This window comes from Hypanus sabinus, chromosome 18 (assembly GCF_030144855.1).
Source record: "Hypanus sabinus isolate sHypSab1 chromosome 18, sHypSab1.hap1, whole genome shotgun sequence".
NCBI classification, from domain to species: Eukaryota; Metazoa; Chordata; class Chondrichthyes; order Myliobatiformes; family Dasyatidae; genus Hypanus; species Hypanus sabinus.
The window spans coordinates 6,306,042-6,377,916 of record NC_082723.1 but is presented as its reverse complement, the minus strand read 5'-3'; the positions used below and the strand labels follow the sequence as shown (position 1 = coordinate 6,377,916).

At 45.0% G+C, this 71,875-nt stretch overlaps 2 protein-coding genes across 8 annotated transcripts; one reads left to right on the top strand and one right to left on the bottom strand.

Moving 5' to 3' along the window:
- Positions 1–14,094: 14,094 nt before the first annotated feature.
- Positions 14,095–35,322, bottom strand: LOC132407296 (zinc finger protein 850-like). Of its 4 annotated transcripts, none has more exons than XM_059993597.1 (4): positions 35,276–35,297; positions 33,676–33,759; positions 30,308–30,475; positions 14,095–18,722 (listed from the first exon to the last, which is right to left on the bottom strand). In XM_059993597.1, the coding sequence occupies exon 4, from the start codon at positions 18,351–18,353 to the stop codon at positions 16,239–16,241; it is 2,115 nt and encodes a 704-aa protein (XP_059849580.1). In that variant the 5' UTR covers positions 18,354–18,722; positions 30,308–30,475; positions 33,676–33,759; positions 35,276–35,297; the 3' UTR covers positions 14,095–16,238. The 4 variants fall into 4 exon arrangements, with proteins under 4 accessions (XP_059849580.1, XP_059849582.1, XP_059849581.1 ...); XM_059993599.1 differs by lacking the exon at positions 35,276–35,297 and adding an exon at positions 31,329–31,355 and having other exon boundaries at positions 33,676–33,757; XM_059993598.1 differs by lacking the exon at positions 33,676–33,759 and having other exon boundaries at positions 35,276–35,322.
- A 1,663-nt stretch (positions 35,323–36,985) lies between these two features.
- Positions 36,986–66,439, top strand: LOC132407302 (zinc finger protein 239-like). Of its 4 annotated transcripts, none has more exons than XR_009516441.1 (5): positions 36,986–40,735; positions 48,420–48,588; positions 57,731–57,893; positions 61,234–64,237; positions 66,297–66,413. XR_009516441.1 is itself a non-coding variant. In XM_059993613.1 (5 exons), the coding sequence occupies exon 5, from the start codon at positions 61,599–61,601 to the stop codon at positions 62,688–62,690; it is 1,092 nt and encodes a 363-aa protein (XP_059849596.1). In that variant the 5' UTR covers positions 36,986–37,480; positions 40,542–40,735; positions 48,420–48,588; positions 57,731–57,893; positions 61,234–61,598; the 3' UTR covers positions 62,691–66,439. The 4 variants fall into 4 exon arrangements, 3 of the variants coding, with proteins under 3 accessions (XP_059849596.1, XP_059849594.1, XP_059849595.1); XM_059993613.1 differs by having other exon boundaries at positions 36,986–37,480; positions 40,542–40,735; positions 61,234–66,439; XM_059993612.1 differs by lacking the exon at positions 36,986–40,735 and adding an exon at positions 45,896–46,242 and having other exon boundaries at positions 61,234–66,439.
- The last annotated feature ends 5,436 nt before the right edge of the window (positions 66,440–71,875 follow it).

The window sequence follows — 71,875 nt, the reverse complement described above, 5'->3', positions numbered from 1 at the left end:
CTCCCGGGGCGTGTGTGACAGATCTTGTCCTGTCTGCAGGTAAAGGACGCAGTTGAAAAAAGATATGGGCATGCAGCTAAAGGTCTACGAGGCGAAGTCGTACTGTACGCAGGTGGTTTCCGGGACAAACTATTTCATCAAGGTAACGGCAGCTGCAAACCCCTTACAACATCGCACAGGTGACGGAGATGACAGGGGGCGAAATGGATGAAGGGGATCACGGAGGCGTGGAGTTAATGTAGGGAATCACTGAAACCAAAGTTGTCTGAAATGGAGGGAGGAGACGTGGAGGGGCGAAATACAGGAGGGGATCACGGAGACGATGAGCAGTCGAAAGGAAGGGAGAGGATCATGAAAACATGGAGGGGCTCGTGGAGGGAGGGGAGAGAGATGATGATGGGACAAATTGGAGGGAGGAGATCATGGAGTGGTGGTAGGTGCGAAATGTAGGGAGGGATCATGGAATCGTAGAAGGACCGAAATGGAGAGAACCACGAAAACGTGGAAAGGGCCCAGGAGAAGGAGGGATTATGGTGAATTGGAGGGGGACACGGGGGGTGAGGAACTGCCGGAGAACACGAAGGGTGTCAGAGACAGACAGGTGACAGAGTTGGGGACGAATGTAGGGAGGGTTGGGTGACGGAACGGAGGAGTGGCGCAGATGAGAGGGCGATCACGAAGACGTAGCGGGGTATAGGAGAGGAACTGGATCACGGAGACAGGAAGTGATAGGTGGTGTTTAGCATCCGCGAAAAAATCCACCATCCCTATCTTTCTCCTTTCGCAGATTCGGATTTCATCCGGAGATGAATGCATCCATGTCAGGATCAATTTCCCACTCCACAGTTCCGGACAATATGCCGGATTGAGTGGGGTACAGAAACAAAAGAAACTCTCCGACCCGATCGAAGGCTTCTAGAGCAGGAGGGTTAGTGTGTGTGTGTGTGTGTGTGTGTGTGTGTGTGTGTGTGTGTGTGTGTGTGTGTGTGTGTGTGTGTGTGTGTGTGTGTGTGTGTGTGTGTGTGTGTGTGTGTGCCTGTGTGTGTGTGTCTGTGTGTGTGGGGGGAGGGTGAGTCTGAGAGTGGGATGAGGTGGGAATGACAAAAGAAATCCCACAGCTCCCCTCATCCTCCTCCTCCAGTATTGCTGTCACAAAAGGCAGCAGGAACTCAGCAGTCCAGGTAGCATCTGTGGAGAAAGGTACACAGGCGACATTTCGGGCCCTCGTCAGATATTCGATACTTCCATGCTGTGGAGCCATGTATAACGCCTCGGTACTCCATCCGCACCTCTCGTGTTTTTATAGACCTCCATAGGTCACTTACTCTGTCTCCGGCGCTCCAGAGAAAACAACCACGTTTTTCTGAACTGTGAAGTTACAGTGGATCCAGAGTAAGGTGGTTATTTGGATTATGATTAGGTTTTCCCGTGCCAGACATCGGCTGATGGTAGAAAGGTTTTATTCCGCCGACTGTGCTTCGTGTCTTTGAACCTTGTCACGATTGCCACCGCTAATATTATGAACAGAATTCCGAAGCTAGGTGCCTACTCCGGTCTGCTCTGAGGATTTGGATCCGCGGACTCGATTTGGTTCAGAATGCTGTTGTTGTTTGCCTATTTGTGTGCGTGTGTGTTTTATTCGTTGCGCATTGAGTGTTGCAATTTATTTTTTCTTTTTCCTTTAATTGGTTTCTTTCGGGTTTCCTGCTTTGCGGCTACCCGGGAGCAAGCAAATCTTAATGTTGTATAATTTACACATTCTTGATAATGTACTTTGAATCTTCTGGTTGGTGGTCCGGAATTAATGGAGTTCCACAGTTTGTGATAATATCAAAATCACCTGAATGATATTCGCGATGGATGAGTTAGTAAAACTGCAGACGACACAATATTTGGTGGCGTTGTGGACATTGTAGCAGGTTGCCAAATTATCCAGCGGGATATATATCAGTTACTGATCAGGGCGGAGTAATGGCTGATGGCGTTTCATCCGGGAACATTGTGAAATCAAAAGGAATTGAAGGACAGAAGGAGCACTGATGGACAGAGAGATCCTGGGGTCCGAGACCAGTACTCACTGAATTTGACCACACACCTCCTTTGATCTTTGTCCCTCTAGTCCAGCCTAACATGCACGCCCTCTGGTGTTGGAGATTTCGACCTCAGGGAACAAAAGTTACCGACTGTTTCCTCTATCTGTGCTTCTGGCAATCTTATAAACCTCCATCAGGTCTCCGCCTCCTCACAGAAAACAATTTAAGTTTGTCCAATCTCTCCTTGAAGCGCATGCCTTCTGATCGCGGCAGCATTGCGGTGAGCCCCTTCTGCCCACACAACCGTACTGTATCGGGGGAAACAGAACTGCACGCAATGTCCCAAGAATGGCCCGATTTGACTTGTACACAACTGCAACGTGGCTACATTCATCCCAGTGTATGCTGCTACTGTTCCCCACAACTCCGGCAATTCACCGGCAGACGCTAAATCCAAATAAAATCACCTTCCGTTGATTGATGGAGTGGGTGGAGCTCGGGAGGAATGATGGCCTGGCGGTGACTCCTTTGCTTGCATCTTCGGAAACAGCCTTAATATCTTTATTTTTTCCCCTTTCAGGGTTCGTTTCGTTTGAACACGAAAGCTTCGGTTCTTTGAGGGAATGGGATCCACTTTCGTTCGACACGCCAAAGGTTTGGCCTGAGAGTCTTGATTGTGTTCGGAAGCCTGTGATCTCGGAGCTCTGGAGACGGTCGCATCGAGGGTCGGAGTCACGGTCGCGTGTCGTCGGGGAGGCCTTAACATATTTTGCTGTGGGCCCGAACACCTGAGGTCTTTGCGATCTTCGGGCACAGAGCTTGGAAAAAGCGACGAAACGGACTGTTAAGACCGAAAACCAGCGAGTTTTTGTTATGTCTGCTGCCCGCCGTGAAAATGGCGACACCTCCCTCTCCCTTATAGGGAGAGAGAGAACCTTTGGTTTGTCGAATTCGGAGGAAATGGGTATGCTGGGGGTATCTGCAAGGTCGCTGTCTTTGCGACCGCTTAACACACGCTTGGACTCGATGATTGTACTGATGTGCGTTTAATTGTGATGGTGGAGGGAGGGGAATCGCCACTGGCTGCCGCTTACCGAGTGAGTAGGGAGCTGCGGGGACTTTCGGGTTCCCAGGTTGAACTATCGTTCATTCTTTGCGGCAGTTCTCTGTTTTTGTGGATGCTATGCTAAGAAAAAAGATTTCAGTATGTATATTGGATACATTTCCCTGTCATTAAACTTGACCTTTCAATATAAAGTTTGAATATTTCATTCCCTTGATTGATAGGTCGTTCCATCCGCGGTCATCCAACATCATCATCATACTCCCAGGGAAGACGATGATTTGATGCTGTTTCTGAGCGGGGGAAGGGAAAGATCTGAACCATCAGCTGAGAATACAAGTCAGTGGACACAAGACTGGGCACGAGAATGCATGGGTGAAAAAAGGACGATGCATGCGATAGAACACTGGTATTAATAGGTTCAGGAATCTAACTAAAACATTGTTGAAAATATATTTTTGGGGTAATTGTTTTAAATTGTCGCCACAAAGGGTGAAGGGACGAGAGATGACGAGGTGCATTCGGGGAATGAACTGGGATGGTGGAGCGCAAAATCAATGTAGATGGAGAGTCGGGGCAGGAGGAGTTCCAGTGCCCGTACGACCAGCCGGGAGCGAGGATGGAACGCTTTGGGTGCCGACATCTTGAGAGCGGCTTTGGGGTTGGTGGCGAAATCTGGGCCTGGAACATGTTGCTGGGCTGCAAGCTCTAGGCTCTGAGCAGCTGGCAGTAGCCGGATCCTGGTGCGAGTCATGATCCGCTGTCTGAACAACTTAAAGGCCGGTTCAGATCGGAGGTGAGAGCGGATTTTGCTCGCTCCCAATAATATTCACCTTTCTCACCAGGGTGCAGGATCCGAGGCGAGAGCCAATCTCACTCGCGTTCAGGATGATTACAGCTGTCTCGCTAGCATAGAGACAATGAGAACTTCCCCGGCTGCTTGGCCTCATGCCCGCGAACATGACGCACTGAGTCTACTCCGTGGTCCGAGCACTCAGATGTTCGTTCTATTGGACGCCATAGTTCGCTGCAATTGTTTGCATGATCTGTGTTTTTACTTCTCCTGCGCATCGGCAGTTGGTCTTTTTTATCGTTGTGTTTTATTTTCCTTCATTGAGTTCTTTCGCGTTTCTTGATTTGAGGCTACCTGCGAAGAAGCAAATCTCAAGGTTGCAAAATTTATACATTATTTGATAATAACTTTACTTTCAATCTCTGAAACTAATGTGACAATCAACCAACGTCAGACTGCGGTTACAACTGCCAGGTACCAGTTGCTCTACATTGAAGGATATGATGTTAAAGTGGAAGAAACCTTTGTGAAAGTCACGCTTTGACTGTACCATCCAGGCACTGGGGGCGAGGTAGCGTATGAACATGGCGTTATGGTTAAATAAACCATTGCAAGTATAAGACTGCAGTTACACATGATGTGGCTACATCTCCTGTCCACTAGAGGGCCCCCTCTAATGTTATAGTGATATCGTGGCGGAACTCCATGCAAACGTCACTCTGCATCACAGTTCACAGCAGGCGCATGCGGTGTAGGATGATTATCGGGAGCCACACTGTAAGGAGCATTTGTGAACAACTGGATTTGGGGGAATGAACTTGTAAATGTGAGCTCGGGTGGAGCCCACCGGTCTTTGCGCTCTTTAATGCCAGATATCTGGATACAGGTGAGAGTAACAGCGAGAGCGGAGTGGCAGAGAGTAGGCCTACATGATGTGACAGGTACGGGAGAGGAATGGCTTTAGAAAGGCGAAGGACAGATGTGACAGTGGTGAGGAGAAAGTGAGGGAGAGAGATTTACAGATACACGGGGAAGAATATAGAAGGAAGAGTGGCAGAGTGTTAGGAAACAGGGCAAACGTGGTGAAAGAGGGATCAGAGAGGAGGACGAAAAGGAAATGGGTGACTATTTGAAGACCCATTTCGGGAAACGAGGGGGAACGGGGTGCGGCAGAAAGGAGGAGAGTAAGAAAGCGAGAGAGGGTGGAGTTGACTAGAATGCAGATGGGAGTGACCGAGAGAGCTGGAGCAGAGGAGAGTGTGGGTACGGATGGTGAGGGTTACAGAGGAGAGAGAGGCGAGAGAGAGAGATTTTAACGAACAGAGTAGGGAAGGGAGTGAGAGATGCGAGCAAGAAAGAAGGAGGAAAGGAGCAGAGAGATGGGCAAAGAAAGGGACAGAGAGGAGGAAGTGGAAAGGAGTGCAACAAAATGCTGGAGGAGCTTAACAGGTCAGAAAGCATCTATGTAAAATAATCAAGAGTGGAGAACGTTCCGCAGGACGGAAATCTGCAGGGTTAGAGTATTCGATCAATGGGAAGGAACTTTTTGAAGGTGCTGCAGGGTAGTTTGTTAGAGCACAGTGCGTGATAAGTAAAACATACAGCGATAAACGTAGTTCTAATACTAAAACAAAGAATTGATGAAAGAACAATTGATACGAACGATCAACAAATTAAGCCTCACCGAAACATTGATACAGTCAAAAGTCTCACGCCTTTCTGTTGGTCAAGGACTCGAGTTTACAGCGACTGCCTGGGAGACTCTGAAATTCCTTAGGACCGTTCGCAATTCCGGTCCGAATCAGAGGTCTGGCGAGAGAAAGTAAGGAGAGAGCAGATAGAGAGAAACAAAGGGAGGAGGGAGGGAGGGAGGGAGAGAGAGAGGGAGAGAGAGAGGGAGAGAGGGGGGAGAGAGAGAGAGAGAGAGAAAGAGAGAGAGAGAGAGAGAGAGAGAGAGAGAGAGAGAGAGAGAGAGAGAGAGAGAGAGAGAGAGAGAGAGAGAGAGAGAGAGAGAGAGAGAGAGAGAGAGAGAGAGAGAGAGAGACAATGAGAGAGAATGAGAATGAATGAAGTTGGACCCTGAAACGTTTGAGGTGGATCATTTTGGTAGGTCACATACGATCGCAGAATTTAGTATTAATGGTAAGACTCCTGGCAGTGCAGATTGACTCTGTGATTAAGAAGACATATGGGATATTGGCCTTCATCAATCGTGGGATTGAATTTGAGAGCCAAGTGCTAATGTTGTAGCTATATATGACCCTGGACAGACCCCACTTGGACTACCGTGCTCAATTCTGATCGCCTGACTACAGGAAGGACGTGGAAACTATAGAAAGGGTGCAGAAGACATTTACAAGGGTGTTGCCTGGTATGGGGACATGCCTCGTGAAAATCTGTTGAGAGAATTCGGCCTTTTCTCTTTAGAGTGACCGGGAGGTAATTGAATGGAGGTGTACAAGATTATGAGAGGCTTTGATCGTGCGGATAGTTGGAGGCTTTTCCCCAGGGCTGAATTGGCTGGCATGAGAGGGCATCGCTTTAACGTGCTTGGAAGTAGGTACAGAGGGGTCGTCAGGTGTAAGTTTTTTACGTATCGAGTGGTGAGTGCGTGGAATGGGCTGCCGGCGGCGGTGGTGGAGGCAGAATCGAATATGTCTTTTAAGAGATTCTTGGATGGTTACAGGGACCTTAGAAAAATAGAGAGCTATGTGTAAAGCACAGGTAGTTCCAAGGTGGGGGCATGTTCGGCAGAGCTTTGTGAGCCGAAGGGCTTGCATAGTGCTGTATGTTTTCCATGTTTCTATCGTTCTAATCTGTCACTCAATGTCAGTAACAGCAAAGAGCTGAATATTAGCTTCAGGAGGAGGAACGAGAGGTCCTTGAGCCAGTCCTCATTGGGGATCCATCGGAGATTGAGACGGTCATCAACTAAAAATTTCTCAATGTTATCATTTTAGGTGATCTGTCCTGAGCCCGGCATCTACGAGCAATTACAGTGAAAGCACGGAAGCATCTCTACCTCCTTTGAACTTTGCGAACATTCAGTATGACATCAAAAACATTGACTTCTACAGAGGCGTGGTGCAGACTATGCTCAACGGTTGCATCATGGCCCTTGAAAGGCAAATCCCACAAATAGTAACGGATACGGCTCAACCCACCACGGAGCACATAACTACAGATTGCTGTCGCAGGAAAGCAGCATCCGTCATCAAGGACCCCCATCTATCAGCACACGCTCTCTTCTCCCTACTGCCATCAGGAAGAAGGTACAGGAGCCTCGTGAATCATATCACCAGGTTCAGAAACAGTTATTACCACTCATTCATCAGGCTCTTAAACCAGAGTGGATACCTTTACTCAAATTCACTCACTTCATCACTGAATTGAGTTGGCGCGTGGGCAAGTGGCGTTCGTCTAGTGATCTGAAGGTCGCTAGTTCGAGCCTAGGCTGAGGTTGCCCGTATATCTTTGAGCAAGGCACCTAGCCACACATTGGTCTGCGACAACACCGATGCCAAGCTGTATGGGTCCTAATGCCCCTCCCTTGAAATACATCGTGGAGAGGGGGAGACGTGCAGCTTGGGCAACTGCCGGTCTTCCATTACAAAAAAACCTTGCCCATGCTTGCGCCCTGGAACCTTTCCAAGGCACAAGTCCATGGTCGATTGAGACTAACGGAGGCCTACTACTACGATCACTGAATTGTTCTCACAGCTTATGGGCTCAGTTTCAAGAACTCTTTATCTCATATATTCGATGCATATTTCTTGTTGTTTATTAATTATTCTTTTATTTGCATTTATACAGACTGTTGTCTATTGTACATTGTTGTTTGATGTCCCGTTGGGTGCGGTCTTTCATTGATTCTATTAAGGTTTACTTAAGAAGAGGAATACAGGTAGCTGTGAGAGTCTGTAGGCTTAAAGTAGACATCAGTAGATAAGCCGTCTCCAGAAATGAAGACAGAAAGATCAAGAAAGGGGAGGGAGGTTTCGGAAATGGACCAGGTAAATCTGAGGGCATGGTGAAAGTTGGAGGCAAAGTTAATGAAGTCAACGAGCTCAGCATGCGAGCAGGAGGCAGCGGCAATGCAGTCGTCGATGTAGCGAAGAAAAAGAGGGGGACGGATACCCGTATAGACTTGGAACATGGACTGTTCCACAAACCCAACAAAAAGGCAGGCATAACTGGAGCCCATACGGGTGCCCATGGCTACACCCTTGGTTTGGAGGAAGTGGGAGGAGCCAAAGTAGAAATTATTGAGAGTAAGGTCTCATTCCGCTTCATGGAGGAGAGGGGTGTTAGAGGAGAATTGGTTAGGCCTGGAATCCAAAAAAAGCGAAGTGATTCGAGACCATCCCGGTGGGGGCTGGAGGTATATAGGGACTGGACGTCCATGGCGAAAATAAGACGGTGGGGGCCACGGAACTTAAAATCATTGAAAATATCCAGACCATGAGAACAGTCACGAACATAGGTGGGAAGGGATTGAACAAGGGGGGATAAGACAGTGTAAAGGTGTGCAGAAATGAGTTTGGTGTGGCAGGAGCAAGCTGCGACAATAGGTCTACATGGACAAGCGGGTGTGCGGGGTGTGGGAACTATGAGGTGGGTAGCAGTGGATGGGAGATCCCAGAGCTGATAAGGTTGGTGATAGTCTGAGTGACAGTGGCCTGGTGCTTCTTAATGGGGTCATGATCGAGGGGTAAATAAGAAGAGGTATCAGCGAGTTGTCTCTGTGCCTCGGCTAGGTAGAAGTCAGTACGCCAAACTATAACAGCGCCACCCTTATCAGCGGGTTTTATGGTGAGGTTGGGATTGGTGTGGAGGCAGCGGAGAGCAGAGCGTTTTGGAAGGAGTGAGGTTGGAATTGGAACAAGGTGTGGTGAAGTCCAGACGGTTGATGTCCCGTCGGCTATTAGCAATAAGAGATCCAAAGCAGTCAGAAGACCAGAGCAGGGTGCCCAAAAAGAGACGGAGAATTGAAGACGGGAGAAGAGTCATCGGTGGGGGTTGGAGAGTCCTTGTCGAAGAAGTAGGCTCGAAGACGTAGTTCGGTGGAAGAGGAGTTCGGCATCATGGCGTACGCGGAACTAGCTGAGTTGTGGGGGAAGGGGGACAATGGTGAGACCCTTGCTGAGGACAGAGCTCTCTGCCTCAGATAGTTGAAGGTCGGAGGGAATGGTAAAGACCCAGCACGGATGAGAGATGGGGATCAGAGAGGGGAGGGGGGAGGCTACAGGTGTCAGAGGCGAGTGGAGGGTTGTGGTGAGAGGAAGATGGAGCCTCTGAGGGTTCAGGAGTTGACGGTGGGATCTGAGGAAGAGGGGACTTCAGAGTGGTGTTGGGGGAAGAGGAGAAGGAGTCATAATCACAGCATCTGAAGACCCGTCCTGGAAAGATAATATCGCCTACTCTATCAAATTATGTTTCTTGCAATAATGCAGTTTCTCTGCAAATCTGTTTCTCTAAAGCCATGGACTGTTGGATGGTCAACCTCATATAGCCCCATTAGAGGGACCTTTTTGTATCCCTCAGTTCCAGCCACAAAGCCCCATTAGATTGGATATTAGGGGTGCTAATAGGACATTCTGTGGCCACCAAAGAGACAACCGGTGGTTACGTGGAATCAGTATCGGATTTTGAGGCAAATTGTTCGAAGTTCGAATCGGACCTGTTCATTACATGCTTTCCACATGTGCTGTGTTGAACATCAAGCTGGTAACTCGACTTTGTAAAAGGAACGATCAGGTTCCAGGGAAACAGCAATAACTGCCGCCCGATGTGCCACAAGGCGTGGAAAGACACCAGGATGGTGTATTGCCTTCCGGCTGCTCCGGTCCATAGTCTATCGGACCATCTGCAGGATATTTTCAATCTGGGGGTGGGGAGACTGCCAGAGCTCGTGGTGCATATTGAATGCAATGACATGGTCAGAAATGGAACAGAGATCCGGCACTGTGAGTATATAGAATTAGAAAGAGGCATATGGGAAGGACCTCCAAAGTTGTAATTTCCGGATTACTCTCTGTGCCACGGCTACTGCGGGTAGGAATGTTGTAATTGCACGGATGAATGAATGGTTGATGACATCGTGCAGGGGACAGGGTTTCAAGTTCCTTGATCATTGGAATCTTTTCTCGGGAAGGGATGACCTGTGCAAAATGGTCGGGTTGCACCTGAACTGAACGGGAACTGGCCGGGAGGTTTGCTGATGCTACCCAGGATCAGCTACGATGTTGTAGCCAAGTTTTTGAAAAGACAGAATAGGCAGTGAAAGTGGGGGGAGGGTAGTTGCGCGAATTTAAAAGCAGCGAGCCCAGCAGGGAACGTGGGGGCAGGTGGCAAACGGGAGTCGAAACGGAGAGGAATTCCTGCGAACAGAGGAAATAAATGTGCTACGAACTTTGAACATTGTAAATGGACAACCTCAGAGGCAGCGGGGCGTAGCGACATGCCATGAGAGCCAGGATATGAAGGAAGTGCCGAGATATCCAAACGTTACACATCGGTCGTAAAGCTCCCTTGGCGATCAGTTGACAGGGCCTCATTCCCAAATCCTGCTCCTCTTGCAGTACCGAGTATGTAACCTTTCTCCCTGCTTGCGCGCCATTGCTGAGTCTGCGAAGCACGATTTAAACCTTTTAAACCTCCAGTAATCAGCGCCCGCCAGGTTTGATTGTTCTCTCTTTACAGCTTATCTCTGTCCCACAGAGCGTGAGACAGTAATTCATTGATTCCTTCTGTTTCCCCCCCCACCCCCCCCCCCAATGAATTTAGTGGCGATTGTGATCCTGTCCTGGGGAACGTGCGGCCTCTCCACCCGCACCACTCGCTACCTGGTGGCCATGGCAACGACGGATCTACTGACCATTGTCTTTGTGGTGTTATTGTGGCCGCTCAGTTATTATTATTTCCCTGGGACTTTCCTGGACATCACCCCCGTATGCAGCGTGATTGCTGCCCTGACAGAGACAGCCACAGACTCCTCTGTCTGGTCCACTGTCAGCTTTACCTTTGATCGGTTTGTCGTCATCTGTTGCCAGAGGTGAAGAGTAAAGTATTGCACCGGGAAAACTGCGCCTGTGGTTCTGGTAACAACCAGTGTTCTGGTCTGTTTGAATCATGTGCCCTAATTCTTTATCGCCATGTGTGAAATTGATTGACGATTTACCCGGAGACTGTGTTCCAAAGACGGGATACTATACGGATCCCAGGTGGGTGGGATATGACTGTCTTACTACTGTTCTAACGTCATTACTCCAGTTCGTGTTAATACTACTGCTCAACAACCTGACGGTAGGACACATTTTGGTGACTAGTCGCGTCCAAAAGGGTTGAAAGGTCAGAGCAAGGTGGAGAACCATCTGGACACTGCAGAATGGATGATCACCGATGAACATGGCAGCGGGGAGAATAAAACTGGTTTAGAGCCTGAGAAAAGCACAACACACATTCACACCTTCAGCCCGCGACGTCCACATCCTATCTCACCTTACATTTTCTGTTTATTTGCCCAGCATATTCCGGCCCTGTCACCGTCACAACCCTGTCGGTAATGACAAAGCTGGAGAACATCCAAGGGTGTTCAAAACCTAATCAGCAAAATTGCATCTCATTTGTTACTTCAGTCTTTTGCGTCAGGATGAAATGAAAAAGATAGTCACCAGTCTAAGGAGCTTACAGTAAATCTCGCACTTGTCCTTGGTATCAGATAAAGCTGTTGTGGAGAAATGATTAACACTACAGAACTCCTGGATTTGGTTCATAATTGTGCAAATTTCCATGGAACACCCGAATTCCTACTCCAGGGAGAAATGTCACCTTCCTTCCTGATTTTGATGAATGATGCTTGCCACTGGATGGCGACTAAGTGAGCAATCAAATGGCATATTCTGCTTTAGAGCCTGAGAAAGGCACAACACTTCATCTTGAATTTGTTACTCTTTCAAAGTGTACGTTTGTTATTTTTGTGTCAACCGCCTGGTCCTCTGTTGACACAAGGAAACACTCAGCTTCTGAGAAGAGATCTCCAGTTTTGAGCTGTCCTCAGACGCTTCACGTTGACACCTCGACTGCTCAAATGGTGGATCTCACCCGTTATGCTCATCCATTTGTTAACTCAATCCTCTTTAGCAGAGTTTCCCAACCTACTTTAGCCCCAGTGCCGCGAGTCGAGAACAGTCCAGTACCCCCGTCGCTAATTCATGCATCCGCAAAAACGTCTGCTAGGGTGGTAAGGTCGGACGAGATCGCCAAGTGTCAGACGCGTTATGATGACGAATGCTCAAGGCCTGCAGTGTGATGCTTCTTCATGTGTCCCAGTGCCACAACCTTTTTTGGAAGTGACTGCCCTACTAATGGTCGGTCAGATCTGATGCCTTAAGTTAGAGGCAGCTTATCGCCCCACCAAGATTCTTTAATGTCCCCCTGGCGAGTGTTAATTGCTCCTAAAGCTATCTTAGGACATGTAACCACCCCAGAGGGTATAACTGTTCTATTGTGATCATTTCTTCATCTTTCTGGTCAGAGCTTGCATTTCAGTTCAGAATAGTACATGCTCGCAGCGTGTTGAATCCTGTTTTCATTGATGAAAATACATCCTTAGAAGAGTTACAGTGAGTGGGACAGAGGGAATGGGACTCCCTCAACACTGTGAGCATGTGCAGCTCCCTCAACATCTTGCTCACTCCTCTCCATAGTGCACTCACTTTATCTTCCCCTCCCTGTCTCCCTACCCTTCACCCTCCTCTCAATTCTCAGCACACATTCCTCTCTGCTTCTCTCCTCCGTCTTCTCTCACTCTCCCTTTCCTCCTCTCCCCTCTTATCCTGTTACATCCTCTCCCACTTCCTCACTTGCCTTTCCTACTCCGGTCACCCCAACTTCTGCTCACTCTCACCTCACTTCTCCCCTTTCTGTCTACAAACCACACCCCCACCCCGACACTGAATCTCAGCCCGTGCTCACTCCAGGATAGCAACCCGTCCCTTTCAATGTGCAACAGTGACATCGACAAGCTAAGTAGCCTTGGTGACATCAGAACATACTGGCGTTTGGAGTTGGATGAAGCAGAGGAGGGAGAGAAAGTGACAGAGAGATAGAGGAAGAGGGAGTAAGAGAAAAGTGGAAGTGGGAGAGGGAGAGATAGAGAAAGAGGGGGCGGGAGGGATGGAGGGAGGAGAGAACAGGCTGAGTGATGGTTCTGAAAAAGAGGGAGAGATGATAGAGAGACTGTAGGAGTGTTAGTGAGACAAACTGAGGAGAGCTGGCAGGGAAGTGTTGGAGGCGAGAAACAGAGAGGATAGAGACAGTGGCAACAACCAGTGAGGGGAGAGAATGGCGGGAAGAGTGAGATGGATGTGGGTAAAAAAATAAACGGGGAGCGAGCGAGGGGACAGAAAGAGGTACGGGAGAGAATAACGGAGGAGAGAGATTGGCGGGAATATGGGAGGGAAGAGAGATGGGGAGTTAAGCTAGGATAGAAACTAGGGATTGAAACGGCGGAGATATACAAGGGAAAGGGACGTTGATCGGTGAGAGAGAAACTGACAGGGATCAAAAGGGGACACTCATTTTAAATGGAGACATATGGCAATTTCTAAAATTCTAAATCTTCCATGTGAATTCCTTTAGGATCAGTGAAGTGTCTATCTAGCTGAGTGCAGGCAGCTGACTGGGTGCATTTGAGGTGGAGATAGAGGGGGATGGACACAGAAGCATAGATCAGTCATGGCCATGTTGAATAGACATAATATCATAAGACTTCCTCCTCATCTTTCTTATGAATTAATTTCCCTATAGTCTGAGGGTGTACCCCTGGTCCTGGGCTACGCATTATGGGAAACATCCTCTCTATCTTGGCTTTACAGTAATCAGGAAACCCGCCCATAATTCTAAACTCCAGCGGGAACAGCACAGAGTCATCATATACCGTGAGCTGTAGTCTTGTTCAGCAGCTTCAGCTGCAGCACCTTGTTCAGAACCATCTGAAAATCCAAACGAACAGCACCCACCACCTTTCTTATTTCACCAAAGAATTTCAACAGATCTGTCTGGGAAGATTTCTCCTGAGGAAAACCATGCCGTTTTGGCCGTACAGGGAGGATTTTAAAAGGACTGTCATGGAACAGAATCACTGGCAGGGTCCAGCTGGCCGGAGTTGACTCTCTACTGTACACTAGGTGTGTTATAAATCCACTTAAGTACCAGAGACAGAGTTTAAAATAAACTGATTTATTTGTTGCGGATCCAGAATATTAAACTCCAGGCACATTAAAGGTGAATGTGCAGCAGAAGAAACTCCTCCCATGCCCAGTGACCAGGGTGCAGAACTGGGTGTGATGAGCAGCAGCAGCAGCAGCAGCAGCAGAGTTCAGCACCGACAGTCACTCTCGAAATTGCATTCAGCAACAGTGATGGACAAATATCCGGGGTGCAGTTCATTGAAACTTTCTCCCCAGTGTGAACCCGGTAGTGTGTCACATGTGTAACATACGATATTAGAGATACTATTTATAACTATCTGGACAGACAGGATCTGATTAGGAGTAGCCAGCATGGATTTGTGCGTGGAAGGTCATGTTTGACAAACCTTATTGAATTTTTTAAAGAAGTTACGAGGAATGTTGACGAGTGTAAGGCAGTGGATGTAGTCTATATGGACTTCAGCAAGGCCTTTGACAAAGTTCCACATGGAAGGTTAGTTAAGAAGGTTCAGTCGTTAGGTATTAATGCTAGAGTAATAAAATGGATTCAACAGTGGCTAGATGGGAGATGCCAGAGTAGTGGTGGATAATTGTTTATCGGGATGGAGGCCGGTGACTAGCGGTGCCTCAGGGATCTGTTTTGGGTCCAATGTTGTTTGTAATATACATAAATGATCTGGATGATGGGGTGGTAAATTGGATTAGTAAGTATGCCGATGATACCAACGTAGGAGGTGTTGTGGATAATGAGGTGGGTTTTCAAAGCTTACAGGGAGATTTATGCCAGTTAGAAGAATGGGCTGAACGTTGGCAGATGGAGTTTAATGCTGAGAAGTGTGAGGTTCTACATTTTGGCAGGAATAATACAAATAGAACATACAGGGTAAATGGTAGGGCATTGAGGAATGCAGTGGAACAGAGAGATCTAGGAATAACAGTACAAAGTTCCCTGAAGGTGGAGTCTCATGTAGATAGGGTGTTGAAGAAGGCTTTTGGAACGCTGACCTTTATAATCAGAGCATTGAGTACAGAAGTTGGGATGTAATGTTAAAATTGTACAAGGCATTGGTAAGACCAAATTGGGAATATTGTGTACAGTTCTGGTCACCGAATTATAGGAAATATATCAATAAATTAGGGAGAGTGCAAAGACGATTTACTAGGATGTTACCTGGGTTTCAGCAGTCAAGTTACAGAGAAAGGTTGAACAAGTTAGGTCTCTATTCATTGGAGCATAGAAGGTTGAGGGGGGATTTGTTCGAGGTATTTAAAATTTTGAGAGGGATAGATAGAGTTGATGTGAATAGGCTGTTTCCATTGAGAGTAGGGGAGATTCAAACGAGAGGACATGAATTGAGAGTTAGGCGGCAAAAGTTTAAGGGAAACACGAGGGGGTATTTCTTTACTCCGAGAGTGATAGCTCTATGGAATGAGCTTCCTGTAGAAGTAGTAGAGGCCAGTTCAGTTGTGTCACTTAAGTTAAAATTGGATAGGTATACGGACAGGAAAGGAGTGGAGGGTTATGGGCTGAGTGCGGGTAGGTGGGACTAGGTGAGATTAAGAGTTCAGCATGGACTAGGAGGGCCGAGATGGCCTGCTTCCATGCTGTGGTTGTTATATGGTTATATGCTGCATGGTTTCACTGCTCACGTAATGGCCTCTCTGCAAGGTTTCACTGCTGAGGTAATGGTTTCTCTGTAGCAGCAATGTTTAGGCTAAGACTAGAGATAACAGGGTTTTGGAGTGCGGGGCTATCCAATGAGAGAAACGTTCTTTCTTGTGAGTCTAGAAGAGAGAATTTGTGGTATTTTGCTAGGGAGAGATGAGAAGGTACGAATGGAGAGAGTGGGCCACTTTACTTTGTTTAATTTACTAATCCTATAGTCAAAGTAAGAATTAGAAAGCTCAGTCGTTTAATCGCATATTGTGTACTGTTTGTAATTTCGGGGAACTGATTTGTAACAGGGGACACATCAGCCAGCATCCACCCAAACAGGATTTCTCACGTTTGGCCGGGCTGGGGGCTATCACCCCTACATTAAGCTGCCAGACGAAGCGAGAGTTACATAAGCCTAGATGACGAAGTGAATCGCTCCCCACAAACACAGCAGGCGAACGGCCTCTCCAGTTTGAAGTCAATGATGCACATTTGGTTGATTTGGCTGAGCGAATCTCTTCCCAAAGTCTGAGCAGGTGATCGACCTCTCTCCAGAGTGAACTCGCAGGTGTCTCTGTAGTTGAGATGACCAAATGAATCCCTTCCCGCAGTCTGAGCAGATGAACGGCTGCTCCCTGGTGTGAACTCGCTGATGTACCTTCAGTTGAGATGAGCTAGTGAATCCCTTTCCACAGTCTGAGCAGGTGAATGGCCTCTCCCCAGTGTGAACTCTCTGATGTACATTCAGTTGAGATGAGCTAGTGAATCCCTTTCCACAGTCTGAGCAGCTGAACGGCCTCTCCCCAGTGTGAACTCGCTGATGTACCTTCAGTATAGATGACCGAGTGAATCCCTTCCCACAGTCTGAGCAGGTGAATGGCCTCTCGCCAGTGTGAACTCGCTGATGTACCCTCAGTTGGTATGAGCAAGGGAATCTCTTCCCACAGTCTGAGCAGGTGAACGGCCTCTCGCCGGTGTGAACTCGCTGATGTACCCTCAGTTGGGATGAGGAAGTGAATCCCTTCCCACAGTCTGAGCAGATGAACGGCCTCTCGCCAGTGTGTACTCGCTGATGTACCTTCAGTTCAGATGACTGAGTGAAACCCTTCCCACAGTCTGAGCAGGTGAATGGCCTCTCCCCAGTGTGAACTCGCTGGTGTACCTTCAGTTCAGATGACTGAGTGAATCCCTTCCCACAGTCTGAGCAGGTGAAAGGCCTCTCTCCAGTGTGAACTCGCTGATGCACCCTCAGTTGGGATGAGCAAGGGAATCCCTTCCCACAGTCCGAGCAGATGAACGGCCTCTCTCCAGTGTGAACTCGCTGATGTACCTTCAGTTGGGATGAGCAAGGGAATCCCTTCCCACAGTCCGAGCAGGTGAACGGCTGCTCCCTTGTGTGAACTCGTTGGTGAGCCATCAGTTGAGATGACCGAATGAATCCCTTCCCACAGTCTGAACAGGTGAATGGCCTCTCTCCATTGTGAACTTGCTGATGTGTCTTCAGGTTAGATGAGCAAATGAATCCCTTCCCACAGTCTGAGCAGGTGAACGGCCGCTCCCCGGTGTGAACTCGCTGGTGTTTCATTAGGGAGGATGACTGAGTGAATCTCTTCCCACAGTATGAGCAGGAGAACGGCCTCTCTCCAGTGTGAACTCTCTGATGTACCTTCAGTTGAGATGACCGAGTGAATCTCTTCCCACAGACTGAGCAGGAAAATGGCCTGTCCCCAGTGTGAACTAGCTGGTGTACCATTAGGTCAGATGACCGAGCGAATCCCTTTCCACAGTCTGAGCAGGTGAATGGCCTCTCTCCAGTGTGAACTCGCTGATGTACCTTCAGGTTAGATGAGGAAGTGAATCCCCTCCCACAGTCTGAGCAGATGAAAGGCCTCTCCCCAGTGTGAACTCGCTGATGCACCATCAGTTGCAATGAGCCAGGGAATCCCTTCCCACAGTCTGAGCAGGTGAAAGGCCTCTCGCCGGTATGAACTCGCTGATGTACCCTCAGTTGAGACGACCGAGTGAATCCCTTCCCACAGTCTGAGCAGGTGAAAGGCTTCTCCCCAGTGTGAACTCGCTGATGTACCACCAGTTGGGATGAGCAAGTGAATCCCTTCCCACAGTCCGAGCAGGTGAACGGCCTCTCCCCAGTGTGAACTCGCTGGTGTGCCATTAGGTCAGATGAGCAAGTGAATCCCCTCCCACAGTCTGAGCAGGTGAACGGCCTCTCTCCAGTGTGAACTCGCTGATGTATTTTCAGTTTAGATGAGCTAGTGAATCTCTTCCCACAGTCTGAGCAGGTGAACGGCCGCTCACCAGTGTGAACTCGCTGATGTACCTTCAGTTGGGACGAGCAAGTGAATCCCTTCCCACAGTCTGAGCAGGTGAATGGCCTCTCCCCACTGTGAACTCGCTGGTGTACCTTCAGATGGGATGACTGAGTGAATCCCGTCCCACAGTCTGAGCAGGTGAACGGCCTCTCCCCAGTGTGAACTCTCTGATGTACCTTCAGTTGGGATGACCGAGTGAATCCCTTCCCACAGTCTGAGCAGGTGAACGGCCTCTCCCCCGTGTGAACTCGCAGATGAGCCATTATGTCAGATGGCTGAGTGGATTTTTCCCCACAAATTCAGCAGATGACCAGCCTCTGCCCGGTGTGAACTGACTGGTGTGTCCACAGGTGGGAAGACCGACTGCACCCCTTCTCACACACAGAACAGGTGAATGGCCTTTTCCTGTATGAACTTGCTGATGTACCTTTAGTTGAGATGACCAGGTGAAGGGTTCCCCCATGTAAAATGACGGGCGTGCCAGTCAATCAGATGATCGAGTGAATCCCTCCCCACAGTCTGAACAGGAAGGAAGATGAAATGAATCCCTCGCTCCACTTCGTAAATATCTGGTCAGAGACAGCAAAGCTGATGTGATCTGTTTGCGATTCCCGTAGACAAATCTTTTTAACCTGTAAAAAGATTTATAAAATCCATCAATGGATGTAGGACAACATTTCAGATATCACTTGACTTGTCAAGGTGTGATATTGCTTCACACTGTTACAGTGAAGATCAACCCAAGTTGGAGAGAGAACTCATCTTCTAACTGGGCACAACGCTAGTATCTGGAATGACCATCAAACTCTCTGATGCTCCTCCTGTCTCTATGAGAATGGGGCATTTCTGCCATCTCCAATCTGTGACATTGCTCTGTTTGACTCTCTCCATTGGTATTATTCCCTGTTCCCACTGAGCTGCCTGGGTGCCTGGCCCCTCAGTAACTGAAACACTCTCATGCAAATAGCCAGTACTGCATTCCATGCACCGCACTCTCTGTGTAAAAAAACTAACACCTGACATCCCCTCGGTATTTATTTCCAAGCACCTGAAAACTATGCCCCATGTGTTAGCCACTTTAGACCTGGGGGATAAATCCTCTGGGTATCCACACGATCAATGCCCCTCATCATCTTTTCACCTAAAATATGCTCTAAACATAAACAACCGAATCATGCATTGCTTTGAGGTTTTGTTAGAAGTATACAAAATTAAGGTACAGATAGGGTAAATGCAAGCAGAATTTTCCACTGAGGTTGGGTGGGATGATAACCAGAGGTCATGGGTAAGTGGCAAAGGTGAAAATTTAACAGGAGTGTGTGGAAAAGCTCTTCACTGAAATAGTTGTGAGACTGTGGAATGAGATGTCAGCATGAGTGATGAATATGAGCTCAGTTTCACCATTTTAAATAAGTTTGGATGGCAGGGTTATGGAGGGCGATGGTACCGGTGCAGGTAGTTGCATTAGACAGCTTAAATGTTTGTTCAGCATTGACTAGATGGGCCAAATAGCCTGATTCCCTACTGAGCTTCTCTATGTTTCTCTGTCAGAGAAGCTGGCCAAACTTGTTTGGAAGGGAAAAGGTAGGAGTGATAACGGAGCAGCAAAGGCTGGAGTTTCTGCGAGCAATTCAGGAGATGAGTGATTGATACATCCCAAAGAAGTGAAAGCATTGGAAATGCAGGAGGACACAACTGTGGCTGAAATGAGAAGCCAAAGCCAACATAAAAGCCAAAGAGAGGGCAAACAAAAGAGCAAAAACTATTGGGAAGCTTTTGGAAACCAGCAGAAGACAAGTAAAAAAAGTCAGATGAGCTCAGAGAGTGGAATCATGATATTGTACACCCTCAAAATTTCACTTCTGAAGGCTTCCCACTTATCAAGTACTGCTTTGCCAGACAACAGCCTGTCCCAAATCACACTTGCCAGATTCTTTCTGATAACATCAAAATTGACCTTTCTCCAATTTAGAATCTCAACCCGTGATCCAGATCTGTCTTTTCGCATATTTACTTTGAATCTCATGGCATTATGATCCCTAATTACTATCAACAGCCCTGGATTATTTCCCAACAGCTGATTGCACACTTCTACGTCAGGAATACTACGTACTGATTAAGGGCACATTTGACAAACTCTACCCCATCTAGTCCTTTTATAGTATGAGAGTCACAGACAATATCTGGAAAGTTAAAAGCACTTACTGAATCAACCTTTTTTTCTTGTCATGGTCTGCAATCTCTCTGGAAATTTGTTCCTCTGAATCCCTCAGACTGTTGGGTGCAACCAAGTCCGAATAATGGCTAGAATATCATAATTCCCTGTCCTCAGCTCATCTGGCTTTCCTACAATGCTTCTTTCATTGTGATAAATGCAGCTCAGCATATTCATACCATGCTTGACCATTTGATTGCTGACTCTTATCTGAGGTCTGAACAACATCTGACTGGTGTCAAGAAAACAACCTTTCCCTGATTGTCACAAAAACAAAGGAGCTGATTGTGGATAACAGGAGGAATGGAGAAAGGCTAGCCTCTATTGACATCAATGGATCTGGGGTTGAGAGGGTGAACAGCTTTAAGATCCTCAGCACAAACATCAACAAGGTTCTCACATGGTCTGTACACACTGGCTGTATTGTGAAAAGAGCACAGAAGCCCCTTTTAAACCGCAGATGGTTGAAGAAGTTTGTTTTGGGCCCCAAATCCTAAGAGCATTCTAGAGGGAGACAACTGAGAGCATCCTGACTGGCTGCATCACTGCCTGGGATGTGAACTCTACTTCCCTCAATCTCAGAACTCTGCAGAGAGTGGAGCAGCCAGTCCCGCGCATCAGTAGATGTGAACTTCCTATGATTCAGGGCATTTACAGAGACAGGTGTTTAAAAAGGGGCCCAAAGGATATTGGGGACCCCATTCACCACAACCACAAACTGTTCCAGCTGCTACCATCCAGGAAACAGTACCACAGCAAAAGGATTAATAGGCTTCGGGATGGCATCTTCTTCCAGGCCATCAGACTGATTAATTAATGGTGATAGAATTGCATTTTTGCTTTATTGACTGTCTTATTTACAAACTATTTATTAGAAATTACTATAACTTACACATTGCACATTTAAACGGAGACATAACATAAAGATTTCTACTCCTCATGCATATGAAGGACTCCGAGCTGATCCAGAATTCATCCATTTCAAGTTCCAACTCCTTAAACTGCAGGGTTAGAAACTGCAGCTGGATGCACATCTTGTAGGTGAGGGCACCAGGGACACTGGAGGTCTCCCCACCTTCCCACCAATGTCCCCTCTATTTTGTAATGACCAGTGGGCACATAAATCATGTACTGTACATTTTTTTCCAAGTGACAACATGTGCAGAGTGTATTTTATATAGAGGTATTCATTTTAACAGCTAGCAAATCACTGTCGATAACAACTTTGATCTCCTCTGGGTCTGATCAAGTTCATCTGCTCTTTCACACAAACTAGATAGCAGGCCTGTAACGGATAATGAAGGATTTTCTCACTAAAGCTCTGCATATTGTCCATAAGTGGTTTGTTTGCTAAATTACGCTTTAAAAAGTCAGATTTCCACATATCACTCCACTTCTTCCCACTTGTAAATTCTCCAGCAACTTTTGCATCACCACAATACACACAGGGAACACCAGTTTCTATAATGGACATAAATATTTCCCGTGAACCCTCCTGAGGAAATAAGGATATATAAAAAAAAAACATTTTGAACCTATGTAATCTCTGGCTAAAAGAATATTTGGGACTGAATAGGAATTTTTGAACTGAAGTAAACTCTGTATTCAGCAGTTAGCTGAGACAGGCTCATTACCAGTTATCTGTGGCTTGCAGAGAGACACACTGAGAGCTGATAACATTATACATTGTACCCTCGTTTGAGTGAAGGGAGGAGGACTCGCTGATAAGGACCGGAATGAACATCTGTCTGTCATTAAGTCAGGGCCTTGCAAAGGGAATAACTGATAAGGACTGGACAGTACATCCATCTGTAATTAAAACCTTCTTTTAGCGAACTCTCTTATCTACGTAATTTAGTTTTGCACCAACAGACTTGGTGGGCATACCAGCTCAAATAACATCTTGCAATAGTAATGTCTGGGGCTTACTTTGTATAAATGTCTGGGTTCATGTATAAATACACGGCTGTAACCTGACTAAGTCAGTCCACTTGTCAGATGATGGCAGTGCTTATGTGCCTTCCCTTTGACAAATGCGTCTCAGACTCCTGCAGGAGAATGCGCAATAAACCGTGGTGACGACAAGAACCTGGTCTCCCACGTTTTAGTCAGATTCAACTTTAACATTTGGCGTCACAAACAGGATCCCAATATAGGGAGTGCCAAGCAGATGGGCTGAGTAAGCGGCTGGACCACTCTGGGGACTGCGGAGACTGACGGGGCACCCAATAGGTATTTTACATTTTGTCACTCTCCGTTAGTTCCTTTCGAGGTATGGTCCCTCGTCCAAGGCTGATCGCATACCTTGATGGGATCGGGAAAGAAACTGTTGGGAGAATCTCTTGGTAGGTAAAATTTTACTATGTGGGCAGAAGGCGGTTCCAGGTAAATTTCACTAAGTGGACAGGAGGCAGGAGGTGCCAGCCGGGTAAATATATCTGATTGTTAATTGAGCGGGAGGCTTTGTGCTGGGTATACTATTTGGTGCACATGGGCCAATTGCTGTCGATTGATATGAGTGGGACAGGAGCAGCCCTACACAACGTGCAAGAGTTTTCCAGACAAGGAAAAAGATTTGCGCATGTTGAGTGCAGCGCTGAATAAGAAATTGGGGAACAAAATGTGGCCACTGGGCAGGAATCAGGGATATTACCTCATGAGAACAAGCAGTAAATTTGATATGGAAAAAAAACTGTGGAAAGAAGTGGAAATTGTTGAAAAGGGAATGGAAGGAAAGGCAGATGCAAAATGGAACAGTATACTATTAGCAAGCTGGAGGAACAATGCATGTGACAAAGGGAGAGAGGTATGTACTGCAGGAAGAACACAAAGGTTGGGAGTGATATGCCTGCAGCCTATCGCAAGATCACTGTTGGGTTGGGTCAAGGGGCCCAGGATATGAGAGAGAGACGTGCAGAATGTCTCGTTCCCCTGGCGATGTAAAGCTACGGGACATGGCCATTGTCTCCGGAAGGCAAATTTGTGGACTGGAGACTATGCTACGTGAACGCCCTCAGTCAAAGTGGGCTGGTTGAGGGAGGGATTGCATCAACCCCAAGCTGATTGACATCTCCGACCCTGCGCGTCAGGATAAAAGAGGGTCTGTGGGAACAGCCCCTCAGATGCACTATCGCTCCCGTAATAGCGGGAAGCCATTTGAAGGAGGCCACCTGCGTTCAGTTCCGTTGCCTGGGACTGGTGGCTGGTACCACGGAAAACAGCTTTTAGCTAACCACGGGGAAACCCACTCCCCCGACTCAAAGGATTGGCATCATAAAAGACCTGGGCAAGTTTAACCCGTCTCTCTCTTAAACCCAAAACGCTGCAGCTTGAACAAACTAACAGTGACTTTTATATTTCCATCGGACAATACATTATCCCCTAGACAACGATAGAGCTAATTTTTATTGGTTATTATTATACCTGCACTTTAGATTTAGTATTGACGACGTATATTATCTGTATGTTTGCATTAATCTTATTTTTGTGCCCCTTCATCTATAAATACTTTTAAAAATAGTACCATCAGACTTCAACGGACCTCTCTATCTTTTCTGGTAAGTGACCCAGTTACGGGGCTTTATAACAGGAGCTGCTAAAAGTGGAGTGTGAATGGGTGGATGGACGCAGCAAGCAAGAGCAGGGAAAACAACGTAAGCAAACCAAGACTGGCTTAGATAGGAGAGCAGGGCAGGAACATCAGTCTGAAGTTCGAACTAATAGGCAAACAAGGGATCCTGAATCCATGTCTGGCATACTGACCCTGTTTGAGGACAGTGACCATGATGAGGACTGGGCACCCACCGTAGCACCCACCACCCAACTTACCAGGAGCCAGGTGCACCCAGTGCTCCCAAACCCCAATCCTCCCAGTACTCAGATACAGTGCCCGCTCAGGTAAAACAGTGGCGGCAGGGAAGGGGAGGTCCCTAAACCCTGAGATTCATTAAGAGAATACCAAGACAGGAAGGGAAGGATCCAACAGAACCCCAGAGTTAATGGCTCCACAAAGACACTGGCTCAATGGAAGCAGCCAGAGAGTGGTAGTGGAGGATTGCTACTCTGAGTGGAGGCCAGTGACTAGTGGTGTGCCAGAGGGATCAGTGCTGAGTCCATTGTTATTTGTCATCTATATCAACGAACTGGATGATAATGTGGCAAATTGGATCAGCAAATTTGCTGATGATACAAAGATTGGAGGTGTAATGGACAATGAAGAAGGTTTTCAAAGCTTGCAGAGGGATTTGAACCAGTTGGAGGAACGGGCTGAAAAATGGCAGATGGAGTGTAATGCGGACAAGTGTGAGGTATTGCACTTCAGAAGGTCAAACCAAGGTAGAGCATACAAGGTAAATGGTAGGACACTGAGGAGTGCAGTAGAACAGAGGGATCTGGGAGTACAGATACATAATTCCCTAAAAGTGGCATCATAAGTAGATAGGGTTGTAAAGAGAGCTTTTGGTACATTGGCATTTATAAATCAAAGTATTGAGTATCAGAGTTGGAATGTAATGGTGAGGTTGTACAAGACATTGGTGAGATCGAATTTGGAGTACTGTGTGCAGTTTTGGTCACCTAATTACAGAAAGGATATTAATAACTTTCAAAGAGTGCAGAGAAGGTTTATAAGGATGTTGCCAGGACTTGAGAAACTGAGTTACAGAGAAAGGTTGAATAGATTAGGACTTTATTCCCTGGAGCATAGAAGAATGAGGGGAGATTTGATAGGGGTGTATAAAATTATGATAGGTATAGACAGAGTGAATGCTGTCAGGCTTTTTACACTGAGGCCAGAGGACAAAAGAAAAACTAGAGGTCATGGGTTAAGGATGAAAGGGGAAAAGTTTAAAGGGAACATGGGGGGGGGCCTTCTTCACTCAGATAGTGGTGGGAGTGTGGAATGAGCTGCCAGATGAAGTGGTGAATGTGGACTCACTTTTGACATTTAAGAAAAACTTGGACAGGTATATGGATGAGAGGAGTTTGGAGGGATATGGCCCAGGTGCAGATCAGTGGGACTAGGCAGAAAAATGGTTTGTCACAGCCAAGAAGGGCCAAAAGGCCTGTTTCTGTACTGGAGTGTTCTATGTTTCTAAAGGCAATTGCCCACCCGAATGCTGCCCAATCCACGAGCAGGAGGAGGGACAGTCCTCAGTGATTCCTGTGTATGCACCCTGGAAGCCTCAAGAAATGATAATGATCATAAATCAGGTCTCTGATAGAAAAGGAAAGCCAGCACAGTTTGGTCAGTATGTCCACAGGACTATACAAATGTTTAATGTGACCCTGCAAGATTTATTCGGTCTCTGCTGCATGATTCTCTCAGCTGATGAAGGGTGGAAATGGAAGGCAGGATTCATATACTAAACCTATCAGGAGTTACAGCGGGAATCCATAATGAGAATGAACAGACAGACCAGATTATTCAAGCCTTGGAAAGGGCTCTCCAGCAACCTGTAAACATCACTGAAGTTCTTGAATGCAAACCTAAGCCTGGGGAATCGGGACCAGACTATTGGGAGCAGTTTGTGGCCTGCTACGGCACTGGGAATCCACCCCCACCCACCCCCAGTTTAAAGCCTTACCGCTCCAATACTTCCCAACTAAGTTATCCAACGTGATTCAAACAAATAATATGGATTGGCCTGACAATGACCAAAATCAAATGCGACAAGCTTTGACATATTATTGGGACCCGACTTTCAAATCCCGATCAAACCCAAAGGGAACTAACATTAAAGGTGAATATGTTCACTGGCAAAGAAGGACGCGAGCGGGCTACATCTGCGGATCTGAATGAGAACAAAAACCTACCAAGGGACAGGTGGGGACAGCAACCTGCTTAGAAATTGAAAAACAAGGATGCTTCCTACCGTGAGTACCACCCCTCAGGAAGAGCCCAATGTAATATTGCAGGTTGCTGGAATTCCGCTTCCATTTCAGATTGATATAGGGGCAACCACAACCACTCTCGATCAGGAAATAGTATCGGAACAGGGAAAACAGCTGTCAGACAATCACTCTGTTTGGGTTTGAATGTACGTATTCACGTACCCAGCCACTGCAGGTGGAATTCCAGGGGAACCAGTGTGAGGTTTCATTTACAGTCACCACCAGTCTGGGGTGTAATCTAGCAGGGAGAGACCTGCTCTGTCCGTTGGAAGTCGAGATTCTCTGTGTGGACAAGGGTGTCACCCTGGAACTAGTGAACAACCAAAAGCTTCCCCAGCTACTGACCCCCCCCCCCCCCCCCCCAGTGGTGGGCACTTAATCTGGACTCCACTGTGTTTGAACCCCTTCTGCCAGCGGCCGACCCTCATGTGACTCTGTGCTATGACCCTCCGGGGTGCTCAACTGAGGAAAGCCAGTATTATGTCCCCCTCGAGGGACAGAAGTTCCCAGTCACGGTGATTGGAGAGGTTAAAGGAAAAGAGGGCAGTGCATTTCTGGCCGAAGGACCTGATTCCCTTTGGTGACAGACAGGACTGGTCGTTCCTCTTACTACTGTCAGGGTTTGCCCTGGGTTCAAACCAAAGACCCTAGGGTTCTTTGCCTAACCCTGATGAAACAAGCCTCCAGTAACGAGGGAGACTGGCAAAACTTGGTCGCGGGACAACTCCAATACTGGAAGGACTTTGAGGTGAAGATGGCACATCTGGTAAGACACCCTTTTAATATTGACCAAGATGTTGTACCCCATCTCTGGGCAATTTCAGGCCACGAGATCGGCCACACCAACTGCCCCCGTCCAGATCACTGCGGAAGTAGGACAGACTCTCCCAACCATTCCGCAATACCCCCTCAAGCCCAACGCAACTCCTTTTGTGGATCCAGCAGGAAAACAATATTCTGGCTATGTGATAGTGACGGACAGTGAAGTAATTGAGCAGGCCTCTTTTGAAGCAGGTGTCTCCGTCCAGAAGGCTGAGCTTTTTGCTTTGACTCGTGCCTGTATCCCAGCAACAGACTAAAGTACGAACGTTTACACAGACTCCCGTTATGCATTTGGAGTTGTACATGACTACGGGGCTCTCTGAGAACGTGGGGATTTCTGACTTCCTCTGGCCACCCCATTAGTAATGCTACCTTTGTAAACAATTTACTCACTGCTCTACAGCTATATCAAGTTTTGGTTATTACTAAATGTGCGGCCCACACGCACATGTCCGACCGGGTCACTGAAGGCAGTGCTTTAGCAGATAAGACAGCAAATAGTGCAGCACAGTCCTCGGTAGTTGTAGTCCCCTCGGGTTTCCGTCAAGCAACATTCCGTGACATTCCCAGACAAGTGGGAGGTACGTACTTTTCAGGGGGACGACTCTGAGGAGGAGTGCAAGCTGTGGTCCCAGATGCAGTGCCAGAAAGTCCCCGATCTAGGTTTCTGGATCACCCCAGTGGGACAGGTTTGTGTTCCTACACTGTTTTTACCAATACAGGTCGATTATATACATAATTGTACACACCTGGGAAAGGAGGGAATGGTTGGTAACCTGCCCCCTGGGTACGACTCCCTTGACAGGTGGACCTTTCTCGTGTCTACAATTTGATTTTATTGAATTGCATACAGTACATTGCTATAGATACTGCTTAGATATTATACATGTGTTTAGTAGATAGATTGAAGCTATTCCAACTACCAATGAGAATGCTATGACTGTTATGAAGTTATTATTATGGGAAATAATTCCAAGGTAAAGCCTGCTGTAGATGCTGAGCTCTGACAATGGCCCACATGTTGTGGTGACAGTAAACAAAGAGGTATGTAACAAACTAGCTATCAGGCAACATTTCCACTGTGTACACCACCCACAGGCCGCTGGCTTAGTGGAAAGAGTCAATGGCACGCAGAAGAGTAAATTAGCAAAACTAACAGCCGAGACTGGACTCACTTGGATGAAGGTCCTACCATTAGCCCTATTCCACACGAGGGTTACCCCACAGGGGAAATCAGTGTTGTCACCAGCTGAAATCATTCATGGCTGGCCCATGAGGACACCCTGTGGACCAAGACCTTGTGTACCATTGTTCCCAGAAAGTCTACCAGGTAAATTGGATATGCATACCCTCACGGAACAGACCAACATTTTCCAAGTATTACATTCACAGGTTCGACAGGCTTACAAGGAAGAGTACTACTCCACAGAGAGGAGTGACTAACCCACCAAAGAACCTGGGAATTTTGTCTTGATCAAGAACTGAGATTGAGGGAAAGGTGGACCTTGGTGGAGAGGACCATATCAGGAGTTACTGACCACTCCCACGGCAGTGAAACTGAAGGGGCGATCTCGGTGGATACATCGATCAGGCGCCGAACGTGCTGAACATGTTACCCAATTTCCCTCCGGATCAATAAAGTACGTCTGTCTGTCTGTCTGTATGAGTAGAAGAACTGTCTCGAACTAAAGGAAAATATGTTGGTTGATAGTGATGTTCGGGTTTATATCTTTGACAGGGCTCAACCCAGCATCCGGGGGCCCCCACATTAACACCTTTCTGTCTCTCTGTCAGACCGATGCCAAACAGGTAGAACTAGGGGCCTGCTGGGTTTGTGCTGAAATTCCGCAGCATGGTAAAACTATGATTCCAATGTCAGTAATCCAGCTCAACCAGAGTGAGGAACTCTCAGCCTGGGCTTTCTCAAATAACACCCGGCGAAGAGAGATGAGGAACTGGGGTCCAGTCAGAGATGACTGTGGCTGTCAGCGTTTTGAGGTACGGTATCTCAGGCCCCCACCAAACAGAAATTCCTAGACTGGGAAATATGCATCCTGGCCAGACTTGCAGCTGTCCGGCAGCAGAGAGGAATAACTGAGACCGAGTGATTTTGGATGATCACTTTTCTCTCCTATGGAGTAGCCAGGAATTCACCAGAGATAATCAATTTGGCTGTAGCACTTGAGGAGCTGGCTACAATACTGCAAAGGCCCCGACAGAAACACAGGCCTAGTAACAGAAATATCCACTGAAATGATTGCAATCCAGCAAACAGTCCTACAGAATCGTATGGCTTTAGATTTTATCCTCGGTGAGAAAGGTGGAACCTGTGTTATTATTAACACAGAATGCTGCACCTATATCCCTGATGAGTCTAACATTACATCCCTCTCCTAGCACACTGCCAGGGAGATTGACAGCATCAAGAGAGTAGGGCAGGATTTACATTGGTTCACTGAAGGGAAGAAATGGTCTTTGAAGGCCTGCTCGGTAATATGTGAGGCATGGTATTACATTATGGCCTAACAGTTGGACATATCATTGTTATAATTACTGTTGTATGCTGTTTTTACCCACAGATATGCTGTAATGTTATCCATGATCAAAAGGAGGGAATGGTAAAGTATGAAAAAGGGTGAACACTTTGTTAAACAAGAGCAGCCTGTTTTTCTGAAAGAAACTGCTGATGATCAACAGATGTGCAAGGCCATCTGAGCCACATCTCTTCTTGAGGGAAGCTAGCTCGGGTTTCTGGATGTTTATCTCCTTGTGCACTCGTGGGTAGAGATAGGACAGCTTCAGTCTGTTCTGTGTGTGGAAGCCATTATGACTATTTTGTAATTTGTCTTTAGGCGCTGTCATGTAGTAAGTAACTTTGGCTCCAGCCTGTCTTGTGTGGGGGTATCTGAACAGATATATCTATGGTGTAAGTGGAATCGTTAGTCAGTTAGTGGATTGTAGTCAGTTAGTGGATTGGGTGGTAACACTCACAGACTGTTCCTGTTTGAGCGACTAGCTGAGTAAGGCCTGGGTGCTTGGAGTAAAGAGTTTGTACATATACGGTCTCTGAGTGACTTTATCCGGATTCGATTTTCACAGAGTGGGAGTGGTTTTAAAGGGCTGGGCTGCTGGAAGCACATTACCAGACCTGGAGTGATCGCAACTGGATCTAACAGAGGCATAACTGGTTCTTCTGGGCACATTCAGTCTCACTCCAACTATTTTCTACCTTCCTTTGTACAGGTATGTAATGTCTAAAGGACCAGTGTTTGAGTAAATGAGACTCACCAAACTTTCTCCTGACTGAATCACTGGAATCTCCGAGTCAGATGGGTTCTCTCCAGTTGATGCTCTCAGTCCTCGGGCTGGTTCACTTGTTGCTGTTCCCTCGTCTGCAGTCGTGGTTTCCTTCCAGTTGGGGATTTCATTCCAATAAATCTCTCACCCCAGGTCTAACTTTAACATGAAAGATAATGAAGCACATTAACAATAAAAAGGAGAACCAAGCATTTCTGCTAAATGTTACCAAGAACAAAACTCAGTGAAACTTAAGTGTTGAAGGCAAATATAATGATCTCAGTGAACAATCTTTTATTGTCCCTCACACATCACAAAATGATATGGGATGAGAAGGAGCCATCATTCAGTCATGGTAAGACATAAGACATAGGAACAGAATTAGGTGATTCAATCCATCTGGTCTGCTTGGCTGATTTTAATTCCAACACCATATTCCTGCCTTCCTCCTGTAATCCCAAAGCTACTTAGCAATCATGAGTTTATTAATCTCTGTCATAAATATACCCAAATGGCAGCCTCAACCAACCTCTATGACAGCAAATTCCACAGATCAGACATCTTTTAGCCAAATGTATTTCTCATCTCAGTTTTAAAGGAAAGCATCTTTATTCTGAGACTGTGCTGTCAGATCACAGACTCTCCGTCTAATGGAAACATCCTCTCCATGTCCACTGTATCCAGGCTTTTCAGTATTCGGTAGGTTTACTTAACCATACAACCCTCCGCCACCCCCACCGTCCCTCTGAACTCCATTGAGCACAGGTCCAGAACCATCAAATGCTCCTCATACATAAAGCCGATCATTCCTGAGATTATTCTTGTAAATCTTGCTAGCAACAACTGTACTGAACACAAACTGGTACCAGGATAATTTACAGAGAAAAGTTGTGCTTTCTTTACTGCTCTACTATCACAGAATGAGCCATTTCCATTTCCAGGTTAAATCAGGTCCATTTCAGGAAATATAAACCATTCCAGGGTGAATGTAATAAAAAGAAACTGGAATTACCGGAAACACTCAGCAGCTAAGGAACAGCTGTGGGGAGAGGAACAAACGATACAATTCAGGTTAATAACTTTTTGTCAGAATGACTTCTGATGATAGATGGAATAAAATTCTTAAACAGGTTAATAAATCATCTTTCTGTGCTCGTCATTCTCTTCTACAATTTAAAGTGGATCACAGAGCTTACATTTCTAAACAGAAGCTCTCCAGTTTTTACCCAAATGTTTCTCCACTTTGTAATAAAGACAACTCTGCTGATGCCTCTTTAATTCATATGTTTTGGTTTTGCTCTACAATTGAAAAGTTTTGGCGGGAAGTATTTCATACCTTCTCTCAACTTTTTAGAGTCCAATTTGACCCAAATCCCCTTACTGCCTTGTTTGGTATTATTGCAAATGAAGATGTAACTTTAAATACTCCTAACCTACAGGTTTTAGTTTTTACCCCTCTTTTAGCAAAAAGAGCAATCTTGCTTAAATGGAAGGAGTCTACCCCTCCTACACATCTTCAATGGCTACGTGATATTATGTTGTATTTAAATTTAGAAAAGATCTGCTGCTCAGTCTTAAATTCAAAACAATCTTTTTATGATATTTGAGGACCTTTCCTAAATTACTTTTCCAATTTATAAGGTTTAACAGTGCACAGACTTTTATGTTTATTTTTATCTTCTCTTCTTAAGTGAATGTTTTTTTTTCTAATTATCCATTGTCATCCATTAGCTTTTTTCTTTGGTAGTTGGTAGGGGGTTGACTTTTTTTACTGATGAAAACACGGTACAACCCATTTACTCACAGCCTGTCCCTGTGAGCATGGAATCAGAACTCATCCTCTCCTCAGATTAGCAGTCATTCCTTCCAAAGGAACTCCAGAAACAAACATCTGATACCAGACCAGAAATACTCGCTCAACACCTCACAAGCCCAAGTATCTCGATCCCCAGGTCCATTTTACATGGATCAAGATCTGTGATATCCCAGGACCCAACCTCAATGAGTCACACAGGCAATGGTTGGGCACCCCTGGTCAAAATTTCTGTTCCTGTCAATAGTTAAGTGAGTGGAAGATGAACTGATCTCCAAAAGTCATAAATTTAAAGATGAAACATTCTTTTCAACAGTTTAAGCAAGATTAGTGTATTATTTTTGTTTTGTACAATTTTAGAGTGACAAAAAATAAAGGAACACCACGCAAAAGTTTGGGCACCCCAAGAGTTTTGAGCTCTCAGATAACTTTTACCAAGCTCTCAGACCTTAATTGGCTTATTAGGCTTGTTAGGCTTATTAATAATCTTCGTTAGAAAAAGCCAGGTGATAAAAATTTCAAAAGTTTATAAATACCCTGACTCCTCAAACCTTGTCACAACAATCATCAGCCATGGGCCCCTCTAAGCAGCTGCCCAGCACTCTGAAAATTAAAATAAATGATGGCCACAAAGCAGGAGAAGGCTGTAAGAAGATAGCAAAGCATTTTCAGGTAGCCGTTTCCTCAGTTCGTAATGTAATTAAGAAATGGCAGTTAACAAGAAGGGTGGAGATGAAGTTGAGGTCTGGAAGACCGAGAAACTTTTCCCAGAGAACTGCTCATAGGATTGCTAGAAAGGCAAATCAAAACCCCTGTTTGACTGCAAAAGACCTACAGGAAGATTTAGTGGACTCCGAAGTGATGGTGCACTGTTCTACTGTGCAGCAAATATGACCTTCATGAAGAGTCATCAGAAGAAAACCTTTCCTGCATCCTCACCACAAAATTCAGCATCAGCAGTTTGCAAAGGAACATCTAAACAAGTCTGATACATTTTGGAAACAAGTCCTGTGGACTGAGGAAGTTAAAATAGAACTTTTTGGCCACAAGAAGCAAAGGTATGCTTGGAGAAAAAAGGGTGCAGAATTTCACAAAAATATCACCTCTCCAACTGTTAAGCACGGGGGTGGATTGATCAAGCTTTGGGCTTGTGTTGCAGCCAGTGGCACGGGAAACATTTCACTGGTAGAGGGAAAAATGATTTCAATTAAATACCACAAATTCTGGAAATAAACATCACACCATCTGTAAAAAAAAGCTAAAGTTGAAAACAGAATGGTTTCAACAAAAGGATAATGATCCTAAACACACCTCGAAATTCACAATGGACTACCTGAAGAGGCACAATGCTGTGGCCCTCACATTCCCCTGACCTAAACATCATCAAAAATCTGTGGATAGACCTCAAAAGAGCAGTGCATGCAAGACGGCTCAAGAATCTCACAGAACTAGAAGCCTTTTGCACGGAAGAATGGACAACAATCCCCAAAGAAGAATTGTAAGGCTCAGCTGGCTGCAGAAGGCGTTTACAAGCTGTGATACTTACCAAAGGGGTTGTTACTAAGTACTGACCATGCAGGGTGCCCAAACCTTTGCTTCGGGCCCTTTTCCCTTTTTTATTATTTTGAAACTATAAGAGATGGAAAAGAAAAAAGTATTCTAGCTTAAAATATTAAAGAATGTGTCATCTTTAACTTTCTGCCTTTTGGAAATCAGGTCATCTTTTACTCGCTTAGCTATTCCCAGTAATAGAAATTTTGACCAGAGGTTCTCAAACTTTTGCATGTCACTGTATGTGATTTTCTTGCGAAATGATGCTCTAAAAAGTCAGATTTCCAAATATTACTCCCCTTCTTCCCACTTGCAAATTATTCAGCAACTTTTGTGCCGCCACAATACACACAGGTAACACCTGTTTCTGTATTGTACATAAATATTTCCCCTGAACACCCACCCCCCCTCCAGGTGGCTGACAGTGGTGAACTCGAATGTGAAAGCTACTTGTTGCCCAGGGCAAAGGTGTTTGACATCAGTATTTACCCAGACAGAATGGGTCAAAGCATGTCCTCACCAGTAGAAAACGCCAGAACAAGCAACGCACACAAAATGCTGGAGGAACTCAGCAGGCCAGGCAGCATCGATAGAAAAGAGTACAAATGCTGAGTTCCTCCGGGATTTTGTGTGTTGCTTGGATTGCCGGCAGCTGCAGATTTTCTCTTGCTGCGGTTGGAGGTAGAACAATGGTGATTGTTTCAACAGCTGATAGAAAGATTGTGTTCCCTTTCTACGAATTTTGTCATGGTTTCTCGTGCCCCACAAATGATTAGGAGACACAGAGGATTCTTCAAGAAGGGTTAAACTTTAATTTGCAAATCAAAGCTGAGACAAAGCTAGTCGCTGATTGCCCACTGATCTTTGGACATAGCATGTTTTATAGCAATCTCCTGGTTTAGTTGTATTAGCATATGCAATTGATCTATAGTTGCGAACCACACGTACATTCGCCACTATTGTTTCTACCCATTGACTTAATCATATTCTAATCTACATCTCTTAGCTACATTTCATTAACACAACATTGTCTACATTCTTAGGATTTCATTCTCTAGCAAATAGCAAGTTTACATTCTTAGTATTTCGTGACTTAATCATCTTCTAATCTACATCTCTTAGCTACCACTCATTAACACAACATTGTCTTCTACATTATTAATATTTCATTCTCCTGCTAAATTGGGTACATACATAGCAAATAGCAAACTCAGATTTTCTAATCTACATCTCTTAGCTACCTCTCATTAACACAACATTGTCTTCTGCATTCTTTGGATTTCATTTTGGATACATGCACAGCAAATAGCAAGTTATAAAGCTGACTACATAGTTTTGGTTACACAGCAAATAATGCAACTTTTATACTCCAATAGTTCCTGATCCCTGCATTTAGTTTTCTGGAGCTCAGATCTGTCTGTGAGATCTATTTGCTCTCATTCCCTAATTAGCCGGAAGCTCCCCGGGGCCCTTGTACGGATCGTGGGGCTGAGAGAGAGGAAAAAGACCTGTCCTGTGCCGAGTTTGTGAGTCACGGTGTTCAGTGTTCACAACAATTGTCACTCAATTAAAGCCCACCCAGCACCCGCTCTTACCTCCACCAGTCCTCCCGACATTTTGTGTACTGCGCGCATGCGGAGTTATCCAAGACAGCGGCAAGCTTGACGCCTGCGCATTTGATCGGTGCTTCAAGCGACAGCGAAATTTTAAACGCAGGGCTTTATGGGTAATCACGGTGCCATTAAAAGATTCTGCAAGCACCGATTTCATGCCCAGATCTCAGATTGTTTTGTGTGTAGAAAAATCAGCAGTTTTTGTTTTAACCCAGAAAGCGGCTCCCATAAAAGATACACTCAATATCAACAGGCATTTCTCTTATTTATTGCCGAAGTACAATCCTCTTACAAATGCAGATATGAAAAACAAGAGATTCTGCAGTTGCTGGAAAACAGCGACGTACACACACACAATGCTGAAGGAGCCCTGCAGTTCAGGCAGCAACTAAGCAGAGGAGTACACAGTCCAGGCATGCTGAAGGGGCTCAGCCTAAATGCTGTCCATTTATTCCTCTCCACATTTGCTGTCTGAACTGCTGATTACCTGCAATGTTTTGTAGACATTAACCATTTTGCTTTTCAATTGACCAGTTTCCAAATGTTTCTCATCTGTCATTCATAGCCACACCCTGCTTGTCTGGTTCCTCTTCCTCCTCCTCCTTGTAACCTCCAGACCCCATCTCTTTCCGGAGACCTAGAGCCCTGATTTGGTGCTGGCAACTCAGTGGATTCTGACTTTGCTCCACCGAAGATTCACTCGCTGGTCTGCTGTCAGGCTTTAGAGGCGCATTGCAACAACCCAGCTCTCTGAGGCACAGTCCTTTGAAATTAGTGAAAATGACCCAAAATTTGAAAAAAAAAGTAGGGAAGAGTTTAACCTCCTTAGTCCAGAGCACTGGGGAAGGTCAAATACTCAGCGAGCTCATCGTGTTACTTAGCCTGGGAAAATCATGTAGGAAATTCATGCACAAGACGATGAGAGGCATTGATCGTATGAATATTCAGAGGCTTTTTCCCAGGGCTTGAGATGGCTAACACGAGGGGGCATAGCTTAACGTGTTTGGAAGTAGTTCAAGGGAGATGTCAGGGGTTTATTTTTGTACAGAGAGAGTGGTGGGTGTGTGGAATGCACTGCCAGCGACGGTGGTAGAGACCGGTACAATAGGGTCTTTTAAGAGAATCGTAGGTACCTGGAGCTTAGGAAAATAGTGGACTATGCGGTAGGGTAATTCTAGGTAGTTAGCAGAGTAGGTTACATGGTCGGAACAATGTATAATGAACGGTAATTTGCTGCAGATTTCTATGATTCTACGAAATTCACAGGAAATCTCTTCTCCCACCGAGTGGTGACAAATTGCAACAAAGAGAGTGAGAGGTAAACGGCAGAGATAAATTTTAAAATACTGATATGGAACAGAAACATGGGCAGGGACCAGATGGGACGAGTGGCCTGTCTAGTGTATATTGTGAGTGTGGTAGAGACACAGGATTTGATACAGAACTGATTTATCTTTCACGGATCCACAGTATTAAACATCAGTCTAGTGCAAGGCTAACATCAGCAGAACAGACTCCTCCAATGCTCAGTGACCAGGGTTCACTCCTGGGTGCGATGAGCAGCCGCAAGAACAGCAGGATCTGACAGTAACAGTCCCTCATGAACCTGCAGCTGCCTTCAGTCACCGTGATGGTTAAACATTTAACACGGAGCTGATTTGAACTTCCACCCTGACGTGAAGTTGCTGGTGCTGCAGCAGCCGGGATGATCGAGTGAAACTCTTTGCTCACTCCGGACAGAAATGTGGCCTCCACTTATTGCAAACTCAGCGGAGCATCACAAGGTGGGTTAACTGAATGAGTCTCTTCGCACACACGAAGCAGGTGAACGGCCGCTTCCCAGTGTGAAGCTGTTGGTGTAACTGCGATGGCCGATTGAATCCCTTCCAAAATGAGAGCCAGAGAATGACATCACACTGCTGTTAACGTCATGGCATTGTATCCAATCAGATCACAGACATGGACACGTGATCGGGCTCTCCTGGTAGCGAGTGGGGCGTTGTCTTCTCCAGCATCCCGGCCTCCACATTCAAGGATCGGTGGCATTCAAACGCTGGTGAACTGACAGATACAGCGGACTATCGTTCTGTTGTGTTTGTGATTCCCACACACAGATCTTTTGACATTTCTACACTGTTAAAAGTTTACAGACCACGTCAGTGGGCGAAGGACAACATTTCAACTCAGGTAATTTTAGTCTCCATGGTGCTTTCAGAGAAAAGCACTGTCACAGCTCAAAACAATTTGGAGGAACAAGACTTCATCTTCTAACTGGCTACAGTTCCGGCATCAGGGTCAATAACAAACTCTCTGCTTCCCTCTCTGTGTCAAAATGTAACATTCCTCCCCTTCATCAGTCTGTGACTTGGCTCAGTTTGTCTGTCTCCTTCACAGTCTGAGCATCGCCACACACCGACTGCGATCACATTTATTTACACGGACGCGACTAGAGACTTTCTGATTATTATGTCCCTCCTGGCATCTGTCGGTGGTAAACTGAGAGTCAGCAATGGTATTGACCCTCAGGAGTAGGTGACTAGGCTTTTTCGTTGAAGATCGATAAACTGCCGGTAGTGTGTGGCTGGAGGAGTGGGTCGTTTTCAGACTGGAAGGAGGGAGCATTTGGAGTTCCCCCGAGATCAGTCCCTGGCCACAATTGGTCACAGTTTAATGTCCTGGCTGATGCACCATCAATAACTCACTCTGAGACGTAAAGGCGAGATATCGGCTTTTATTGACTGGAAGAAGGAACAAGCAGTGAGTGACCACCATACTACATCCTGGAGACTGAGAGACCGGGCTCAGGCCTTGATCGCCTTTATACAGGGGTCTGTGGGAGGAGCCACAGGAGCAGTCAGAAGGGGGCGTGTCCAGACAGGTATATGTAGTTCACCACACTGGCGGAGGCAGCGAGATGTGAGATGTCCCAGTCTGCCGGTGACGCAGAAAGAATGGAGTTGGGGGAGGGGAGGCTACTCACATGCAATTTTGTAGCTTTGCAATCAGAACATAGTGCACTGTGGGGCTGCAGGGGTGTGTTCCATTGCTGGGAGCAGTGTACAGTCATTGTGGGCTATGTGGATTTTGGGAATAAAGCACCATTCTCCAATTAAGAATCTCAAGCCATGGAGTAGGCCTATTGTTTATATATTTAAGTTGTATTTATGGCATTGTGGTAACCGGATACTATAGCCCTCCACGAGCTCTCTATCCAGTCCTTTCAATATCCGACTTCATCCGTAAATTTGGCCACAGGACCATCAATACTGTTATCCGATGCACTGACATAGATCGTAAAAAGAAACGTCGCTAATCAGACCCCTGTGGACATCTGGGGTAATAATCTCAGAATTGCTGCCTGGGCCCCTGCTAGTGATGAAAGAATATCATGATCAGGCATGTGGCCTAGAGACTTGTCTAGGGGGCAGGGCTTCCTGGATCACTGGGGCTTCTTCCGGGGGAGGTACGACCAGTACGAAAAGGACAGGTTACACCTGAACCCAAAGGGGTCCAATATCCTCGCGGGCACAGATGAAAAGGAAAAGAGGAATTATGGGAGGAAGCTGGCAACTAATAGCAAAGACAATATTAAAAGCTTTTTGTTAAGAATATAAAGGGTAAAATAGAGTCAAGTGTAGATATAGAATCAATACAAAATAATGCTGGAGATATTGTAATGAGAGATGCAGAGAGGGCAGTGGAACTGAACGAGTGGAAGACGTCTGCAGTATATCGGACATTCAAGAGTGTCACGGAAGTGAAATTTGTGCAGTGAAAATTATGACTGAGAAGGTGCTCAGGAAGCTCAATGTTCTGAGGTTGGATAAATCTCATGGACCTTATGGAATGCATCCTTGTGTTCTGAAGGGAGCAGCCGGAGAGATTGCAGAGGCATTAACAATGATCTTTCAAGAATTGTTAGATTCTGGCATTGTACCAGATGACTGGAAAATTGGAAATGTTACCCCGCTATTTAAGAAGGGTGGGTGGGAGCAGAAAGGAAACTATAGACGTGTTAGCCTGACATCAGTAGTTTGGGAAGTTGTTGGAATCGATTCTTAGGGATGAGATTACGGAGTACCTGAGACACATGACAAGAGATGCCAAAGCCAGCATGGATTCCTGAAAGGAAAATCCTGCCTGAGAAACCCACTGCGAATCTTTGAGGAAATTATCAGCAGGGTACACAAAGGAGACACAGTAGATATAGTGTAGTTGGATCTTCAGAAGACCTTTGACAAGAATAATAGGCCATGGAATTAAAGGGAATTTACTAGCATGGGTGGAGCATTGCCTGGTCAGCAGAAAGCAGAGAGTGGCAATAAACGGATCCTATTCTGGCTGGCTGCCGGTTAGCAGTAAAGTTCCACAGGAGGCAGTGAACGGACCGTTGCTTTTTAGGATGTATGTCAATGATAAGGACTACAGTAGTAATGGATTTGTGGATAAGTTTGCCGATGATACAAAGAAAGGTGGAGGAGCGGGTCGTGTTGAGGAAACAGAGACCCGACAGAGAGACTTAGATAGTTTATGGGAATGGGTAAAGAGGTGGTAAATGAAATACCAAGTTGGAAAGTGTATGGTCATGCACTTTGGTGGAAGAAATAAACGGGCAGTCTATTATTTAGATGAGGAGAGAATTCAAAATGCAGAGATGCAAGTGCTCTTGGGAGACCTTGTGCAGGATACCCGAAAGGTTAAATTCCAGGTTGAGTCGGTGGTGAAGAAGGCAAATGCAATGTTGGTATTCATTTTTAGAGGTACAGAATAGAAGAGCAGGGACACGATGGTGAGTCTGTCGGGGGACCACACTTTGAGTATTGTGTGCAGTTTGGGCTTATTTTAGAAAGGATATACTGATGTAGGAGAGGGTGCAGAGAAGATTCATGAGAATGATTCCAGGACTGAAAGATTTACCGTATGAGGAACGTCCAGCAGCTCTTGGGCTGGATTCCCTGGAGTTCATAGAAACATTCAGAATTGAAGGACATTTGTTTAGAACTGAGGTGAGGAAAAATTACTTCAGTCAGAGGGCATCAAAGGGTATGGTGTGAAACCAGGGGAGTGGGGATGACAGGAAGAATCGGATCAGCCCATGATTTACTGGTGGATCAAAATCAATGGGACAAATGCTGTATATGTCCCAGCATTTGTTCCTGTATATGATGGTCTTATGGATTTACTCGTCCGTGTGTCTCCATCCATTTCAAATTTTCCAAAAGTATGTACATTTCAATATCTCAAACAGGTGGATTTCTGCAGCTGCTGGAAATCTAAAGCACCACACACAAAATACTGGAGGAACTCAGCAGGTTGGGCAGCATTTATGAAATGAATCAACAGTCGAAGTATCAGGCCGAGATCTTTCTTCAGTTCTGGAAAGTTAGGAGGAAGACGCCAGGCTAAAATATCGTGCGGAGGGAAACTGACAGATGAAGCCAGGTGAGTAAAGGGGCTGGAGAGGAAGCAATCTGATAAGAGGGGACAGTGGAGCACAGGGAGAACGGAAGCAGGTCAAGACGTGTGAAGTGATAGGCGGGTGAACATAGGCATGGGGCCAGAGAGGTGAATTGAATGAAAAGGGAGGGGTGAGGGATTTGTTTTTACCGACATTCATGACATCAGGTTGGAGGCAAATTCGACGGAAAGTAAGTTGTTGCTGTTGCGTCTTGAGGGCGGCCTCACCGTGACCGAAGAGGAAACAATGGAGGCAAAATGGGATGGAAATCAGAATTAAGATGTTTGGACGCCGGAAAACTCTGCTTGTCACCGATGGAGTGGTGGTGCTCAATGAAATCAACCCCAGTTCATCCCGGGTCTCCCCAATGTACAGAAGCCCGCATCAGGAGCAGGAAACACTACAGACTTGGTTTGGCAGCTGAAGTGTGCCTCACCTGGGAGAAATGACTGGGCCCCTGACGAGTGCTACATAGACAAGTGTAGTACTTTGTCCACTTGCAGGGAAAAGTGCCGGGTGGAAGATCAGTGGTGAGGGACAGGTGAACAAAGGAATCACAGAGGGAGCGATCCCTGCGGAGTGATGGGTATGGGAGGCAGTGATATGTTTGTTTGTAGCATCCATTTAAAATGAATACAGCCCAGCCACGCTCACCTGATCTTCTACCTGCCCTAATAGTGGTAGAGTTCCTCTTGCACTGCCGACCATACAATGACACTCTGCAATCAACATATTCTGCTCATGCAAGCGAGCAGTTCGCTCCACGTCGTCCATGGAGTTTCACAGCATCGATGTGTGTAGTGAGGTCTACAAAGTCCATGCTGGTGTTTCTGCCCACGCCAATCTCTTTAATTCTCTCATGTTACAACAATAAATTTTCCTGTGATGGAGAAATATCTTTGTCTATCTGTGCTTCTGTCCCTCTAACTATTTTTCTGTCTTCCATCTATGTTTCTGTTCATTTCTCCCTCAGAAAAAACACACACACACACACGGACACGGATACACACACACACACATGGACACGGATACACACACACACACACACACACACACGGACACGGATACACACACACACTCACACACACACACACAGACACGGAAACACACACACACTCACACACACACACACACACACACACACACACACACACACACACACACGACTAGAGTTTCAATTTCACGGAATTTCAATTTCTTTGCCCCAATGGAACTTCATTTTGTCAGTCTTTTTCATATATTCTGCGCTTGTCTGTTCACTGTTCACTGAAATTAAGGTACTCAGGAGTATTTATTGAAATTATATATTATATTAGCTCTTATAGATAGCAGGGTCAAGAGATATGGGGAGAGGGCAGGAGCGGGGTACTGATTGTGAATGATCAGCCATGATCACAGTGAATGGCGGTACCGGCTAGAAAGGCCGAATGGCCTACACCCACCTACTGTCTGCTGTCTATTGAAATTCATGCAGAAGCGCAAACTGGATTTTATTGAGAATTTTGATAACATTCCCCAAATTAGGCCAGGTCAGGGTGGCAGGAAGCAGAGATCCAGGGGAACTTGGCTTTGTGGATACTGAGATGATCTGACCACAGAGGCAGACGGTGGTGGTAGAGTGTGAAGCGTAATCTCTCTGGAAGCCGGTACCCAGGAGTGTTCTGAACCGATCTGTTCTGACAACCCTGTTCGTTGTGATTTTTAATTCACTCAGAAGGTGACGCGAACGTGGATGCGGGTTCAATTGCAGCATTGAAGAGAAGTTTGTCTGGGTACATGGATGAGGGAGGTATTGACATCTAGATTCTGGGTGCACATGGATGGGTCCAGGCAGAGAATTGCACAGACTAGATGGGCCGAAAGCGCTGTTTCTGTGCTGCAAGAGAATGAATTACATTGTGCGTCCTACATAAGCCAATTTACCAGGAGTCTTAAATCATTCCAAAGAAATGTTCTAAAAAACTGCAAAAACAAGAAACACTCGAAGGATGAAGAATATCTGTGGAGAGGAACAAAGACAGTTAGACAGACAGACAGACATACTTTATTGATCCCGAGGGAAACTATGTTTTGTTAAAGCCGCGCCGACCAAGAATAGTGAAGAAATATAGCAACAGAAAACCATGGAATAATTAAATAATAATAAGTAACTTATGCCAAGTGGAAATAAGTCCAGTACCCACCTATTGGCTCAGAGTGTCTGAGACTCCGAGGGAGGAGTTGTCAAGTTTGATGGCCACAGGTAGGAATGACTTCCTAGGACACTCAGTGTTACATCTCGGTGGAATGAGCCTCTGGCTGAATGTACTCCTGTGCCTAACCAGGACATTATGGAGTGGATGGGAGTCATTGTCCAAGATGGCATGCAAATTGGACAGCATCCTCTCTTCAGACACCACCCTCAGAGAGTCCAGTTCCACCCCCACAACATCACTGGCCTTACGAATGAGTTTGTTGATTCTGTTGGTGTCTGCGACCCTCAGCCTGCTGCCCCGGCACACAACAGCAAATATGGTCGAACTGGCCACCACAGACTCGTAGAAAAGTTAATGGTTCAGCTCCAACACCCTGTGTCAGAATGGCTTCAAACAATTTCTGATGAGATTTCAGGTCTCCAGCATCCTGAGTGTTTATTTAATTTCCAGCTGCTCACAGACAGACGACAGTGAGTGGGAATACCCAAACACGGTGAGGATACTGAACCCGAGGTAGATAACCAACGATGCAAACATTGAACAGCTCACTCCAGGTACTCACTGCCCTGTGTATTGAAATTTCCTCGCAGGTCTATTCCTTCTATCTGATATTTTCGATCTGTGGCCATTCAGCCCTTCTAACCATCAACAAGATGGCAACTTCCATTTCATTGCACTCTCTATAGCAAATACTCCCTAATCTCTTTGTTAACCTTCTATGGAATTAATTTCCATCTTCTGCAGCCCCGTGTTGCCCCAACCCCTCACCTCCCACCCCCGTCACTATCTCCACCTTCCCACCTCCCCCTCACCTGGATCCACCTCTCACTCCCCAGCACTTGCCCCATCCCCACCCCTCACCTCTTTTCTCTGACTATTTCCCGTCCACTCTCAGTCCAGAGGGAGGGTCTCGGCCCGAAATGTTGACGGTCCATTTCCCTCCACAGATGCTGCCCGACCCACTGAGTTACTCCGGCAGTTTGTTCTTTGGTCTGTGTAACCCGTGTTAGTATGGGGAGCGGATTTTACACCATATTCCAGGTACAATCTCAACAAATCCCAAATAATTGTCACTTTGCCCGGACCAATGGCCCCGCTTGCAGGGCAACAGTCTGCCGGTGTTTGCCCCCCAATGTGGTGAATCCCTCTGCTCGCCACCACCGTGGGCTCAGACATTTCCACAGATGAGCCCCTCCTGTCCCCACCGGGACAAACATCCTGTCCGCCTCCTCTCACACCATCTTCATCCTTTCAATAAAATCCCCCTCTCCCTCCCTCATCCCCGGGAACCGGCATCAAACCGACGGGCCGAGCGGTCTCCTCCTACCTCTCAGCGATACATCAGACTCGGGCTGCAGGAGACGCTTCACAAACGCCCCAACTTCCCTCGGAGGGAAATGGAAATAAATCAGAAAGCGGACATTTACTTTGGGATTTGTTCCGCCCTGACGGGAGATGGACACTTGAGCGGGAAACGGTTTCAGCGGAGTAACGCCCACTCCCCTTTTCCACCTCCGTTACTGGTTGTGACCAGTGATTGACATCGCTTCGCACCAATGGGAGTAGCGCAGGTCCTGAAGCTTTGGTTTTCAGCGGTGGGGGAGGGGCGGTCACGCGATCGGTAGCTCAGCCGTTGAACCGATGAAGCTCGAGCTCGCCAGCGCGTGGGTGACGTAAGACACCGCGTCTAGAGGACAGATCCCGGTGTGGGGAGCCCATGTGTGACGTCCGGCTCGTGGGTGCGCCTATGTGACGTCACCTCTGGGCGAGCGGTTGTATTTAAAAAAAAACATCTGAATGGACGTTTCTGATGATCCCAGTGGGACAACAACATTAATCACGGGTTTCATCACTGAATCCAGTGTTGTGAAATGTAAAGTCCCCTGTTATGTGTCCGGCTGTGCCGTGTTGTTGGTGGAGTGGGCAGCGTGGTGTTTGTCTCGATTCGGGTCACAACACCAGAATTGCCAGCGGGGTCCACACACAGTGTATTAGTCAACAGAAAACCTCTCGTCCCTGCAGTCTTTGTCTCATGGTAAACTCAACACCCTGACAATGTAGACCATAGACACCCCTTCCTCTTTAAAGTCAGTAATTCAATCAGACAGCTGATCGCTGAGAGGAATGATATTTATTGGTAATTAAAGTTCGCCCAGATTCGTTTGGACGGATTTGATGTTCGGGGTGTCACAGTGAAAGGGCCGGACGGCCGAACTCTCTCCGTTCTCCAAACATCCTTCCAGGTGAGGCGACACTTCATCTGTGAATCTTCCGGGGTCGCCTATTGTGTCCGCTGCTCCCGATGCGGCCGCCTCTACACTGGGTACACCAGCTCCTCCGCAGTTGTGCGGTGTAGGGTTGTATTTTAGGGGGTCGGATCGATGTTATTGTTCCTTTTTGTGCGGGAGGGGTGGGTTTTGAGGGTTGATGATCGGGATGCCATTCTTTTTGATGCGGGGGGTGGGGTGGAGTTTGATTTTTCTCTCTGAATGACTTTCAAGCTCTTTCTTTGTTTTGTGGTCGTCTGGTGAAGAAAATAAACCGCAAGAGTTGTTTATGGATACCTGCTTTAATAACAAACTGACCTTTGAACTGTCCGCTCCCAGCAGGACTTCCCGGTGTCCAAACATTTTCATTCTCATTCCCATTCCAATTCCGACGTGTCAACCCATCTCTTCTGCCAAGTTAAGGCCACCCTCAGCGTCCAGGATTTGCACCTTATATTCGGGCTGGGTAGCCCTCCCCCCAACCTGATGGCACGAATATCGATTTCTCCTTCTGGTGAACAGATCTCCCTCCCTCCACTCCCTCTCTTCCTCTCTGACTTTTCACGTTTCTCTGGGTCCACTGCTCCGATTCTCCACTCTCTTCTCCTATTAGATTCTATTTTCTTTTGTTCTTGAGCTTTCCCATCTGCTGCGCTTCAACCTATCACCTTCCAGTCAGTCATTTTCTCGCCCGCCCCGATTTTATTCAGATATTTCGCCTATTCCATCTCAATCTTGAACGAGGGTTCAGCTGGATACGTCGACCGTCGACTCTTTTCGATAGATGAGTTCCGCCAGCATTTTGTTTGCGTTGAGCTGGATCTCCTGCATCTGCAGACTTTGTCGCGTTTGTGATTTTCCTCCCTGTTGTCCCGCCCGCCTCCGGGCACTGGGGGCGCTGTACGGACCTCCGGCCACTGGTGGCGATGTGTACCTCCGACCGCTAGTGGTGCTGTGGAGAAGATCCTGATAAACGCATGCGCACTGCCGAATGCAGCTGTCGTTGGCGGTTCACCGATTCGAGCGGGGGTGAGTGGGGTTTGATCCCGGCGGGTTTGTGTAAATCTGGGCCGGTTGCATTGGGAAAGGGCCGGGCCCGAGCTCTGTGGGACGGCTGGAGCAGCGGTGCAGTGCCAATCTTTTAGCTGCCGGAGCTGTACGAGGGGTGATTGATAAGTTCGCGGCCTAATGTTATACGGCTCTCGGTACCTGCACGTGCTGTTCAACTCTTTGAGTGATTATGCAGAAAGTTAATCAGTTTTGTGCTGTTTCTGTTACAGATAATTGAAAATTGCTAGGTTTTGTAAAATTGACTCCTTTCACCTTAGGCCACGAACTTATCAATCACCCCTAGTATGTCACACCCAATTTGTGTATTTGTGTACCTGCTCTTTCATGTACCGGGCAGCTTTCTTGTCCCATTGATGTCATGAGCAGGTACACAAATTGGGGGGGGGGGGAGGGGGCGGGTGTGTGTGTGTGTGTATATATACATATATATGAATAGAGCTTTTTATAATGTCAAGCACTAAACTAAGAAGAAAGAAATATATATGATTTCCAGAGCTCCACAGAAATACAGTGATAAATAATACTTTAACAAGATTATAGCCAATCACTGCATTTCAGTATATAACTGGTACAAAAAAACATATAATAACTTAATAATAAGGCAAAGGTTGCATTCACTAATTATTATCAAATCTAATTATCAAGCAAGTGAAATAACTTTGCTTAGAAGCCATAAGGTTGTTAGATAGAAAAATTTACTTTTGTATTAGCGAGTAATCCACAGACCACCACAGTCACAGCTCCAGGATTTCACCAAAAACTATCGAATACTCTATCCTAATGTTATTAGTAGTATTTTCCTCACCAGCCACCAACCTCTCTCCCTGACCCCCCCCTTTCCTTAAAATTCCCTCTATTTAATATGCGTCCGCTGTTAAATTCCCCGTTTGTTTATTTTGACTTCTTTTCTAACAGAAGTGCTGGAGTGGTGCTCCGGTGAGCTCCGGCAGCACTGCACCCCTGTTTAGATCCAAGTAACATGGACCCGGGGATCAAGCTGCCCGGGTTTATGAGGTGTTGAGCGAGTATTTCTGGTCTGGGATCAAATGTTTGTTTCTGGAGTTCCTTTAGAAGCAATGACTGCTAATCTGAGGAGAGAATGAGTTTGTATTCCATCCCTCACAAGGAGAGGCTGTGAGTAACTGGGCTGTTCTGTGTTTGAACCAGTAGAAGTAGACCTGGGGGGTTCAGTTTTCGAACTGTGTTTGGAAATTCCTCCTCACTGTCACCTGTCTGTCAGACAGTGGAAATCAAACAGAATCTCAAGTTGCTGGAAATCTGCACTAAAAATGAAAAATTCTGAATCCATTCTGACAAAAGATTGTGAACCTGAATCATTAAATTTGTTTCTCTCCCCACAGCAGTTCCTTACTTGTTGAGCGATTCTGGTGATTCCAGTTTCTTTTTATTGCATTCACTCTGGAATGGTTTAAATTTCCTGATTGTCTGTTATACTTGGGAATGTGTTCTGTGCAGTTGTTACTAACAAGTTTCACCTGAATAATCTCAGGGATGATGGGCTTTATGTATGAGGAGCATTTGATGGTTCAGGAACTGCTCTCAATGGAGTTCAGAGGGACGGTGGGGGTGGTGGAGGGATGTATGGTTAAGTAAACCTACCGAATGCTGAAAAGCCTGGATACAGTGGACATAGAGCGGATGTTTCCATTAGACCGAGAGTCTCAGAATAAAGAGGCTTACCATTAAAATTGAGTTGACAAAAATTTCTTCAACCAAAAGATGTCTGATCTGTGGAATTTGTTGCCACAGAGGTTGGTTGAGGCTGCCGTTTGTGTATATTTATGGCAGAGATTAATATACTCATGATTGCTAAGTAGCTTCAGGGTTACAAGAGGAAGGCAGGAATATGATGTTGGAATAAATCTCAGCCATGGTTGAGTGGTGGAGCAGACTCGATAGATCGAGTCACCTAATTCTATCCCTACATCTTATATCTTACCATGACAGAATGATGACTCCTTCCTATCCCATATCAGGTTTTGTGACGTGTCGGACAATTACAGATTTGTTCACTGAGATCATTATATTTGTCATCAATATTCAGATTTCAGTGAGCAGAAATATTTTGTTCTCCTTTGTATTGTTAACGTGCTTCATTATCATTTACGTTAAAGTTAGACCTGCGGTGAGAGATTTATTGGAAGAAAAGCCCACAGCTGGAAGTAAACCACGACTAAAGATGAGGGAAAATCAGCAAGTGAACCAGCCTGGGGATTGAGAGCATCAACTGGAGAGAACCCATCTGACTCGGAGTTTCCATTGATTCAGTCAGGAGAAAGTTAGGTGAGTCTCATTTACTCAAACACTGGTCCTTTAGACATTACATACCTGTAAAAGGAAGGTAGGGAATAGTTACAGTGAGCTGAATGTGACCAGAAATACCAGTTATGCCTCTATCAGACTCATTTGCAATCACTCCAGGTCTGGTAATGTGCTGTCAGTATCCCAGCTCTTTAAAGTCTCTCACATTCCCTCAGTGTTTGCTCATTTGAAGAACTTGTATCTTCTGAAGTAGCTTTTGGTCGGTTCTGAGTGTGGAGAGGGAAAGAGGGGTGTTTATATTTACTATCTTGCAAAAGAAGTAATTGTTTACAATTATTTGCTGCAGACTCACTACCCATGTCCTGTACATTCTCAACCAGATTATTGACATCGATGACAAGTATCAATGGGTGTTACCCTGGGGAGCTCCAGGAGACATGGGCCTTGACTCCAATAAACAGCCTCCGATCATCACCATCTGCTTCCTGCCATTGAGCTGTTCCCAGACTCTGGGCTCTGTGACAAACACAATGTTAGCAGTAAGATTAGACTGATTAATATAAAGAGAGACTTGTTGATTCCTGAAAGCTGTCTTATGCAATGGACCTGATCCTCCCTTGCTCACAACGTGAGCTGCCCTAGGACTCATCCTTCCGGGTCACACTGTGTCCGATAACCCACATCCCCAACCTCCCTCCACCCCACCAGTAATCCCACAACTTCCCCACCATTTACCCCACACCGATACATGTAGACAGATCCTAATTACCGACATCCACTCTCACAGCTTGGGGAACCAGAACTAACTGATCCTACATTACCGGCACAGACTGTCCAGCCGTCTGGCTCGGTCCCGACCCTTTCCCACTGCAACCGACCTTCGATTTACACAAACTCGAGGCCAGCCATTCCTCATCGCTGCCCAACCAGGCTCAGAGCTCATTAAGGAGACTCCTATGTGGCACCTTGTCAATGGACTGAAAATCCAAGTACACAATATCAACCAATTCTCCTTTGTCTACCCTGCTTATTATTTCTCAAAGCATTCCAACAAATTAATCAGGCAAGATTTTCCCTTGCATAAACAATGCTGAGTCCAGCCTGTTTTATCTTGTGCCTCCAAGTAGCCCGAACTCACATCCTTAACAATCGACTCCAACATCTTTCAAACCACTGTCAGACTAAGTGGCCTATAGTTTCCTTTCTTCTGCCTCTCTCCCTTCTTGAAGAGTGGAGTGACATTTCTGAAATCTTTATGGGTTGAGCTAAGAAATCGCAGGGGTAAAAGGACCCTGACGGCAGTTACCTACAGGCTTCTAAACAGCTGCAGTGATGTGGACTACAAATTACAACAGGAAATAGAAAAGGCTTGCCAGAAGGGCAGTGTTATGATAATTGTGGGGGATTTTAACATGCGAGTGGATTGGGAAGTTCAGTTCAGCACTGGATCTCAAGAGAGAGTATTTGCAGAGTGTCTACGAGATGGCGTTTTAGAACAGCATGTTGTTGAGCCTACTGGGGGATCGGCTGTACTGGATTGGGTATTGTGTAATGAACCAGAGGTGATTCGAGAGATGGAAGTGAAGGAAGCCTTAAGAGGCAGTGATCACAACATGATTGAGTTCACTGTGAAATTTGAGAAAGAGAAGCGGAAATCCGATGTGTCAGTATTTCAGTGGAGTAAAGGAAATTACAGTGGCATGAGAGAGGAACTGGCCAAGGTTGACTGGAAAGGGACACGAGCGGGAAGGACGGCAGAGCAGCAGTGGCTGGAGTATATGCGACAAGTGAGGAAGGTGCAAGACAGATATATTCCAAAGAAGAATAAATTTTTGAATGGAAACAGGATGTGGCTGTGGCTGACAAGAGAAGTCAAAGCCAAAGTAAAAGCAAAGCAGAGGGCATATGGTTATGGGGTTCTGCTTCTACAACATGATATAAAACGTGGCCAAACGCACCGTAGGGTGCAGACAGTAATCAAAATTAATACAATCAGACTTCCAAAATGCTAAAATAACCCCCAGAAGTCCCCGAATATATTGAAAGGCCAGGGCCACCCCCCCTGCCTTACTGGTCCCAAAATTGTGCAGCTTACTGCCAACATCTTGAATTTTCAGAATCTCTTGGGTTCTGTGTTTAGACAAGTCAGTAATATTGGAAGATTCGTCAGGGATATGAGTACAGCATTCCTTACCTATGATAGCACAGGTCCCTCCTTTTTCTGCTAATATAAAGACTTGGGCCATCTGATTCTATCGCACTGTTTGGCGAATTGCAATCATCTCAGTTACCTGTGCTTGAGTGTCAGTCAGTGCTCCGGCTGTATTATTGGCCAATTCTTCGAGAGCAGCTGTTAAATTAATTATTTCCCTGGAATTTCTGGCTACCCCATAGGAGGGAGAGGCAATCATCCGAAATCTCTCCGATTCTGTTATACCCCTTCATTGCCTATTCCATTGGGGTGATCCTGAGGCTGAGCCAGGATCCTCAAGTGTGGCACAAGGTCAGCCAAGTAGCAACAACCACTCCGACCCTCGTCCCCCCTCGGGAACCCGAGGGTGAGGTTCCATGTCGCTGCCCTGTTCTTTCTCCTGGCAGCCAGGGATCGGCCCTATTTCCACAAACCCAATGAGTTCCATTTAGTGGTTCAGGGGTATCATAAGTTTGACTCTTGGTACAGTTACTACTTCCCGCTTGATAGGGTGCACTCTCGTTCTGGTTCCACCAACAAGTAGTACCAGCCACTGCTGGAGATGTAACTCTTATCCCGGACATAGCTTGGAGGGGTCTTGTGGAGGAGATCTACGACTCCAACCCTCAAAGCAACACCATCCCCAGTCTGGCCTTCCAGACCTGGATATGGTGCAATTGACAATGCTACCATTACGGCTATCAGAGAACACCATCACTGAATGGACTCCGCTAGTATTCAGAGGCACAACTGACATAGTCTTACCCTGTTGGAGAATCCGGGCACATACCCAATGTGCTCCCCGCTCAACTTGCTTAGCATAGGTGTGGCAGAGGGACAGGAAAGTGTTAAACTGGGGGCCTCCCGAGACAGGGGCAGGTTCCCTAAGGGCCATTAAAATCAGCATTAACCAGTACATTTTCCAGTCCTTATCAGTTCTGCCAGTAACGTGTTTACAGTCCGTTCGATGTATCCGCCGGAGCTGCCCTTCCACCTTCGCTACAGGAGGTGTTGTCAGTAGCACTTGGTTCAGTCCTCTCCACCTCGGTCCCAACTTCTTACTATTACGAACCCCGTAACTGAGTCACTTACCAGCAAAAATGGAGACGTCCGTTGAAGTCTGATGATACTATTTTTAACAGTATTTATTAGTAAAAATACACAGAAAAAAATCAATGCAAATGTACAAGTAATATACGTCATCAATATTAAATCTAAAAGTGCGGGTATAATAATAATAAGAAATAGCTCTATCGTTGTCTAGGGGATAATGTATTTTACGATGGAAATGTAAAGTTCACTCAGTTCATGCAGGCTGCAGCCTTTGGGGACCACTGGGTTGCTATGGTTGGAGAGAGTGAGAGATTTGGAGAAAAACTTGCCGGTTTTTCTTCTATGATTTCCATCCGTCAGTGTCTCGTTGGTGTGGCCGTTCACTTGTGGCCTCTCCTTTAGCTAAACTGTTCTTCCGTGATGAGCCCGCCCCGCCCACCTGGCAAGGGAGGAAGCACACGAGCCCTCACCGGCTGTCACTATTAAAAGCTATCACGGGATCTCTAGTGTTTCTCCTGGTGCGTCTAAAGGGGTTTTTTCCCAGACCCTCTTTTATCCTTACTCACGGGGTCTCAGTTGTCATTCAGGTTGGGCTGATGCAATCCCTCAACCAGACCACTCTGGTTGTCCCCTGAGGGATTTCAATGAATAGTACAGTACTCAATACACAATTCCGTCTCGAAGAGACAATAGCTGTTATCAGTGGTTCCGTTTCACTGAGGGCAGGACACATTCCAAACCCTGTGTATTCTGGACATCTCTCTCTCATTTCCTGGGTCTCAGACCCGAATCAAAAGTGATCTTGCAATTCTCAAAAAGCAGGGGGCGACTTTGTACCCTTCGGCCCCTCAGAGTTGCATCACATTCGTAACATTACCATCCCAGTTCTTGAGCAGGACAATTCTCTAGGCTGGATGGTGGAGCAGTCACCTTTATTTTGGGGTTCGTCCTCTCGATAAGCCTGTCGTACCTGTGAATGCAAGCTTTGGAGAGTGTTAGTTAATTTGCATAAGTATTTTCCCATCTCCTCCCCCAAGGTATGCATATCCAATGTTGCAGGTAAGCTCTCAGGAGGAGGGCAGACGAGGTCGGGGTCCCCATGGGCTTCCCGTAGATAATTTCTGCAGGTGACAGCCCCGTCTTACTTGATGGCGTGATTCTCATCTGGAATAGGACTAAGGGTGAAACCTTCAATCAGGTCAATCCAGTTTCTTGTGTGAGTTTTGCCAACTTATCTTTCAACGTACCATTGGCTCGTTCCACTATGTCGCTGCGTTCAGATGATGGGTGCAGTGGAACTGCTGTTTTATAGCAAGTTCTTTACAGATTTCCTCATTTATTTTGGCCCATTGTCCTAGCTTATCATTCCTGGAAGTCCATAGTGAGGAGTTATTTCTTTTAGCAATATGTTCACAACAGTCGTAGTGGTATCATTAGATGTAGGAACAGCTTCAATCCATCTGCTAAATCCATCTACTATCACTGAGCAATACCTGTAACAATGTACTCTGGGTAATTCTATAAACTCAAGTTGCAAACAAGAGAAAGGTCCACCAGGCAAGGGGGTAGTTCCGGAACCACAAGGCATCTCCTTTCCAGCATTTGTTTGTTTTACACAAATTAAGCATGCTTTGGCTCGTTTTTCAGCTGCTTTCTGGAAGTCAAGATTGTAATAATGTATTAACCATTCCCTCCTTGCGCAAGCGTGTACAATTATGTACATGTTCTATCAAAATAGGTAAGAACACAGACGGAACACAGAGCTGTCCTGCAGGGGTCACCCATAAATTGGTCTGAGGTTCAAGGTGGGAACCCATTTGGGACCATAGTTTGCGCTCTTCTTCAGGGGCGACCCCCTGTTAGTTACGTATTTCACCCATGTCCGGCATACCCGTCCTTAGATTTTGTCCAATAGGAGCTTGCTGGGTTCCCCGTGGGACTAAAAGTGTGAGACTCAAGGCTGTCTGTTTGGCAGCTGCATCAGCCCTGACATTACCCTGGAACATCTCATCACACTCCCCAGTATGGGCTGCACATTTAATAATAGTCAAAACTCGACGTAGCTGTAGAGCGGTGAGTCAGTTGTCTACAAAGGTAGCATTACTAATGGGGTGGCCAGAGGAAGTCAGGAATCCCCAAAGCCCCGTAGTCAGTTCATAACCGGAGTCCTTGTAAAAGTTTGCACTTTAGTAGCTTGTGCTAGGCTAAAGGCAGGAGTCAGAGCAAACAGCTCAGACTTCTGGGCAGAGACAGCTGATTCAAAAGAGTCCTGCTCAATTACAATGGCATGCAAAAGCTTGGGTACCCCTGGTCACAATTTCTGTTACTGTTAAATGAGTAAAAGTTGAACTGATTTCCAAAAGACTGAAGTTAAAGATGACACATTTCTTTAATATTTTAAACAAGGAAACATTTTTTTTTTTAAATTTTCATCTTTTATAGTTCCAAAATAACAAAAAAGGCAAAGGGCCTGAAGCAAAAGTTTGTGAATCCTGCATGGTCAACACCTAGTAATACCCCCTTTGACAAGTATCACAGCTTGTAAACGCTTTCTGCAGCCAGCTAAGAGTCTTTCAATTCTTGTTTGTGGGATTTTTGCCCACTCTTCCTTGCAAAAGGCTTCCAGTTCTGTGAGATTCTTGAGCCGTCTTGCATGCACTGCTCTTTTGAGGTCTATCCGCAGATTCTCGATGATGTTTTGATCGGGCGACTGTGAGGGCCATGGCAAAACCTTCAGCTTGTGCTTCTTGAGGTAGTCCATTGTGGATTTTGAGTTGTGTTTAGGATAATTATCTTGTTGCAGAAGCCATCCTCTTTTCATCTTTGGCTTTTTTACAGTTTGATGTTTACATCCAGAATTTGCTGGTATTTAATTGAATTTAATTGAATTAATTCTTCCCTCTACTAGCCAGTGGCTGCAACACAAGTCAAAAGCATGATCGATCCATCCCCGTGCATAACAGATGGAGAGGGGTTCTTCTCATGAAATTCTGCACCCTTTTTTCTCCAAACATACCTTTTCTCATTGCCGTCAAAGAGTTCTATTTTAACTTCATCAGTCCACAGGACTTGTTTCCAAAATGCATCAGGCTTGTTTAGATGTTCCTTTGAACCTTCTGAATTGAACTCTGGGCTCTTTGGCTTTAACCCAGGGCAAACCCAGAGAGCGATATAGGGAAGCACCAGTCCTGTCTATCGTCAAAGGAATTCTGGAACTTCAGCCAGTAATGCGCTGACCTCTTTTCCTTTAACCTCTCCAATCACCGTGACTGGGAACTTCTGTCCCTCGAGGGGTGCATAATACTGGCTTTCCTCAGTTGATCACCCCGGAGGGTCGTAGCACAGAGTCACATGAGGGTCGGCCGCTGGCAGAAGGGGTTCAAACACAGTGGAGTCCAGATTAAGTGCCCACCACTGGGGGTGTCAGTAACTGGGGAAGCTGTCGGTTGTTAACTAGTCCCAGGGTGATACCCTTGTCCATGCAGAGAATCTCGACTTCGAACAGACAGAGCAAGTCTCTCTCTGCTAGATTACACCCCGACTGGTGGTGACTGTAAATGGAACTTCACACTGGGTCCCCTGGAATTCCACCTGCAGTGGCTGGGTACGTGAATACGTACGTGCCCTGCCTTTGAACCCAGACAGACCGTTTGTCTGATAGCTTGTTTTCCATTTTCTGATACCATTTCCTGATCGAGAGTGGATGTGGTTGCCCCCGCATCAATAATAAACGGAATTCCAGCAACTTGCAATATTACATTGGGCTCTTCCTGAGGGGTGAGGGGTGAGGGGTTGGAAGCATCCTTGTTTGTCAATTTCTAAACGAGCTGTTGTCCCCACCTGTCCCTTGGTAGGTTTCTGTTCCTATTTCTGATCCCCAGATATAGCCCTCGCGTGTCCTTCTTCCTGCTGAGCATATTAACTTTTAATATTAGTTCCTCTCAGGGTCGATCGGGATTTGAAAGTCGGGTCAAAGCTCGTCACATTCCATTTCGGTCTTTGTCAGGCCAATCCATATTATTTATTTTAATCATGTTGGCTAACTTAGTTGGTAAGCATTGGACCAATTAGGCACTGAACTGGGGGGACAGATTCCCATCATTAAAGACTCGGTCTCCTGTGAAAGTGTTCTAGCAGGACATTAAATTGCCCCCAATAGACTGGTCCTGATTCTCCAGGCTTAGGTTTGCTTTGACGTACTTTAGTGATGTTTGCAGGTTGCTGGAGAGCCCTTTCCAAGGCTTGAATGATCCGGTCTGTCTGTTCATTCTGATTATGGATTCCCACCTGTTAGGTTTGGTATCTCAGTTCTGCCTTCCGTTTCCACCCCTCATCAGCTGAGAGAATCATGCAGCAGAGCGAATAGATCTTGCGGAGTCGCATTATGCACTCAGCATCACAGTCACTGTCCTCAAACAGGGGCGGTATGCCAGACATGTGTTCGGGATCCCTTGTTTCACTTATCAGTTAGAACTTCAGACTGATGTTCCTGCCCTGCTCTCCTATCTAGGGCAGCCTTGATTTGCTTACGTTGTTTTCCCTGCTCTCGTTTTCAGCGCCCATCCACCCATTCATGCTCCGCTTTCAGCCTCTCCCAATCTTTGGCATTCCTTCTGCAGTGCATACCTCTATCCCTTTGTCAGATGCATTATTCCTCCAACTTGCTAATACTGTACTGTTCCACTTTGCATCTGCCTCTTCCTTTCATTCCCTTTTCAGTAATTTCCACTTCTTTCACAGTTCTTTTTCCATATCAAATTTACTGCTTGTTCTCATGAGGTAATATCCCAGGCTCCCCCCAGTGGCCAGATTTAGTTCCCCAATTTCTTATTCAGTGCTGCACTCAACATTCGCAAATCTTTTCCCTTGTCTGGAAAACTCTCACACATACTGTGTTGGGCTGCTGTTGTCCCACTCATATCACTTGACTGCAATTGACCTCTGTTCTTTACCCGGCACAAAGCCTTCTGCTCAATTAACAATCAGATAAATTTACACAGCTGGCACCTCCTGTTAAATTGATAAATTTACCTGGGACCACCTCCTGCCCACTTACTAAAATTTACCCGGCCCATTTGCCACCTCAGTAAAATTTTGCCCACATTATACGAGTCTCCCAACAGATTCTTTCCCGATCCCGTCAAGGTATACAATCAGCTTGGGCGAGGGACCATACCTCGAAAGGAACTAACGGAGAATGCCAAAATACCTATTGGGTGCCCGGTCAGTCTCCGCAGTCCCCAGAGTGGTCCAGCTGCTTACTCAGCCCATCTGCTTGGCACTCCCGATATTGGGATCCTGTTTGTGATGCCAAATGTTAAAGTTGAATCTGAATAAAACACGAGAGACTAGCTATCGTCACCACAGTTTATTGCACATTCTCCTGTAGGAGTTTGAGACCCAGTTGTCAAAGGGAAGGCACGTAAGCAGTCAGGTTACAGTCGTGTATTTATACATAGTAATCCCCATACATTATTATTTGCAAGATGTTATTTGAACTGCAATGCTCACCAAGTCTGTTGATGCAAAACTTAATTACTTAGATAAGAGAGTTCACTAAATGGTTTTAATTGCAGATGCACGTACTGTTCTGTCCTTATCAGTCATTCCCTTTGCAAGGCCCTGACTTAATTACAGACAGATGTTCATTCCTGTCCTTTTCAGCAAGTCCTCCTACCTTTATTCAAATAAGGGTACAATGTATAATGTTATCAACTAATAAGGGTACAATGTACAATGTTATCAGCTCTCAGTGTGTCGCTCTGCAAGCCACAGAGAACTGGGAATGAACCTGTCTTAGTTAACCTCCGAAGACAGAGTTTACTTAAGTTCAAAAATTCCTATTCACTCTCAGTTATTCTTTTAGCCAGAGGTTACAGAGGTTCAAAATGATTTTGTTATATATCCTCAATTCCTCAGGAGTGCTCAGGGGATATACTCATGTTACCTGTGTGTATTGTGGCGATGCAGAAGTTGCTGGAGAATTTACAAGTGTGAAGGAGTGGAGTGATATTTGGAAATCTGACATCTTAAAGTGTAATTTAGCAAGCAAACCGCATATGGACAAAGTGCAAAAGCTCTGGTGAGAAAAGTTTTCATTACCCGTTACAAGCCTGCAACATAGGTTGTCTGAGAGTGCAGATGAACTTGATCTAACTCAGAGATCAAAGTTCTTATGGACAATGCTTTGCTAGCTGTTAAAATGAATACCTCTGTATATAAAATACACTGTGCACATGTTGTCACTGGGTAAAAAATCACATTACGAGATTTATGTGCCCACTGACCATTACAAGTTAGAGGGGACATTGGTGGGAAGGTGGGGAGACCTCCAGCGTCCTTGATGCCCTCACCGACAAGATGTGCATCCAGCTGTAGCTTGTAACCCTGCACCTGAAGGAGTTGAAACTTGAAATGGATGAATTCTGGATCATTCAGGAGTTGGAGGGCGTGATAGATATGACATGAAGAGAGAGGTGAGTTACACAAAAGGTGCAGGACACAGGAAATTGGGTGAGAGTCCGGAAGGGGATGACGTTAAACATCCCTCACAAAATACTCTTGTGACCATCCCACACAGCAACAGGTGGACCACTTTAGAAACTGTTGGGGGGGATTATTAGCAGAGGAAAGTCAAAGGGGTGATAGGGGATTCGTTAGTTAGGGGAACAGAACAAGAGGGGACGAATATCCTCATGGTAAGGCTTTCTAATGCTAGTTTGTGGGGAGGGGTGATGTGATTAAAGTAAGTTGTAGGGGGAACGGGAGCCAGAATGACAGAACAGATAGTGGAGAGGGTGAATTGTATTGAATTTTTTATACATTCTGCATCTACATGAGTAACAGAAATCTTCACGTTACGTCTCTGTCCAAATGTGTAATTTATAGTAATTTATAACAAATAGTATGTAGATAGGGTAGTCAATATGACATAGAAATCAATTAATCAGTCTGATGGCCTGGTGGAAGATGTTCTCCCGGAGCCCGTTGGTCCTTTTGCTGTGGTACCGTTTCCTGGATGGGAGCAGCAGGATCAGTTTGTGGTTGTGGTGAATTGGGTCCTCAATATCCTTTGGGCCCTTTTATCACACCTGCCTCTGCAAATGTCCTGAATAGTGGGAAGTTCACATCTAGAGATGTGCTGGGCTGTGCGCACCCCTCTCTGTAGGCTCTTGCAATTAAGGAAAGTGCGGTTTACCAGGCAGTGATTCAGCCAGTCAGGATGCTCTCATTTGTGTCCCTGTAGAAAGTCCTTAGGATTTAGGTTCCCATCCCAACTTCAACCGTCTGAGGTGAAAGAGGTGCTGTTGTGTTTTTATCACAACACAGCTAGTATATAAAGACCATGTCAGATCCTCGGTGACCCTCTCAACCCCAGATCCATTGATGCCAATAGGGGTTAGCCTGTCTCCATTCCTTTTGTCATCCCCAATTAGCTCCTTTGGTTTTGTGACAATGATTGAGAGGTTGCTTTCTTGACACCAGTCAGATGTTGTTCAGACCTCAGATAGAGTCAGCAATCAAATGGATGAGCATGGTGTGATGAATGTGTAGAGCTGTGTATATCACAATGCAAGAAGCATCGTAGGAAAGCCAGATGAGCTGAGGACAGGGCATTATGATATTGTAGCCATTACTGAGACTTGGTTACACCCAACAGTCTGAGAGATTTAGAAGAACAAATTTGTAGAGAGATCACAGACCATGCCAAGAAACAAAGGTTGATTCAGTTGGTGATTTTAACTTCCCAGATATTGACTGGGATTCCCGAACTGTGAAAGGACTAGATGGGGTAGAGTTTGTCAAATGTGCCCTTAATCAGGACGTAGAATTCCAGACGTAAAGTGTGCAATAAGCTGTTTGGAAATGATCCAGGGCTGTTGCCAGAAATTAGTGATCATAATGCCATGAAATTGAAAGTAAGTATGGAAAAAGAGGTCTGGACCACAGGTTGAGATTCTAAACTGGGGAAAGGTCAATTTTGATGGTATCAGAAAGGATCTGACAAGTGTGGTTTGGGACAGTCTGTTTTCTGGCAAAGGAGTACTTGTAAGTGGGAGGCATTCAGAAGTGAAATTTTGAGGGTGTGGAGTTTGTATGTGCCTGTCAAAATAAAAGTTGAAAGGTAACTGGTGCAGGGAACCTTGGTTCTCAAGAGATATTGAGGCCCCGAATATTTTGTTCCTCTAAATGCCTCAGACTGTTGGTTGCTGCCAAGACTCATTAACGACTGACTCATTAATCATCATTCCAATTCCTGAGCTCATCTGACTTTTTTTTTAGTCGTCTTCTGTTGGATCCTAAAAGCTTCCCAATAGTTTTTGCTCTTTTGTTTGCCCTCTGTTTGGCTTCTCATTTAAGCCATGGTTGTGTCCTCCTGCCTTTCCAATGCCTCCACTTCTTTCGTAAGTATCGATCACTCAGCTCCTGAGTTGCTCCCAGAAACTCCAGCCATTGCTGTTCCATTGTCTCTCCTATTTGTTTTCCCTTTGAAGCAAGTTAGACCTGCTTCTCCATCATGGAGAAGTTCAGCACAGAAACAGACTATTTGGCCCATATAGTCAATGCCAAAAAAACATTTAATCTGTCTGATGCATCTTCCTGCACTGGGACCATCACCCTCCATACCCCTACCAACCAGGCTCCCATCCAAACTTCTTTTAAATGGTGAAACCGAGCTCACATTCATCACTTTTGCTGGCATCTCATTCCGCACTCTCGCGGCCATTTCAGTGAAGTGCTTTTCCACATGCTCTCATTAAATTTTCACCTTCCCCACTTAACCCACGAGTTCTGGTTGTCATCCCACCCAACCTCAGTGGAAAGAGTTGCTGGCATTTAACTTATCGTTTTCCTCATAGTTTTGTAGACTTTTAATGAATCCTCAAAGCAATGTATAATTTCCTTGTTTATGTTTAGAGCCGTTTTTCAGGTGGATAAGATGATGAGGGGCATTGATCGTCTGGATAGTCAGAGGTTTCTTTCCCAAGGCTGAAATGGCTAACACAAGGGGGCAGAGTTTTAAGGTGCTTTGAAATAGATTCCGAGGGGATGTCAGGGGTGAGTGTTTTTACAAAGAGAGTGGTGGGTGCATAGAGAGTGTTTCAGTTCCTGTGGGAACAGGCACCCATGCAGCTCATTGGGAACAGGGAATAATACCAATGGAGAGAGACAACTGAGCCAGATCACAGGTTGGAGATGGCAGAACTGCCCCTATGTTATAGAGACAGGAAGAGCATCAGAGAGTTTGATTGGCATTCCAGATACAAGCACTGTGCCCAGTTAGAAGATGATTTCTCTCTCCAACTTGGGTTGAACTTCACTGTAACAGTGTGATGTCAGATCACGCCCTGCCAACTCAAGTGATCTCATCTGAAATGTTGTCCTGCACCCATTGATCGATTTTGTAAATCTTTTTACAGGTTAAATATGACAAGGAATTTGTCTATGGGAATCTCGAACACAACACGCCAGTTTTGCTGTCTCTGCCCAGATGTTTAAGAAGAGGAGCAAGGGATTCACTCGATCATCAGAACAACTGGCGTGCCCGTCATTTTACACGGGGGGACGCATTCATCTGCTCAGACAGTGGGAATGGATTCACTCGGTCATTTCAACTGAAGGTACATCAGCAAGTTCACACTGGACAAGGCCATTCACTTGTTGTAAGTGTGAGAAGGGATTCAGTCAGTTATCCCACTTGTGGACACACCAGTCAGTTCACATTGGGCAGAGGCAGGTCATTTGCTGAATTTGTGGGGAATGATTCACCAGATCTTCTGACCGAATGGCACACCAGCAAGTTCACACTGGAGAGAGGCTGTTCACCTGCTCGGACTGTGGGAAGGGGTTCACTTGCTCATCCCAACTGAAGGTACATCAGAGGGTTCACACTGGTGAGAGGCCATTCACCTGCTCAGTGTGTGGGAAGGGATTCACTATATCATCTCACCTACTGAGACACCAGTCAGTTCACACTGGCGAGCGGCCGTTCACCTGCTCAGACTGTGGGAAGGGATTCCCTTGCTTATCTAAACTGAAGGTACATCAGAGAGTTCACACTGGTGAGAGGCCATTCACCTGCTCAGACTGTGGGAAGGGATTCACTCAGTCATCTGAACTAAAGGTACATCAGCGAGTTCACACTGGGGAGAGGCCATTCACCTGCTCAGACTGTGGGAAGGGATTCAGTTGGTCATCCCATCTGAAGGTACATCAGCGAGTTCACACTGGAGAGAGGCCATTCACCTGCTCAGTATGTGGGAAGGGATTCATTCAGTCATCTCAGCTGATGATGCACCAGTCAGTTCACACTGGTGAGAGGCCATTCACTTGCTCAGACTGTGGGAAGGGATTCACTTCTTCGTCCCAACTGAAGGTACATCAGCGAGTTCACACTGGTGAGTGGCCGTTCACCTGCTCAGACTGTGGGAAGGGATTTGCTCTGTCATCTCACCTACTAACACATCGGAGAGTTCACACTAGGGAGAAGCCGTTCACCTGCTCAGACTGTGGGAAGGGATTCTCTCAGTCATATAAACTGAAGGTACATCGGAGAATTCACACTGGGGAGAGACCGTTCACCTGCTCAGATTGTGGGAAGGGATTCACTCAGTCATCCATCCTAATGGCACACCAGCAAGTTCACAGTGGGGAGCGGCGTTTCATCTGCTCAAACTGTGGGAAGGGATTCACTCGGTCATCTCATCTACAGAGACATCAGTCAGTTCACACTGGGGAGAGGCTGTTCACCTGCTCAAACGGCGGGAAAGGATTCACTCGATCATCCACCCTCATGGCACACCAGCAAGTTCACAGTGGGAGAGGCTGTTCACCTGCTCAGGCTGTGGGCAGTGATTCACTTGTTCATCTCAACTGAAGGTATATCAGCGAGTTCACACTAGGGAGAGGCCGTTTACCTGCTCAGTGTGTGGGAAGGGATTGACTCAGTCATCTCATCTACAGGCACACAAGTGAGTTTACACAGTAGAGAGGCCGATCAGCTGCTGAGACTTTGGGAAGTAATTCTGTCACCAAAATCAACCAAATGTGCATGATTGAGTTCACAGTGAGGAGAGGCCGTTCACCTGCTATGAATGTGGGGAGCGATTCACTCAGGTCACTTAACCTTATGTAACTCTTGCTTCAGCTAGCGACTTAATATAGGGGGTGATAGCTCCTGAGCTTGGCCAAACCTAAGAAATCTTGTTTGTGTGAATGCTGCATGATGTGTCCCCTGTTACAAATCAATACCCCAAAAATAACAAATGGTACACAATATGCGATTAAACAATTGAGCTATATAATTCTTACTTTGACTATAGGATTAGTAAAGGAAACAAAAATAAGTAAAAGGGCCCTTTCTCTCCATTCGTGTTTTCTCATCTCTCCCTGGCAAAAGACCGTGAAAATCTACCATCCAGACTCACAGGAAAGAACAATATCTCTCTCATTGGATAGCTAGGCACTCCAAAACTCTGTTATTTCCAATCATAAGCTAAACATTGCTGCTGCAGAGAAACCATTAGCTCAGCAGTGAAACAGAACAGAGAGACCATTACATTAGCAGTGAAATCTCACAGCATGTTATACTTGTGACACACTACCGGGTTCACACAGGGGAGAAAGTTTCAATAAGTTGCATGCTGGATATTTGTCCATCACTGTTGCTAAAGCTATTTTGAGAGTGACTGTCAGTGCTGAACTCTGCAATTATTGCTGCCGCTCACCACTTCCAGTTCTGGGCACAGGAGGAGTTTCTTCTACTGCATATTCACCTTTAATGGGACTGGAGTTTAATATTGACTGAGGAGGAGTGTGGCCAGTGAAGAAGTGGAGCTTTGAGGCTTTGCCTCATGTAGTTTTTGCAGATGGATTGTGCAATCAAGTCAATCAAGATTTGAATAGCTCCTGGAGACTGTGCCTGTCTGTGAATGGAGTAACAGCAGTTTCTGTGCTGCTCCTAGTTTTGTCCCTTTCCCCCTAGTTTAAAACAAATTTAATATCTTCTGTTGCTGATTCTTGAAGGGGAACAATATGTCTTTGAGGAGTGGGACGTACTTGTCTGAACCTAGTGATAAAGGCAACGGGAAAGGAAAGATGCAAAAGGAAGGATCTGATGAAATGCCATTGTGGGCTGAAGATATGGCTCGGACACAGTTCATTTAAAGACTAACTTGAAAAGAATAGTAATGAAATTATGTCATTTCTGGGAAAACTTAAAGATCTGGAAGCTCAAGTCACTACACACAAAGAGGAATTGAAGATAATTAAGCAAAAATTGCTTGAAAGTAAAATAAAGTAAAACTCGTTTGGAAAGATATTGAAATAAGATTATAGACCTGGAAACTCGGTCTCACCAAAGAAATATACAAATTGTTGGGCTGCAGGAAGGAGTTTAAAATGGAGATTTAACTGCTTACATTGGTAAGCTTTTTCATACCTTATTTCCTTCTATGTTATCACAGCGGCCTACTATAGAAAGAGCACACAGAACTTTTACTTCAAGATCCAAATAAACCAAGGGCTGCTCTGGTTTGTTTTCATTATTTTAAGATTAAAGGTCAAATAATGCGACAGGTAAGAAAACAGAGTTTTTAGATTTGAGACATCTGAGCTTGGTTTTTATGAAGATTATTCGAAGGAGGTAATGGAACAAAGATCAAAATTTGCTCTGGTAATGAAACAGGCATATGATAAGAAATTTTTTCCTTCCTTGCGTCAACCAACAAGAATTACATTTTTTCCTCCTGATTCTCCTCCTCGTACATTTTGTGATCCTTAAGTTGCGCTGGCGTTTGTTTAAACTCTACCTGCTGCGACTGCAGATTGAACTGTCTGGCATATTATCTGCATAATAGCATTTCGGAAAGAAGATTTATGAAGGCTACTTGGACATTTCATTGAGAGACTACTAAAAGAACATTAGGGGACTTGTTTATTATGGCCTATCATAGTTTTTTTGGTAAGAAGATTTATGGTTCAAGTATGACTGTTTAAATGGTTATATGGACATTCGACAGAGAAAAAGAACATAAAAGGACTTATTCCTTTAACCTAATATCTGGTTTGATATTTTTTGTGTTTTTTTCTTAGTTAACTAACTGGTAGTTTTTCCTACTAATGGGGCTATTTCCATCTCTTATATATACTTAGCGGAGGTTTCAATTATTTGTATAATATTATTTTAAAGATTGTGTTGATCTGTTATTAAACACTATGCTTGGTTTCTCTAGGTAATATGTTTTAGATTTTAATAACTGCTTATTTTTTAAATTCTTTTCAATATATTAGTATGCTTTTTTATATTATGAATATTATTGCATCTTATAACTGAATTTAAAGCTTTTTTAGGGGATTTAATGTTAAGTTTAAGATGGAGCATTTTTTTCTTTTTAAGAGATTACAATTTTTTGGTTTCCTCTTTGTTTAAAACAAGATTAAATATAAACATGGGTTAGTTTGTAGATGCTGGAATGTAAACATTTTCCTTTGCTGAGACTTTGTCGTTCATCTTACAAGGTCAGTGGGTTTCATTTTTTAACTGGGGGATGGATAGAGAACCTTTTTAAATCTTTTTTTTTCGGACAGACAGAGCAGTCTTGCTGTGTTTTCTATCATAGGGTGCCTGCTTTTTCTGCGCTGTGGGGGGAGTGGGATGGGTTTAGAATTAGAGTTTTTTTTTCCCATTGGGTGGTTCTGGAGCATGTGTGTTTTCTGTGTGGTTGTATTCTCCATCACCACCATTTTTGATCATCCCGTATTGGTATGTGCTCGGCGCATGTGTAAAGTAGAATAAAATTATAGTATGGACTCTAAACAGATTAATGTAATAAGTTAGAATGTACATGGTTGGAATCATCCTCTCAAATGAAAAAAGACTGAAAATCATTCAACCTGATACAATTTTTGCCCAGGAGACGCATATCAAGGCGGGAGATCAAAATAGGTTTTTTGGATCGTGGAGGAGTTTGCAATTTCACTCCACTTCTCAAAGTAAAACTAAGGGAGTGTCTATTTTTATTAAATCCAATATTTTGTTCATTCAAGAGGACATTAAGTCAGATTCTGTTGTCTATTTTTAATTGTTAAAGGAGTAATTTGTAACAGAAAAGCTGTTTTGGTCAATTTGAATGGTCCTAACTTAAATGATCTTTTTTTTTAAATGTATTTGCTTTACTGCCTCATTTAAATGAATATATGTTGATAATGGGCGGGGATTTTAACTGTTGTTTAAATCCTTTGACAAGAGCTCAAACAACCAGCAACTTCCAAATCACTCCGCATTACTTATTAATTCCTTTTTGACTGATCTTTGGATTGATTGAATTATGTAGATATTTACACACTGATGATAGAGAATATTCTTTTTTGTCACATGTTTATAGAAAATATTCAAGAATCAATTATATTATAGTTGACCTTTGCTTCTTGCCTAGTGTTAAGAATTGTGAATATGACACTATCGCTGTATCTGCTCATGCAGCTTTCAGTTTGTCTTTCGAATTCGATGATGCCATCCTTGCCCACCCACCTTGGCGCCTGTCTCAGACATCATTGCAGAATTCAGACTTTGTTAGCTTCATTGAAAACCAGGTAAAATATTTTTTTTCTTTTTAATGTTACAGGGGGTACATCTAAATGAATCATATGGGATACATTTAGAGCATTTTAAGGTGGTCAGATAATTTCTTATTCTGCTAACCTGAAAAAACAGACTAAAGTAGAATTAGATAAGATTACAAAACAAGTTAAAGACTTTGATAGTATTATTTCCCCTAATTTAAACAAAGGATGGAACTTCAATCACAATATAATTTATTATTAACTCATCCTATTGAAGGCTATTTGCATAAGCTAAAAAGTCAATTTTATATGTTTTGAGATAAAAATAACAAACTGCTTGCGGCTCAATTAAAAACGGCCAGAGCCAAAAGGCAAATTTTGAAAATCTGTAGGAAAGATGGTTCCCTGGCTTGGGAATCTGAAGATAATAAGATTTTTCTAGATTTTTATACTGATCTTTATAAACCTAAATTTCCAGTAGATTCTTCTAAAATGAAATTTTTTTTACGAAAGATTGTTTTTCCTTGAATTTCTGTTAAGGATCAAAAAACTCTTGTTGCCCAAATTACCGAAGCCAAAATTCATAAAGCTATTTTTTCAATGCCATCTGGTAAGGCCCCTGGACTTGATGGGTGCCCTGTAGAATTTTATTAAAAAATTGGAAAATTGCTCTCTCCGTATATGTAGGAAATGTTTAAGGACTCTTTTGTGAAAGGCAATTTACACTTTACTTTTTATGACGCTCCTATTGCTTTAATTCTTAAAAAGGATAAAGGTCCTTCTGATTGTGCTTCATTTAGACCTATTTCATTATTGAATGTTGATGCTCAGATCCTGTCAAAGATAATGGCCAATTGGTTTGAAAATTTTTGGGTAAAGTTATTTTTAAAGATCAAACAGGCTTTATAGACAGCCGTTATTCCTTTTCAAATGTTTGGAGATTATTTAACATTATATACCCATCTTCTTCTAAAACTCCACAATGTGTCATCTCTTTCAATGCTGAAAAAGCGTTCGATTGAGTTGCATGGAAATATTTTTTTAATGTTTTAGAAAAATTTGGTTTTGGTGTTAATTTAAATAATTGGATTAGAATGATATATAAAACTCCTATTGCCTCTGTTATTACTAATAATTGTAGATATCTTTTTTCAGCTTTCACGGAGGAGAAGACAAGGTTGTCTATTAAGTCCTTTGTTATTTAACTTAAAATTAGAATCCCTTGGTATTACTCTTCGTGAAGCTAAAGATATTCATGGGATTCTTGTGAATGAGATTTCTCTTTACACTGACGATTTTCTGGTTTATGTATCTAATCCTGAGGAATCTCCCTGCCTTGCTAAAATTATTTAATGAGTTTGGAGATTTTTTAGGATATAAAATAAATTTTAATAAAAATGAACTGTTTCCTTTAAATGAATCTGTTTCTATATATGTTAATAGTCCTTTCAACATTATGGATTCTTTTACATATTTATGCGATATAATCTCTTAAAAAAAAAGGATCTTTACAAAGCTAATTTTGTTCCCTGAGTAGATTCTATGAAGTATTTCTTTAGTGGATGGAACCCACTTACATCTTCACTTGTTGGTCACATCCATATAGTCAAAATGCTGATTTTACCAAAATTTTTATATTTATTTCAGAATATCCCTTTTTTTTGACAAAGATGTTTTTTTGATCTGATTGATTCTATTATCTCATCTATAATATGGAATGATAAAAGACCAAGAATTAGTAAATGTCACTTTCAAAAATTGAAAAAGGATTGCCTAATTTAAGAATGTATTACTGGGCTGTTAATGTGCAATATATGTCCTTTTGGTTACGCTGGGTTGATAAGAATGAATGGCCAATTTGGGTAGATTTGGAATTGAAAGCTGTGAAACAGTTTTATTTAACCTCATTGTTGGGAGCTGCTTTGCAATTAGCTAAAGTTGCTAATTTAAATTTATACCCTGTGATTAAGTATTCTTTACAAATTTGGCTCCAGTTCCGTAATTTTTTAATCTTAAGAAATTTAAACTTTATAGTTTAATTTATAATAATTTTTTAAAGCATTCTTTGAGTGATCCAATTTTTTTACTTTGGAAAATAAAGGTATTATTGCTTTGTTGGATCTATTTAAAGAAGATAGACTGATGCCTTTTGAACAATTAGTTGATAAATATTCTCTTTCGTATTCACCCTTTTTACAATACCTTCAAGTTAGAAATTTCTTACAAAAACATTTAACTAATTTTCCTTACTTATTGAATGCCGGCTTGTTAGATACTATTACGAATATGAACCCTTTGATGAAGGGTTCCATTGGAAGAATTTATAAATTACTATCACAATGGGATAAGTGTCCTTTATTCAAGATTAAACAAGATCGGAACTTAATTTGACTTTTATGATGGAGGACTGGACACGGATTCTGAAGTTGGTTATCTCTTCTTCGATTTGTGCTAGTCATGCATTGATTCAATTTAAAGTTGTACATCATTACTATTTGACAAAGGACGGATTGTCTAAAATGTTTCCTGATGTTGATAGTTATTGTGATAGATGTAAAACTGAGACAACTACACTGACACACATGTGTCAGTCTTGTTCTACACTGGAACAGTTCTGGAAGTCAGTTTTTTTCTACAATTTCTAAAGCACTTAAAATTAATTTACATCCCAACAAATTAACTGTACTTTTTGGAATAATTCCTCAAAATATCCAAGTTATTTCTTTGTCTGACCAACATGTTATTGTGTTTGTTACATTGATAGTTAGGAGGGCCGTTCTGTTGAAGTGGAAAGAAACGTCGGCTCCCACTCTGTTACGGTGGTTCTTCCAAGTGATGCTATGTCTTAGTTTGGAGAAAATTAGTTGAACCTTTGAACCTGTGTTTGATTTTGAGGAAAAAAAGGCGTTCATGGTCTCGTTATTACCATTTGAGTTAATTGATAATTTTCTCCATGATCTAATTGTATTTTTTTTTCTTGCTGGCATTTTGATGGTTCTCTTTAGAAGCTTTTTGTATGACGCATGGCTCCAGGGTTGAGTTCTTAATACTTTTTTCCCTCACTTTGCTTTAGTGTTTTTTTTTCCTTTTTTTTGTGTCACCATATTTTTCAATCTTTAAAACAATGTTTTTTTTTCCTTGACAATAAGTGTTATTTACTTCAATGTACTCTTGTTATTTTCGACAATAATAATGAAAATATTTGAATAGTTCAGACTCAGCAGAAAGCAGCTGATTGGGCTTTCGAGGTCAGGTGACCAAGCATTCTGTTTCGGTAATGGTAAATTGAATAGCTCAACAAACAAATATAAAGAGGGGTAGCTCAAGCGGAGCAGCCAGTGAGTGAGTGGGGCCAGAGCAGCAGTGGAGCTTTGGGGCTTTGACTCAAGAGATTTTGTCGAGCAGAGGCGGAGGACGAACTTGCTCCCAGTGGGTAAGGCCAGGTAAGGTTCTTTAATTAATTTAATTAACTTAGGAGTTGGTGATGGAGGCATTAGATAGGGCAGTCCAGTGCTCCGATTGTAAGATGTAGGAGTCAGGGACAGCACAATTGTCTCTGATAACTACACCAGCAAGAGAAGCATCCAGCTTAATCTCTTGTCAAGCCGAGTTAGGGAACTGGAGCCAGATGAACTTCAGATCATACGGGAGGCAGAGGCAGTAATAGATCGAATTTTCATGGAGGCGGTCTCCCCTAAAAGTCAGGAGACGGGTAACTAACTGGGTGACTGTCCAGAGTGGGAGGGGGAACAGACAGAGAGAGCAGAGCACCCCTGTGGCTGTTCCCATCAACAATAAGTTTACTGTTTTGGATGTATTTGGTGGGGATGACCTACCAGGGACAAATTGTAGTGGTCGTGTCTCTGGCAGTGACTGGCCCCTTTGCTGTGAAAGGAAGGAGGGAAAAGAGGAGAGCAGTAGTGATTGGGGATTCGATAGTTATGGGGACAGTTAAGAGGTTCTGTGGGAAAGATCGAGAATCCTGGATGGTGTGTTGCCACCCTGGTGCCTGGGTCCATGATATCTTGGATCGAGTTCTCGGTATTCTCAGGAAAGAGGGTGAGCAGTCAGCTGTGGTCCAAGTGGGGACCAATGACATAGATAGGAATAGGGATGAGGTCCTGAAGACGGAATATAGAGAGTTAATATAAAAGTTAAAAAGCAAGGGTGGTAATCTCAGGATTGCTGCCTGTGCCAAGAGGCAGAGAGGGTAGGAACTGGAAGTCATGGCAGTTGAATGGGTGGCAGAAGAGTTGGTGCAGGGGACAGAGTTCAGATTTCTGGAACATTGGGATCTCTTCAGGGAAAGGTCTGACCTGTACAAAGTGGACCGGCTGCACAAGAACTGGAAAGGGACCAATATCCTGGCGGCCAGGTTTGTTAGAACTGTTGATGAGGGTTTAAACTAGTTTGGCAGGGGGTGGGAATCAGAATGTGAGTGCAGAGATTAGGGTACAAGGACAAGGGCATGGTGCTATGTGTTCTGAGTTGGTGAGGAAGGACAGGCAGGCAATAAAACATAAATGTAGCCACAGAGGGGTTGAAATGTGTCTATTTCAATGCCAAGAGTATTGGGAGTAAAGTGGATGAACTTAGAGCATGGATCCGTGTGTGGAGTTATGACACTGGCCGTTACTGAAATCTGGCTGGAGGAAGGACAGCATTGGCTGATGGAGGTGCCGAGGTTGAGGTGTTTTAAAAGGAATAGGATGGGAGGTAGAAAGGTGAGGGGGGGAAGAACTAGCAGTACTGGTCAGGGATAGTTTCACGTCTATAGAAAAGGGAGGACGCTGCAGCGGGCGTGTCCATTGAGTCAGTGTGGGTGGAAGTCAGAAATAGGAAGGGAACAATCACGTGTGCTGGGAGTAGTCTATATGCCCCCAAATAGCCCTCGGGACACCGAGGAGCAGATAAGCAGGCAGATTTTAGAATGGTGCAAGAAATACAGGGTTGTAGTTATGGGTGATTTCAACTTCCCTCATATTGACTGACACCACCTGACTGCAAGGGGGATAGATGGGGCTGTATATGTCTGGTGTGTTCAAGAAGGATTCCTGATACAGTATGTGGACCGGCTGATGAGAGGAGAAGTCATACTGTAGCTAGTTCTAGATAATGAACCTAATAAGGCGGCAGACCTCTTGGTGGCAGAGAATTTTGGTGAGAGTGACCTCAACTCCCTTGGCTTCAGCATTGCTATGGAAAAGGATAAAAGCAGGCAATGGGAAAGTGCTTAACTGGGGAATGGCTAACTGAAGGGATGAGGCAGGAACTAGTGGGAGTAAACTGGAAACAGATGTTCAAAGGTGAAAGCACAGAAGTAATGTGAAGGAGGTTTAGGGAACACTTGTGCTGGGTTCAGGATAGGTTTGTCCCACTCAGGCAAGGAAAAAAAAATGGTAAGAAAAGGGAACCATGGCTGACAAAACATATGAGGCAACTCGTCAAGAGAAAGAAGAAAGCATATGTTAGATACAAGAAGCAGGAAGCAGGAGAGGC

Coding starts and splice junctions, on each gene's coding strand:
- LOC132407296 (XM_059993598.1), bottom strand. CDS start 18,353: ATGGCTCATCTGCGAGTTCACACGGGGGAGAGGCCGTTCACCTGCTCA.
- LOC132407302 (XM_059993613.1), top strand. CDS start 61,599: ATGGCACACCAGCAAGTTCACACTGGAGAGAGGCTGTTCACCTGCTCG.